Genomic DNA, 72089 nt, shown 5'->3' with positions numbered 1-72089 from the left:
TACTTAGATTTTTCACATTTTCTTCAAATGTGTTCTGGTGAAGAAAGAAAGTCATACACACCTGGGATATCATGAGGGTGAGTAAATAATGAGAGAATTTTCATTTTTGAGTGAACTATCCATTTAAAAGTACAAGGAATATTTTAAGGAATAGTTCACCCCAAAATTAACATTCTGTTATCATTTTCTCACCTTCATCTTGTTCTAGACCCGTATGACTTTCTATCTTCCATGAAACACAAAAGGAGATGTAAGGCAAAATGACAGCTTCGTTCACCATTCACTTTCATTGTATGGGAAAAAAAGCTGCAATGAAAGTGAATGGTAACTAAGACTTAAATACTGCCTAAAACCTCCTTTTGTGTTCCATGGAAGAAAAAAAGTCATTCGGGTCTAGAACAAGATGGGGGTGAGTAAATGACGACAGAATTGTCATTTTTGGTGAACTATTCATTTAATTTCTCTGTGCTGCTAAAATGCCACATGCTACTAATGGTGTAAATGTGGGAAAACAGAAAATAAAAAATCAAAGCTTATATATTTTGAGAAGAAAAGGACCAATGTCAGGCAGGAAGTCATCACCTTTGCAGAAAGCAGCAGTTCCTTGCTCTGAATCATGTGCCAGGGTGCAATCCCAATGGCCACCACACGCACTTTGGAGGAAGTACTAGCGAGCGAGTGGTCCCTTACGGCTTGACCCAGGTGCTTAGTGATGCCAAAGCGCAAACCACTGGTGAGGATCCACGCACCTATGTAGGTCAAATGTCAGAGGTCAGAGACAGCCAAAAAGCAGCTGTGGTTTTGTATTTTTGAATTAAGAAGAATTTATCCACCTGTGCTTTGGGCGGCCCTCACAAGGCCTTTCCTAACTGTGTCCCTCAGCCAGGGCTTCATCTGAGCCACCTCATCACCTCCCACTAGTGCCACCACCAGATGAGGAGGAGCAAGACCCCACTGCTTCGTCAAAATCTCATAGATCTCAGCTGGATCTGTGGAGCTGGTCACCCTGATAAACTAGACTTACAAATAAATAAATCAATAATGTGCATAGGCACTAACTCATCAAGAACAGCAACATAACACAAAAAAGATCTGTCTATCAAACATACGATAAATTGTTATGCAAACATATCTGTCTTAACGTACCTTGCCTCTTGTCCGACTGGTACCGGTAAAATCAATATCTCCCATACGTCCAGCCGTCCAGTGGGGTTTAGTAAATCTCTCATCTCCCTTCTCGCCCACATGAACAACAGACTCGGTAAGACGGTCGTAACACTGACATCTTCTCAGAGAACTGCACATTTACAGTGACACAAGTAATTATACTTCCAATCTACTACAGAGCAGACCACCACCCCACAGCAGAAACTTCCACGATTTTTTGTTTTTCAATAAGTGATGCCACCAGTTTCACCTGTGTTCTTGGGACTCATTCACCAGTTCCCCACATTGCACACATCTCCTGCCCTGCCGTAACACCCCCTATGGAAAGAATCGCAGTAAATTACATCTGCATCACTGTCCAATCAATTGTAGCAAACGCTGCTGTTCTATTCAGTGAGGTTAGGGCACTTTAAATTGTTGGATGTCTTTATGTAAAGCAGAGACTATTTTCGTTTTCATTCTTTACACACATGTAAAAACGCCCTCCCTCCTGATGAGGTTGAGGTACAGATGAACTGGGAAGCCTATATGCTTTTTACCCACTTGAGATAAATCGATGGAGAGTGGACAGACAGACACTGAAATGTACTGAATATGGAAAGATGAATAAACATAATAAAACAATTGTACAACTATGTATGTCTAACATGTAAACTAAGGGAGAATGCAAATAGCAGGCAAAGATGATTAATCGCAGAAAGTGTAATTGCCAGCTATTGATTATTTGCATCTTGGTCAACAGTGATTCTAGGTCAGTTTGCCTCGTGTGGTTGAAGAGGCACGGACAGAAAGAGTAATAGTAAAACAAGTCTAGAACAGAAGTGTAATGCAGACAAAAGCCTCTGAGGCAGTTAACAATATAATTGATGTCATCAAATCTGACTGGGCTGATAATCTTGTTTCAGTCATCGAGTTTTTAGTCAGAGGCTATCAGGTTCTTTCAAGCCTGGATGGTTTATAACAGATGTTTTTTCACCATGCTTAATGCCAGCTCTTTTTATTCAATTACCTCCTGTTTTCTAAAGGCTGCCATTAATTTCATTGTTATTTTATGTTTCCAAACAATAGACACCAAACTTCAAGAGACACAATCTAGTTTAGATCAGTAAGCAAGCAGATACTCCTAATCAGCAATAATTAATCATTTAATGTGATCAGTGGAAATTCCTTATAGGATATACAGTAGCAACTCATTTGTAGTAATATAATTATATCTATGTAATGTATCTTCTCTCTTCTACATCTCCTCATCATCCACCGCAGAGGTCTTTACCTTTGCCTGAAAATTTTACTGATGTTTTTACTCTCACCTAAAGCCTTTGAACCTCATCTATAATATTATTCTAATCTAATTCTGCAATGCAGTTCTTGTTACAGATGTAATTCTTTTTTCACTGTCGAGAGAGAGAGAGAGAGAGAGAGAGAGAGAGAGAGAGAGAGAGAGAGAGAGAGAGAGAGAGAGAGAGAGGGAGGGAGGGAGGGAGGGAGGGAGAGAGAGAGAGAGAGAGAGAGAGAGAGAGAGAGAGTGGGAGTGTGAGATAGAGTGAGTGTATGTGGGTGTGTGTGTGTGAAGAGAGGTGCAGGAGCTGGCCATGATTTGACTAGGGGGATGGGGAAAATTAGAGAGGGAAATGCCATAGAAAATGCAGCATGCAAACACAATCATTTGCATTAAAAGTCACACACACACACACACACACACACACACACACGTAGAAAATACATTAAATCTGTCAGGAAACAGACATGTCAACACAATAAAACATATGTAAATATGCAATTACTTGTTTCACTACATCACTGATTGATGATTGAACTAGTATAAAAATTAAATCTATCATTATTTAATGTTTTCTACTAAAACTTTTTTTTTTCTTGTTATGGATATTTTGTGAGAAGATATTCTGAAGTGTCTTCAGCAAATGTCAATTAACTGGACAGTAACAAAACAAAGCTAGAGGTCCTAAACATTGTCTTTACATTTTAGAAAACTCTAAGACTATTGAAGTATGTACTAATGATGAATAATTCAAAATTGTATGTTATGTCTACTAAATCTGTAAACAGCTGTTCCTTTTTTAACTAAATTAAAATGATTTATGTCATATGGGAATTATTTTTCTATATTCATGTGATTCCTTCTTTGAACCTTTCCTATAATTTTATAGCAATATATATATATATATATATATATATATATATATATATATATATATATATATATATATATATATATATATATATATGTAAAAGTCAGAATTTTCTAAACAACACTCCAGAAATAATCTTGAACCCGATGCCATGTTTTGTGCTGAAAAAGGTCACTTACCAGAGGAGTATCCTGAAGCCCTGGCATATCTGGTTGCTGGCTTTGCTCTTGGATCCTCTGAGTCTATTGTAGGCCGCCACAACATTTGGGCAGCTAGAGTGCCACCAGGAAGTGAATGAGGAGGTTTATTCTAACAAACCACTCCCTAACCAACTATGAGCACTGCTACATAAGCTCAACCATTCACCTGCTTCAATCTGACATCCCCATGATCACCATACCATTCCCTAAGCATGTAATGGAGAATAAAGGACACTCTAAAGTACTATGCCTACATAAAAAATGCCACCATGATACTTTAAGATAAAGACTGTGAGATCGTGCCAAACTTTACATCCAAAATCACATGTTCTTAGTATTTGCAGGGACCCCTTTTCATTAATTTTCACAGAAATGTGACTGACTTGCTCTCTGCACCTTTGCCCAGCCTCTCAAATTTTTGTATCCCCCCTTTTTTTATGGTTATTTTGAGTGCTTATAATTATTTTGTTCACTTTAGTAGTGAGCAAGTTCATGTTGCAAGGATTTACTTAATTACTTTAAGACTTTAAAAATCATGAAACATTAAAAATTTGATGTTTAAAAATGGTCAGTGATCAAGAGGTCTTGATCAATTCATATATGGGTGATTACACACACACACACACACACACACACACAAATGTTGGTGCAGCTGTCATTATGAGGACTCTCCTTAGACATAATGATTTTTATACTGTATGAACTATAGATTCTATCCCCTAACCCTACCCCTAAACCTAACCCTCACAAAAAACATTCTGCATTTTTACATTTTCAATAAAACATCGTTTAGTATGTTTTTTAAGCAATTTGAATTATGGGGACACTAGAACTGTCCTCATAAACCACATTTATAGCATAATACCCTTGTAATTACCAGTTTGTAACCTAAAAAAAAGTTATTGTAAACCACTTAAACCTGCACACACACACACACACACACACACACACACACACACACACACACACACACACAGTTCAAATATATTTTGTGAAGAATAAAAGCATTTTAACAGATTAAGAATTCTCAGATTTCGACAATCTACACTTAAGGAGACTTTTGTAGCTAGAACTGAGCAAAAATAAACTTTTCTCACCAACTGGAGGTGGTATTTTGAGACTCTATTTATGTAAGTAATTGGTTCCCAGTTTTATGGGACCGCTTGTAGTTACTTGTGTCAGCCACTGGATGTCAGCAACTCATAATAAAATATTAGATGAATGCGCAGCGTGTTATCTGGGTTGACCTTTAAATGACAAATATATGGCAGGCTGTGCCCAATGCCCGAAACCTAAAAAATGCGATTGCTACCAAGGATGCAGTATCCGGCGAGATATATGAGGTAGGAATGCATCTGAAATTCATGTAGGTACCTTCATACAACAACGCTGTAAGCCACTGATTGACTATGCAGCAAGGCCATCAATCGCTTTAAAATGAAATGTTCTAACATATTTTAAACTTTCAAGGTGATCTAATTATTTAAGGACATATAAATGTAAATAGAAATTAAGTTACATTGTATGAATAAATATTAAATATTATAAATACCTAAATATAAATACAGTATGTGTGTGTGTGTGTGTGTGTGTGTGGTGTGTGTGTGTGTGTGTGTGTGTGTGTATACAGTGTTGGGAGTAACAGAATACATGTAACAGGAATACGTATTTAAAATACAAAATATAAGTAACTGTATTCCACTACAGTTACAATTTAAATCATTGGTAAATTAAAATACAGTTACATTCAAAAAGTATTTTGATTACTGAAGAGATTACTTTGCATTTTATTGTCATTTGTTTCATTTAATATTTAGTCCTTTCAGATGGAAAACATTTATACATATAAATGATGCGATCAAAAGTGCATTTGAGCAGCAGTGAAACACTTTCTTATGATGTGTTACATTCACATGAGCAGACAGAGAAGTAAGTTTGAAGTAAGTTTGGAGCAAAAGAAATAGAAATAAACCTTGTGTAAATTGTCAGCTTTACACTAAGCTAAAATGCTATTTCTAGCAATTTTACATGCACGTTACCAGACACGATACTATTGTTTTATCAAGAAAATTCATGTTGGGTCATAATTTCTTTCTCTAGTAAGACTTTTGTATTGTATAATTGTTTTATAATTAGTATAAATAGTTGTATAATTTTTTTTTTTTATTGTTTTCCTGTAAAAATATCTAAAAATGCTTAAAACAAGATCAATTTGATGTATCTTGTTTTAGAAACAACACTGCATAAGATATTTAGGTTTTTCAGAGAATGTATTTTTAACGTGTATTTTGTCTTACTGTACTGGCAGAGTTTTTATAGTCAAAACAAGTGAAAAAATCTACCAGTGCTGAAGAAGTAATCCAAAGTATTTAGAATACGTTACTGACCTTGAGTAATCTAACGGAATACGTTACAAATTACATTTTACAGCATGTATTCTGTAATCTGTAGTGGAATACATTTCAAAAGTAACCCTCCCAACCCTGTATATATATATATGTATATGCACTACCGGTCAAAAGTTATATATATATACTGTATATATACTGTTTGCAAAACTGGAGGCTGCACTACAGATCGCTACTGATAAACGTCCACTCAGTTTGCACAGCCTGGTGTTAAGTGATATTATCATGAACTTTTCCGTTGCTATAATAATAAGCAGACACTATTATGGCAAATGTAACCTATTTGTGAATATTGTATAGTTTCAGTGAATTTTGGGGGGGGGGGTTAATACTCTTGGTTATGCCATGATGTCCAGCGTTTAATCAAGGTTAACTAAAGTCAAATGAGAGCCATATAACACACTCAATGGGCGTGAAATGCAGCACAAAATCGCTGGGTGATCATCGCGCCCGCTGCTGTAGCTAGCCTCAGGTGAGCCTGACGTCATCGCACACTTCATCTCTTTGGTTGAGTTTCCCGCGCGATTTGGTTGACTCCGCCCAGTACATGTGCAAATGTTTTGCTTTGCGTTTAGATTTACAGTATATTTGCAATTTAGATTTAGGTATTATATTTAAATTACAATATATAACCTAGTTCTATTTTTTTGTATTATTATTTCAATATTTGAGAACATATGGTTTTCAATATTTGTTCAAGCTAATAGTATTTTTCAGGCCCTTACAGCGTATGAAGTTCAGCGTTTTGGCGTGCAGCAGAATTTTTTACTATTGGAGCAAAATATAATGACTAATTTAGGGTGAAGTAAATGTAATATTTACACTGAACACACTCTATAAAGGGAGACCGGGGTTATGTCACAAAGTTGCTACAAGGGCTAAATATAAGTAACTGGCTATAAGGTTTTGATTTAAAAGTCCAAAAACACAAAAGTGTGTTTTCTCCAGTAGTGCTTTTTTCTATGTTGGTTTCAAGCACCTATTTCAAAATACACTATTGGTTTTTTTATTTTTATTTTTATTGTTTTTTTATTCTATATACAGAACTACAATTCCAATTTCATATATTTTTTGTGAACACAATAAAATCACAATTGTGCACATTTAGGCAAGGGTCAACTGTAATGAAGATAGATTTTAACCGAAAGATTAAGGTCAGGGCAAGCTGTCACGTGTTACAATATTGACAACAAATATAGTTACAATATTTGTTGGCAAAACAGTTTTATATTTTTGTTGGTTACATTTTGCATTGTTGTATCATGAATTGTTTTGCTGTTTAAATTTTGCTGAAAAGTTTGTAATAGGTTGTTCCATTGTGACAAAAAGGTCACAAACACGTTTTTATTTCCCCCCACTGGGCAGTAACGGTGGAAATGTTCAACAGTTCTTTTGTAGTCAAGACTTTTAAAGGCCTACACGCAAACTGACTTTCAAAAATGAACCAAACCCTCTATAGCCTATATTTTAAATGATTCGACTAAATAAGACAGCTTTGATAAATATCGTTTTGCTCTGTATGTTCTACACAAATTGCACATTACACATCTGTTATTACATTCCTGGTTTAAAACAATGTAACAATATATATATATATATATATATATATATATATATATATATATATATATATATATATATATATATATATATATATATATATATATATTAATTATTATTATTATTATTATTTTTTTTATTTTATTTTTTTGAAAGCTTTTCAAAACAACAGCTTATTTCTTGGTATTCATGCATGGTCCGTAAATTTCGCACTCCGGTTTTTAAAAATGCACTACTCGAAGGGGGGAGGTGACTGTGCTGATGCTGGTGGGGGGTTTATTACACAGGGCGTAGTGTCCGTTTAGCCAATCGGAGGCCTTTGCTCGTAACGCTGGGCTTTAACCACCGGCACAGATATAAACAGACTGCAAACAACAAGAACCAAACAAACGTCGGTCCACGTCTCGAAGCATCGAGATTTATAGGCACCATGGCAAACGTGGACATATCTAACAATCTGGAGCGTCACGTTGCACGTAGAACCTTCCCCCTTCTCGCCCGGACAAGGGTTTGTCGCAACCTATTCGGACCCGTAGATCACGAGGAACTGCACTGTGAAATGAAACACAAACTCCAGGAGATCTCCGAACGAGACCAGAGCCGGTGGAATTTTAACTTTGAGACCAACTCGCCATTGCCTGGAGATTACGAATGGGAAGCGATATCGCAGGACTGTTTGCCATTTTTATACAAGGATACTGTGCAAAATAAGAGAGCGCGCGCCGCGGTGTCTGTGAATGCAACAGAAGATGCATCCGCCGTTGACTGTGGATCTCAAGGGATTTCGATATCGGATAGCGGTCCAGTTCAAGAATCTGCGGACATCCCGGGTCAGTCCAACGAGCGTAACCAGGAGAATCACTCCAGTGCACTTAACTCAAGACCTGCTCGCTCTGCGGTCGTAAGAAATAGACGAAAGAGGACACTGATCCCAGAGTCCTCCAGAAACAGCACATCACTTATTACAGGTTAATACCTTAAAATTACATTCTAATATTTCAGCTTTTTCAGTGTTACGTGTTTTTATGTAAATTGCCATAAAAAATGACTAACAGCATATTATGATTTGCCACCAGACTTCTTCCCGAAGAGAAAAAGGACATTGGAGTCCAAGCAAGATGAACGCACATCAACCAGCATTGAAGTAACGCCAAGAAAAACAATAAGATGATGGTAGGTAGTCACAATTTGTATTTATGTATTTATTTATTTATTTATTTGCAGCGATTGATTTATCTGTATTTTTCCGAGTATGCGAAATGTGCCAATTTCTAAAGAGTTTAATTCCCATTTTAACGTTTGTCCTATGTGTCGCTAATGCTTGTTTCTTTGGGAAAAATCTAAAAAAACATTTATTTATTTTTTGTCATTTGCTTTACTGTACAGATGTTTGCACTCCACTGAAAATGCAGCAGTCCATCTGTGTTTATCTGCAGAGCGGATGAAAGGAAACAAGGGGACGAAACTTGAACTCTCTCTCTCTCTCTCTTGACTCAGATACATGTAGCAATAATGGCTCCTCCAACAGAGACTTTGTTGAAGTGTTACAATGTCTAAACGGTGCAATTTTATATTTCCTTTGTTGTAACTGTGTAGATGGCTAGGGCACACAGCTCTAAATAGACTAGAGCAATACGAGTGTTTTTTCTTTTGCAATGTGCTACTAACTTATTTTATTTATGTTTCATTATAGTTTTTACATTTTATTATTTACAGCTATTGTTATTATTTCTGCCATATTTAATTTTTTATTTAAGTTTTGTTTGCAACATCATGTAAAGAATGTTATTGAGCCGTGTTTTGAAAATATATTCTATAGCTCACTCTGTATCTTTGAATCAAAATGTAAATTAAATTATATTTTTGCTAACCTGGTTGTATTCACGTGTGTTTATGATACTGTTACAGTCCATTTTAACACATAATGGCATGGGATAATGAATGGGATGTGGGTAAACGGCGAAAAAAATGGTTTGACCTACACTTTTGAGGCGTCAGCATTTTGCCGGTGACAAAAAGAGTAAAGTTTGGCCTCTAAACAGGACGGACTCAGCTGTTCCGCCCTCGGTGTTTGTGGGGAGGGATCCGCGGGCAGCTGCGTGCTATAGGGAGGATTTAAATGCCATTTTCTTTCCATAATGAAGGAGGCAGGTGCCCTTGGAACCCCGCTTTGTCCACATAAGACCTTCATTTTCAGCACCCTCTCAGCTATCCCGCTAATGAAACACTTACCAAGACTTGAACAAAATGGGCTCCTATTTACACGCCAACCACCTGCCTCCCCTCCCCCTACCTACACACTATCTGTGAATAACATTTACTATAGATACCACCACACGCCAAATCTGAAATGTCATCGAGCTAGGGGAAAAGCTAATGTTAAAAAGGAGACAAGAACAAAAAGGTATATGGAAAAAATAGTGACCGAAACGAAATGTAGGCTATAATTGTGCACAAAATCTATATAGGCAACTTTGTATAGGCTATTTATCAATACAATATATATATATTAGTTAGGCCTACTTAGCCAAAAAACTTTTTCTATATTATTATGATTATCTTTTTGCAAGCGTTTTGACTTAATATTCAGTTGCTTTGTATATATTATTATTATATTACGTCAATTATTTCACCGTCTCCATTAACATAGCCTACATCAAATTTTACTCTCAAGTAATGAATAACAGCAATCACAACTAGCCTACATGTAAAGCTATAATGTTAGAAACAATCACACGTTTGTTGTTGAAGAAGGCTTACTCTGTGCTCCATATCGTATCATTTATGTCAGCTGGTTTTATTCAATCAAAAATATTATTTAATATGGCGGAAATTAGCCTGACCACATTATTACACCAACGAAAGAAATGTGTATAGGTGAAACCAAATATATTTCAGTGTTAAAACAGCAGATACATTTTTTTGGACAATGCAAAAATCTTTGAATCAAACTGAACTGGGAAGGAATTATTGGATAAAAGAAGATTAGCCTACATACACAATAGGAAAGTAAATAAGGTTTATTATTCGGATGTTACACGGAAAATGAAAGCATTTGTTCCTCTTCCAAAAAAAAAAAAAAAAAAAAAAAAAAAAACGAATTTTACATACTCCCAAATATTTCTTCTTATTTCTATCGTTCACGTTTAGTCTTGGTGAAGAGTGCCAGTGATTTGCCAGATATAGTCTTTCTTTAAAGAAGTTCCCATTTCCATGACCATCTGGCGAAATGGAACAAAGGAAGCTAAAGGCGTAAGGCGAAGCGAGTGCCATCGCATTCACCTGCAAATGAGGCTTTGTGCTCTTTATAGGAGCACTCGGTGCTCACAAATCCTGTTTGGTTTTGTTTCTAGTCCGTATCTAGTCGTGTGCAAGAAAACAGAGATACTCCAATCCGTCAGCCTCCCTTGTCATGCCAGCGACTGACCGCAATTCAGCGATTCAGACGATGAAACACATTTAACGTAGAAACGATTGTTGGGTAGCACTTAGATTAAACGGCGTCCATGCATGTTGCTTACATATCACTAACTACAATTGTAATAATACTAACAAAGAGTTTTTATTAGCAGGCATACCGTGCAAAAAAGTACTCTAGTAAGTATATAAGGAGTACTCTGTATTTTAAAAAAGTGAAACCATGTGTTGCAATAAAGTTTATTCGGCATCACAACAAACATGATCAAGCAGTTTAAAAAGCTTCAGTGCATCTGTAAGTTTTTTGTTGTTGTTGTTGTTGTTGTTGTTTGTTTTTCTTTCCCTTGTTAAATAGTTTCATGTCAAACGTGGTATTGCGTTTGCGAGAGCTGCTTGCATTTTCCAAGTAAGCGTCTATTATAGGCTATACATAAAATTGTCTCAGTATTATTAGAAATCACGTGCTTCCCCCCTCATAATTATTCATGAAAAAAAAAAAAAAAAAGATTTTAATAAAAGTAATTGTCTGATTTGTAATGTGAGGACATTGAATCCCCCAGGGTTTAAATTGGACCTCATTATTTGAGCTTTTACACTAAAATCATTATGTCCAGATTGTCAGGGTTTCCAATATGTTTAGTAAAGCTGGGTTTTTGACCAGATGGGTTACATCCTCAGGCTCAAGGGACCTCCACTTTTATCAGCAAATCCCAGTGAGACACATTCATTCAGCCCATACAATCTGTACATCATTAAATGAAGTTAAGAGTCCAATTTGAATCCTTTTTGACTAAAGAATTATTTAAAATCTCTCAGTTATCGTAGGTCTGACTGAAAAAAAAAAAAAAATCTATGTGAAATACTGTGCAATAATGTAAATGTAAACTTCTCAATACAAAGTACTGCATTAGAGCACACTAAAAGCAGATGATAAAAAACATTGATAAATATTATGACTGGTATTCTTGACTAGTTGATGTACCAGAACCATTCCTAAAAGGAGTATTTATTTAGTCCAATTTTTTTTTGTCTAATTCTAACTATTTTTATCCAAAAACAGTCAAAATAGAACTTATAATTTATTCACTTCCAAAACACCCAAAGAACACAAACTGTCAGTTTTAAAGTATATATATATATATATATATATATATATATATATATATATATAAAAATACAAATGAAATACAGACAAGAAGCTCCAAACTTGGCCTTTCCTCTCCATTGCTATTTATTTGTTTTTCTTTCTAGCACAAGAAAATCTCTTTCCCGACATTGCTATTCCCTCTTTGACGAAAATATCTGCAATTTACAGTAAAACTATCAAACCACTTTTCTCTATTTTGTATCCCTTTCCATTTCTGAGCTGTTTCTCTTTCACTCAAAAATCCCATAAAACTAGTGGAGGCACTGGCAAGCTGTGTCTTCAAGGGTGGATACACCTCTATGGGTTCACTAGCTTGGATTAATGGCATTTGGTCCCAAAGTTTGCTCAGCAGTCTAAGAGACAGTGACAGCAGTACGTCCTTTTAAACGAATAACAAAGGCTTATCATTTATCTGGCGGCATATGGGCCAGACCCCCTCTGTAGCAGGCCTGCTCTCTGTGGTGCCTGCCAATACTGTTGTCCTATTGATTCCATTGTTGACATAGCTGTCCTGCCATGAGGAGGTATACTCTAAAGAGTAGCAAGCACTCTTCTTATTCCTCTTCCCTCTTGGGACTTTAGTCTACTTTCTTGTTGACAAAGAAGTGATATGAAACCGAAGTATGTCTGGTCAAATTAAGATTTAGTCAGCATGAACATGTAGAGTGAATGGTTATACTAGTTAGCTACTTTGCCTTTCCTAGTGCATAATCCTAAGAACTCAATTATGATAGTAAGTTAATAAAGACAAAATTGTCATGCTTTTCAGGAGTGTATATGTGATGGAATGTCTGATTTGTTGCACATATTGCAGGTGACAATGGCCCATACAAGATGCTGTGGAGGAACAAAGGCAGAGTGGACAGCCGTGTTCATGCCCAAGATAAGGTCAGAGGGTGTACATGTTGTCATCCCCATAGCAACAAAACCCCTCACCCCGGAGAGCAAATGCATTGTCATAAGATCAGAGGTCACGGTGCTCCCCATATGGTCGTGTGCAGCATAAGTCATTGATCTGTTGGGATGCTCTAAAGGAATTCTGAAAGCGTCACTGAAAGACTTTTAGAAAAAGCGCAACAACTGCTCCTGAATGCCATAAATGCCTCCACAAAAGCATAAATAGCACCATTCTGGCCTGATGGTGCAGGAAAAGAGCGGGAACCTGGGTTGCCCACATACTTGTGAATAGTGAAGATGTTTGACCCCTTGGAAACATGGGGGAAATTAAAGCACTGCAAATAGGACAAGAAGGGACCAACAAGTTATTTATTTAGGGTAAAACCAGAAAACGGTTAGCCAATATTGCATTTTTGCCACAGTACTTCATAAAAATCACAATTTGGATGAAACTGTTTACTGGAGAATTGAATCAGTAGTGTTGCTTGAAAGATATGAAACTTTTAAAAAAATCAGCACATTCACATTTGTACTTAAATTTACATAAATATAAACTTAATTTGGAGGACAGAGATAAGTGAAAAGTCTCTACAGCTGAATTCACAGATCAATGTTCCTCTAAACTGTTTATTACCATTTCATAAACGGGAGCAACGAGCATTTTGTTCCTCTCAATTTTCAATAGTAATCATTTACCGGAAAAAAGGTCAATTCATAACACTCCAAAATAATGTCTTCATTGTAACATTCATATATGGAGGGTAGAGGGCAAACTGTTTACAACATTATGTTTTCCAGGGCTCAACAGTTAGGATTTTATTTCTTGCTAGTTCAGATTTGTATCATTTTCACTTGCTGTATATGTGCCTGGAATAATATTTTTCATTAAATGTTAAGTTTTCTTTACATAAAACTAGCTGTGTTGGAAAACAATATGTATAGCAAAATATTACTGATTGGTTTATAATTTCATTATCGTTATCATTTCATAACGCTTCTAAAACTATTACAAGTCATTCTCACAATTACAACAAAATGGTGGTGACAAGATTAAATTGGAAGAATTGGCAAGAACAATACTCAGTACATCACAGAAATCTATATTTTTAAGTTTGCAGTGCAATGCAATGCAATGAAAAAACAAACAAAAAAAACAAGACCAATGAATGTAACATTTAGCGAAAATGCAGCACTGGCCCAGCAGGGCAAATGGAGGTTTTATCAAATGGCCCGAAACTCTATCATACTGGCCCTAGTCCAGCAGGCCATTCTTATTGTTGAGCACTGCTTTCTATCTGTTTAAAAAAGGAAAGCATCTATTGGATAATACCAAAAAGCCAAAGTCATACACAATTGTATGCTAAAATATGTATACATGTCTTGTTGCTTTAGAAGAAATCCAACTGTCCAACAAAATTACAGAAAAATATTCAAATGAATATAGGATAATTCAGTACATATCTTAAAATCAGCCAACTCTGAACTCTGAGATGAGCTTTAATCTGATGTTCATATACCCCAAATATAATCTTCTTTATTAATTTAAGCCAAAACACAGTTTCAGGCACTTTGTGATTTAGTGGACTCAGCTGTCCTCTTGGGAGAGGATAAAGGTTTCTGTGCAGAGTTGCTGGTAGCTGGGTAGGCTGTCCTGCCTGTCCGGCACTGTCAGGCCGTGGCTAGCTGATTGTCTGTGGATGCTGACACCTCTTTTGTGCCGTCTGGCCAAATCCCCCTGACTCTCTCTACCCAACAGGAGGTTCAGAGACTCTGCAATGCGGTTGAGTGTCTTGTCCATGTGTGTGATCTGTGGGGAAACGAGTGTGTGGCCTCAGCACATCTTTCACAACATTGTCTAAAATAACGTTGTTACAGTGCCTGTGTAAATAAACATCATAAACTTGAGACAATCTGCCAATACGAAACATAAAACAATGGCTGATAAAATGGCCCATCTGTAAATTGACTTGCAAAGGCAATACATCAGTTCTTTTATATATTGTGAATAGGATTAGGAAACATGAAACATTGGCTTGATCAAAAAGGTGATGATGAATAGCCTAAGAAGATTTAAAACAATCAGGCCACACTTATTTGTTGAAACTGAAGGGTGATATCATGTTGTTGAGTGCAAAACCATCTTCTCGGGACTCCACTAACTGTTCATTAAATAGTTTTAAGTATTTAGTCCATATATTAACTATTTTAAGTCAAGGCAGAGCAATTGTCTATGTGCCTGAAGACTGTATGCATGGATTGTTGTTTTTGAATATTTCAAAGGATTCATGTTTGAGGGTAAGAAAACTATCAGACACATTCTTGCAATTCTTCATTATACAGTTGGGGAGGCAAATGTCATTTAAGCTAAGTGATGTGTGGAGCCAGGGCTGTCTACACCCCATTAGAAATAACCAGACGAGTGTCTCCATGTTGGACCACAGTTTACACAATGATAGTGCTGCCACAGTCACATACAAACACATGTACACATGCACAAACACACAGATTTGATCATGTAAACATATAGTCACTCCCAACGGCGTAGATTTGTCTTGAAAATTGGGGGGTTGCAGCGTGAAGCATTTACATGTTTACATTTATCATGATATACATGTTGGGGGGTTGTACTTGCTTGTTTTGATTATTGGAGGGGTTACCTTCCCCCCATCCCCCCTGAAATCTACCCCTGGTTACTCATCATGTAGACATGCATGCAAATATGAACAAATATGTGGGGGGGGGGGGGGCTTGTGTGAAAACTTAAAGCAGTTTGATGTGACAAAGAACAGAGGGTTATTAACTAGCATGTTACATCCATACTACAAAATCATGTAAAAGACAAATTTACAGTTTTTTCCTTACAACCCATAAAATGATTATCTATCAAAACTAAAACTATAAAGAGCTATAAATAATGTTCATGTTTGTCTGAGTAAACGTGTTGTATAAATGTATATTATTTTTATTTTTTTGAATCAATCAAAATTCTTAATCAGAAAACAAAAAGCACAGTTAAAGTTTAAGTGGAAGTGCTAACAGTACACTGGTGAGTTGCTTAGGCGGGTGTTTGTATAAGAGCTATTTGTTCCTGTTTATGCCAGACACTGCCTGCTTCCTGTTTACCACAAAATTATGGGAAGAAGAATGACACTGTAAGGGGCAGGGCATCCTGTCATCACTGAATGCTGTCCACACAGGATCTACAACAAATGGCACATTTTCAAACAGTTCTATACAGACAAAGTCAAACACTGTGCTTCCTACAGGTTTTGCACTTCTCAGTACATCAAGTACTATTGCCACAGAAAAATGCACGGTACAAAAAAATGAGATCAATGACATCAAATACGGTTCTAGCCTACAGTCTTCTACTTTTTTACATTCTACTTATTTTAATAAAATAATTTCAAACTAAGGCATCACAATTCATAGAAAAAATAACTGTGATTACAATTACGGCTTCCGCAAATAAATAACTGTATAAAGTCAATGGCATAGATTTGGTTTGAACATTGAGGGGGACCAAATGTGGGCCCGGCGGACAAGATAAATAAGATAAATAAATAAAGTATATTCAGTGTAGGGATGCCGTGGTGTGAGTTTTTGACGGTTAGATTACCGTCTGAGAAAAAAATAGCGGTTAAATGGTTTTACAATTATTTGCGCATTTGCTTATTATACAAGAGCATTGATGCAAAAAATGCATATCACATAACAATTGTCTATTGATGTGTGCCCCCGTCTCCCCCAATTCTACGCCAGTGTGCAAAATGTCAATTACAGCATTCCACTTAGATCTAGTTCTGCTGCATCAAAGCTGCAAGTTTTTTGCAGCACTTGAAAATTGTAACTAGTGCTGTCACTCCATTAAAATTTTAATCAAATTAATTACATGATGTCAGTTAATTAATACAATTAATCACAATTAAATCACAATATTAAATAATAAATATAATAATACAGATAATTCAAATGCATATTGTGGCAGGTGAGTAAATCATTGAATAGACAATATAAAACGTGGCAATACATTGTTTATTTCCACATTATTGAACATAAGACTATCATTGGCCTACAGTCCACAGCAATCCATTTTTGCAATTGAATTCGTCAATCCATCTGAGATAGATTTATTATAGGGGCTTTTCTAAGGATGCAACAATGTACACCTGCTTCAGATGGACATTTTTGGAGCATCTCTAGTTTTAAAACTTAAAAGTAAAAAGTTTAAAACTTAGAATAATAAATCTCGAGATCCCTGCATTCGGAATTGCGCTCCAGCTGTGATGGAATGCAAGAACACGTTCTCATCTTGTGCTGTTGCTGGTGTCAAGCAAGTCTGAGTGTGGTATGGTCTCAGTCCAGCTGCCTGTTGCCTGTACACTTCACCTTGAGTTTCCCTTACTGCCCATTGCTGAAAATTGGTGGAACTTCAAGCGTGAATTGCTCCAATGTTAGAAATATTGTACGGTCTGGGGACATGATTAGTTGCATTAATTATAATATAACACGTTATTTTTGTATGATTAATTGCACTGAATGAACGCATCAAATTGACAGCCCTAATTGTAACCAGTCACAGACATGTTTGTTGTGCACACGAATGTAATGGCAAATCAGATGTGTTGAAATGATATACAGGTGCATCTCAATAAATTAGAATGTTGAGGAAAAGTTCATTTATTTCAGTAATTCAACTCAAATTGTGAAACTCGTGTATAAAATAAATTCAATGCACACAGACTGAAGTAGTTTAAGTCTTTGGTTCTTTTAATTGTGATGATTTTGGCTCACATTTAACAAAAACCCACCAATTCACTATCTCAAAAAATTAGAATATGGTGACATGCCAATCAGCTAATCAACTCAAAACACCTGCAAAGGTTTCCTGAGCCTTCAAAATGGTCTCTCAGTTTGGTTCACTAGGCTACACAATCATGGGGAAGACTGCTGATCTGACAGTTGTCCAGAAGACAATCATTGACACCCTTCACAAGAAGGGTAAGCCACAAACATTCATTGCCAAAGAAGCTGGCTGTTCACAGAGTGCTGTATCCAAGCATGTTAACAGAAAGTTGAGTGGAAGGAAAAAGTGTGGAAGAAAAAGATGCACAACCAACCGAGAGAACCGCAGCCTTATGAGGATTGTCAAGCAAAATCGATTCAAGAATTTGGGTGAACTTCACAAGGAATGGACTGAGGCTGGGGACAAGGCATCAAGAGCCACCACACACAGACATGTCAAGGAATTTGGCTACAGTTGTCGTATTCCTCTTGTTAAGCCACTCCTGAACCACAGACAACGTCAGAGGTGTCTTACCTGGGCTAAGGAGAAGAAGAACTGGACTGTTGCCCAGTGGTCCAAAGTCCTCTTTTCAGATGAGAGCAAGTTTTGTATTTCATTTGGAAACCAAGGTCCTAGAGTCTGGAGGAAGGGTGGAGAAGCTCATAGCCCAAGTTGCTTGAAGTCCAGTGTTAAGTTTCCACAGTCTGTGATGATTTGGGGTGCAATGTCATCTGCTGGTGTTGGTCCATTGTGTTTTTTGAAAACCAAAGTCACTGCACCCGTTTACCAAGAAACTTTGGAGCACTTCATGCTTCCTTCTGCTGACCAGCTTTTTAAAGATGCTGATTTCATTTTCCAGCAGGATTTGGCACCTGCCCACACTGCCAAAAGCACCAAAAGTTGGTTAAATGACCATGGTGTTGGTGTGCTTGAATGGCCAGCAAATTCACCAGACCTGAACCCCATAGAGAATCTATGGGGTATTGTCAAGAGGAAAATGAGAAACAAGAGACCAAAAAATGCAGATGAGCTGAAGGCCACTGTCAAAGAAACCTGGGCTTCCATACCACCTCAGCAGTGCCACAAACTGATCACCTCCATGCCACGCCGAATTGAGGCAGTAATTAAAGCAAAAGGAGCCCCTACCAAGTATTGAGTACATATACAGTAAATGAACATACTTTCCAGAAGGCCAACAATTCACTAAAAATGTTTTTTTTATTGGTCTTATGATGTATTCTAATTTTTTGAGATAGTGAATTGGTGGGTTTTTGTTAAATGTGAGCCAAAATCATCACAATTAAAAGAACCAAAGACTTAAACTACTTCAGTCTGTGTGCATTGAATTTATTTAATACACGAGTTTCACAATTTGAGTTGAATTACTGAAATAAATGAACTTTTCCACGACATTCTAATTTATTGAGATGCACCTGTATGTAGGCTATGTGTCAATTAGTAATGACAACCGGTCCTAATGATCAAATGTTGTTGGTTTTTTTGTTTTTTTGCTTTACTGCTGTTTGTAGCAGCACATGGAAATGACTGCTAAAGAAACATCACCTGACACTCAGAAAGAAGCTTTTTAGAAAGCAAAAAGCATGTTAGTATTTTGGAATTGTTTTGGATTCACTAGATGTCATGCACTATATATATATATATATATATATATATATATATATATATATATATATATATATATAATGGTCATTAATTGCAACTGCAATATCAAGGGAAATAATCCACTATAATTTTCGTCATATTCGTGCAGCCCTAATATCAGACAGTATTACAGATAAAAGTATGTCAGCTATGAAAACAGCAAAAAAAGTATATATATATATATATAAAATTCCTCTTAAAATGCTCTTTTCAAAACAACCAAAATAATTTTTTACCATTTTTAAACAGACTGTTTCTCGCATTCCATTAAAAGAGTTAATCTGCTACTTACACAAATATCTACGAGAGACAGAGAGGCAGAGGGTGAGAGAGAAAGAGACAGAGAGAGAGAAAGAAAGAGAGCAAGAGAGCTAGAGAGAGAGAAAGAGAGTGTGTGTGAGCGGGCATATGAAAGAGAGATGTGAACAAATGTGTGCTGTTGCGAGTTTATGTCTGGGATGAGAGCTGTTTGTAAAAGGATTTATGGCTGGAGTGGCAAATGAACAGGAGCAGAGTGAATGTTTGTAGAGCTCCTGAATCCATGTCTTTCTTGGAGGCCAAAAGACCTCTCACTGTAACGCACACGCACAAGCCTGAATGTTGTTCTTTTTAGAGTTTTAACACTATTATCAGCACATATCACTCACAGACAATGTTTAAAAAGTCATCAAAATGTGATGTATGAGTGGAGGCAGAGATAGAGAGGTTCACTCTGCCTCCAGGTTAAGGATTGATGAATGAAGCTTAGAGATCTTTATCTGTGGAGTCTTTGCAGTAAATCCAATTGTGCTACATGCATTTGATGGTATATTGAAGAGCTGGAGCTTGAACTTTTTATACTAGTGTTTAAGTTGTTGGAAGAGTTTGTTTTTGACCAATCTTGACCAAATTGCTCCCTGAGTATATGATATTGTGTGAATCCTTGAACATTTCAAAAGAGAAGGCTTTTTTTTCTGTATTCTTTTTCCCCAGCACAAAAATTTCACTCGAAGTTTAGCCAAACCCTAATCTGGCTGTAGCACAAATATTCAAGAGCTTACCTTCTCCTCCATCCTGTTGAGTCTGGAGCCAATAGTGTTAGTGCCTTTGTCTTTCAGGCGCTCTACAGAAGACAAGAATGGCGCCAAGATAAAAACATAATAAAACACTCCACAAACATGAATGTGTACTAAGACTAAAAGACAACCCTAAACAGCAACATTAAAAGCAAAGAAAGTGTCACATTTGATTTGCTGCACTGTAGCAACAAAACATTGTGGGGGTGGAGGGATAAGAGAGCAGAGAGTGTAATAAATGACCCAGCTTTACCTGAACTTGTCTGGAATAGAGACAGCTTCCCTAAGGACTGATCCAGTCTGTCAGAGCCAAGGGCAGCACATGAAATGTTCATGGACAGAAATGGCAAATGGAATGTGAGAGGAATTGTTAAAGATGTCGACGTACTGAGAATTCCAAAGGTCATAACACAGTCATCTATACAGCTATTATACCTATGAAATTTCATACAGGTACAGCCATGCTAAAGTAAACAATTCACTCTTCACATAAATTGTGTTTTCATCTCACCTTCTCTGCAGCTCCTTGATGCGCACCATGAGGTTGAGGTTACCCTGAGAATACTGCTCAATTACGTCTCTCACATCGTACGGCTTACGTGCTTGCTGCAGGCATACATACACAAACCAGCTACTGTAATGTGCATTCATCACTTATCACAGTTTAATTAAAGACCTCTGGATAACCGAAATGTACATGTACTGTATGTGGTTTGAATTCCTGGCATTTGACTTGGTTGCAGTCTCTGAATTGGTGATAGTTCTCCTAAATATGAAAATTCTGTCATCATTTACTCACCCTGATGTTGTTCCAAACCTGTACGACTTTCTTTCTTCCGTCGAACACAAAAGCAGACAATAAGCCCCGTTTACACCTGGTATGGTATTTTATTTATTTTTTTATCCCCTTTTCTCCCAATTTGGAATGCCCAATTCCCACTACTTAGTAGGTCCTCGTGGTGACGCGGTTACTCACCTAAATCTGGGTGGCGGAGGACAAGTCCCAGTTGCCTCCGCTTCTGAGACCGTCAATCCATGCATCTTATCACGTGGCTCGTTGTGCATGACACCGCGGAGACTCTGCATGTGGAGGCTCATACTACTCTCCGCGATCCACACACAACTTATCACGCGCCCCATTGAGAGCGAGAACCACTAATCGTGACCATGAGGAGGTTACCCCATGTGACTCTACCCTCCCTAGCAACCGGGCCAATTTGGTTGCTTCAGAGACCTTGCTGGAGTCACTCAGCACACCCTGGATTCGAACTCGTGACTCCAGGGGTGGTAGTCAGCATCAAAACTCGCTGAGCTACCCAGGCCCCCTTTACACCTGGTATTAAGATGTGTTTTGGTAATCTGTCTAAAACAGGACAGCGCAAAGAACAGGTATAAACAGGTTGTAAAGCGTTTTGAGATTTGTCCACTTCAACCACATTCGGAGGTGGTCGAAGTGCTTGAAAATGCATGTACTGTAAACACATTGGACTCGTAGTGTAAATGCTCATCCATTTGAATGCAGCAGTGGAGCCTGCCTACTCACCTGTCAATTAACTGATGAGCTAAAACAAGAGTTTAAACTTTGCTGGTTTTGTGCAGCTTTAAAGGAAATTACCATTTTATCCGAAAAAAAAAAAAAAAAAGAGAATACATACATGCACATGAACTTAACGGAACTTCTTCAGTATGCTTGTTATCAACATGCAGGGACACAGACTAAAAGCACACACATCTGAAGCTTAGTTAATACAGGTAATCCACTAAAATATTTGACAATTACTCTAAACATGTTTGCGCTTAGATTAAATAAAAAAGTATAATTAATAGATATGAGCAGCATGTTTAGTGCATTACTTTTCTTCTTTTACTTTTTTTGCGCTTTATTGTCATGCAGTAATGCATTGTTGAATGATTGATGTTTCTTGTCATGAAATCAGAGACTCTCCTCTCGAGATCCAAACACAAGTGGTCAAAAGAATTGCATGTTACGACAAGGTGTAAACTGTTATATATCTTGCTTGTCCACTTGTGATCAGATCAGCCAAAATGCAATTTAATACCTGATGTTAACAGGGCTTTAGGCAGAATGCTAGCCTCAGTCGCCGTTTACTTTATTTTATGAAATAAAGGTGCAATTAGTGAATGGTGACTGAGGCTAACATTCTGCCTAACATCTCTTTTTGTGTTCCACAGAAGAGGGTGAATAAATGATGTCAGAATTTTTATTTTTGGGTGAGTAAACCCTTTAAAACTTGAATCAAATGGAGCATGTGAGTGAACCTCTTGATCACTGAAGTCCGAAAGAATCAGATCATCACACAGGTGAACTTTCTTTTCTTGTGATATAACCAGACCCACATCAAACAAGTCACAAGAGCTAAGGTTTTCTCTTGATTGTCACCTTTAAGGAAAATGGCTCACATCTGCTGGCACCAACCGTACACCCAGATCAAATGCTCATTCTTTGCACACAGGGCAGATCGAGCACAGGTGATGATGCTCTTGGCTGTTTGAGTCTTTTTGAGGTTACTGACTAACATGTGGAAGCTCCACGTTTGCTACAGAACTTGAGCTCAGTTTGATCAGTGTCGGTGAAACATACAAACATTCACACATCTCTGGCACAAATAACCAATTCAGGACAAACTTGAGCCATTGAAAGGAAAGTAAACATTGCCATGACATCAGACACAGCAAATCTAGCCAGCAGCATCTGACAAACACTCCAAAGTGTCACAAGTGTGTGTGAGAGGAGGAGTGAAGAACAAGGAGAAAATAAGGGGATTGAAAGAGGACTGAGGCAAGCAAGTAAAATAAAATATGCAGAGCAGGATGGGATGGTAAAGGGAGAAAACAAACAAAGTGCAGTAACGAGTATTAAGTGTCGCATAATCGTACGAAAGCAGGAGAAATTGAGTAGGACAGCTATTTAGGCAATCCTTTGAAATTAGCCTGTATTTTGAATGCTCCAGAAAAGGCATCTGCTGTGACTGAGTCAGAACCAACTCTCAACTCCTTCAACATCTCCCTCTCAAAATGTGACAAAAGACATGTTAAACCTTAATTAGACTCAAATTCTTTAATAGTAATTACAACATTAATCTGAAGTCACTATTTTTGCAATAACACATAAAACAGTAAACAGTAAAACAGCTATTTTTCCTGTTCTTAGTTGCACCATAATGTCATACTAACTTACAGAGAATTGTTAGTGGTGCAAAAAAAAAAAAAAAAAATAAAAAAAACCTTACCAGGAACTTTTTTTTTGCCACGAAGTAGTGCATTCTCTGGATCACACGAATGGCTGCTCTGTGGGAATCCCGCAACCTGTGTTTATGTGTGTTTTGGGATTATTATCAAGATGAGAGAGAAACAGAGAAAGAAACTTTAAGCCACTACTGATTATATTAAGTGCTGGATAGGTTACTCAAAAAATTAATCCAATACAAATTACTTCTGTAAAAATTGTAATCAGATTACTTAATTTATGGTTTACTTCATCGAAAAAGTAATCACATTACTAATTATTTACTAAATTTCTTTCTAAAAAACACTTTTTTGAAAGAACAAAATGTTTTTTCACTCGAATTCGTTAGGGGGCACACGCCCTTTGGCGGGCACAGAAACACACTCAAACGTGTTTTACATGTATTCTACAAATTTTTTTTTTTGAAATATGTGTAACCCAAGTATTGTTCTTAAAAGTAATTAACTTAATTCAAAGTCAGTAATTGTGATCTGATTACAAGAATTTAAAATGTACTTTTTGTACAAAAAGTAATAAGATTACTGTAATTAATTAAAATCACATTTTAAAATTGTACAATATTACTGTACATGTGCATACTGAGGAAATGATAACTTAAAATATAACTTATTTGTTTTTATATGGTCACAGAGGTGGTATCTAACATTAGACTTTAATACGTCAACCCTTACTAATTTACTACGATCAGTACCATGCCCTTTCACATTTTCAATATCAATTGCAAAACAATCCAATCAGTCTCTAGCAGGCCCTCAGGTGAAGCCCAAATACACTCCAGAGGCTAGTCATGTGGACAGGACTTCTTCAAGTGGCCATTTAGCACAAGGGTCATGACCAAGACACAGTGTCTGAGAGAAAATACTACTCAGGATATCAACCAGCATCCCTCTGGGTAATTTGCTAGTGGTTAAATTGCAGACCTTCTTAGCTTTGTGCATTATCATACTCTCTGCAATGCAGATGTCTATTAATTTGCACAGAAAGATTAGGAAAGGAGGAAATGGAAAAATTCCAGATAACAAAAACTAATGAAGCTTTTCTTGCACCATTAATTTAAGACACTCCTACTCATTCTTTATCACCACTACTTTAGGATATCAAAACTATAAAAAAAAATCTAATGGAAGAATGGGAATTATGCAGTGACTAAAATCTTATACAGCATTTTATATATTCAAAATATAATAACAGCTTTGCACACTCTTCTCCCAACCAACTTCATCAGCTGCCACCTGGGATACTTTTTAAACTGTATTGTCATTAAGGGATATTGAGTGTAGATGAAGGTCAAAAATCAATCTTAACGATTTTAGCGTAAGGCTGCAACATAATAAAATGTGAAAAAAGTGAAGGGGTCTGAATACCTTCTGAAAGCATGTGTTTCTCATGATATTCAAAATATTGTGGAACATCAAATTATATCCCTGACAATCACCATTTTATGAAACAATGTATTAGATTTATGTTTAACTATCTATAGGTCATGGTTTATTTTTTAATTATAGTTATAATATTATATATTTATTTAATCATATTAATAATATAATATTTAATATATTTAATTATATATTAACAATTGTATTCATGATCTAATTTGTATTTGTGCTTTTCCACCTGTCTTAAAGAGTGATTTTTAATTCACTGCACACAGGGGCGTCATGCACCTATTCTTTTTGAGGGCGCACCAAGGTCACCTCATGAAAAAATTTATTAGACTTCTGAATTATATTTTTGCATCCTTTTGAAGCTTGAAGAGGTAGTCACCATAAACTGTCATTGTATGACATCACTGAGCACAATTTTGTTCCCCCACAATTTCTCCCTTTGTGTTAAGAAAAAGAAAGAAAGTCATATGGGGTTATAACAACACAGGGGTGAGTAACAATGACTGAATTTACTTTTTTGGGTGAACTAACCATTTAAGGGAACTGAATAAATAAAAGCTAAATGTCATGTCTAAGTGCTCATTGACATGCAACAGCCGCGAATAGATAAAATATTTTTATCTTGCACAGTGTGTGCCATAAGCAGTCATGAGACAAAGTGGCTGATGTATCGTGAACACAAATGCTGCATTTCTGATCCGTTTAGCTTCCCGCCACCTTTTTCCCATTGCAAATATGGAACCCGTGACTGGTAAGGGTCAGCTATGTTATGAAGGCAGATTTATAAAAAAAATGTATGTGTCTCCCCCAATGTTCACACGAAACATATGATGCTCTTTTCATGGCAGCTAGTTTCATGACAACTTACACCATATATTTGTGACAAAATGCATGCTATTTGGCAAATTGGTAAAAAAAAAAAGGCCAACGTGTGTCCAGTGAATTACACTGATCAGCCACAACGTTAAAACCACCTGCCTAATATCATGTAGGTCCCCCTCGTGCCACCAAAACAGCTCTGACCCATCGAGATATGGACACCACAAGACCTCTGAAGGTGTCCTGTGATATCTGGCACCAAGACGTTAGCAGCAGATCCTTTAAGTCCTGTAAGTTGCGAGGTGGGGCCTCCATGGATCAGACTTGTTGGTCCAACACATCCCATAGATGCTCAATTGGATTGAAATCTGGGGAATTTGGAGGCCAAGTCAACACCTTGAACTCTTTGTCATGTTCCTCAAACCATTCCTGAACAATTTTTGCAGTGTGGCAAGTTGCATTATCCTGCTTAAAGAGACCACAGCCATCAGGGAATACCATTGCCATGAAGGGGTGTACATGGTCGGCATAAATCTTTAGGTAGGTGGTATGTGTCAAAGTAACATCCACATGAATGCCAGGACCCAAGATTTCCCAGCAGAACATTGCCCAGAGCATCACACTGCCTCCACCGGCCTGCCTTCTTCCCATGGTGCATCCTGCTGCCATCTCTTCCCCAGGTAAATGATGCACCCGGCCGTCCACATTGATCTAAAAGAAAACGTAATTCATCAGATCAGGCCACCTTCTTTCATTGCTCCATGGTCCAGTTCTGATGCTCACGTGCCCATTGTAGGTGCTTTCGGCGGTGGACAGTGGTCAGCATAGGCACTCTGACCAGTCTGCAACTACACAGCCCCATATGCAGCAAGTTGCAATGCACTGTGTGTTCTGACACCTTTCTATCATGGCCAGCATTACGTTTTTCAGCAATTTGTGCTACAGTAGCTCTTCTGTGGGATTGGATCAGACGGGCTAGCCTTCACTCCCCACGCACATCAATGAGCCTTGGGCACCCATGACCCTGTTGCCAGTTCACCGGTTGTCCTTCCTTGGACCACTTTTGGTAGGTACTAACCACTGATGAGATGCTCTGACCCAGTTGTCTAGCAATCACAATTTGGCCCTTGGCAAAGTCGCTCAGATCCTTATGCTTGCCCATTTTATCTGGTTCCAACACATGAAATTCAAGAGCTCACTGTTCAATTGCTGCCTAATAAATCCCACCCCTTGACAGGTGCCATTTTACCGATATAATCAATGTTATTCACTTCACCTATCAGTGGTTTTAATGTTATGGCTGATACGGTGTGTCTTTTTTCCTGGAAAATATTGGTGAAAATGCTTCGTAGTTTTTTTGTAGCCAAGACTTTAAGGTACTGTATGTAGCTGTGCAGAGATTGCGTTTCAAAAATAAACATACACTGAGAAATATTCACATGATTAAGAAGTGTGACAACTCACATACACATATAACAGGCGATAACTTTTTCTTTAAACTTATTTCACTTCAAGTGCTGAATGACTTTTCTTTTCTTTTGAAATTTTTTATATCATGATCAGTGTGATGTCTGACAACAGTATGATAGGGGTCTCTTTACTCATCAAGAATGTCTTCAGTTGAAAGCAACATAATCCAAACTGATAACTTCAAGCTGGAATCTGCCAGCAGTCTGCACAGAGTTCAGGAATCATACCTCCTTGGCTGTTTGTCATTCCAATGGAGCATGAAAAAGAGAGAGACAGAGTGAGAGAGAGGGGACATAAGAGATATAACATGGGAACCACCCCATCTGTCCCTGAGGCAGTGCCACTTCCTCTCTCCACTCATGGTTACCAGCATAGCAATGCTGGTCTCATGACCTCAGCGGGGTCACCATCTGTCTCTAGTGCTGGCACAAAGCCTGGCTAATGGTGAACAGTGGTGGAGACTTGTGCAGAAAGGAGAAAGGCTCCCACTAGGACAGAGAGAGAGAGAGAAGAGAGAGAGAGAGAGAGAGAGAGAGAGAGAGAGAGAGACAGAGAGAGAAAGAGAAAAGGAGAAGATCATATGAGGCCTTCTTTCTGCCAAAAGCAGACTCCAACACTCTCTTTCATTCCCAGTCTTATTTTTTATGTTGTCTGTCTGCTAAACAATAGCAGCCAGATGTGAAAGCAATTGCATATCCACTGATGGCCACCAATGACACAAACAGGCAGATAAGCTTGTCTACACAGACACACACTGCATCGTGTATCTTAATGTTCTATCATTGTTATCTTAAAAATGTGTCAAAATAATCCCAAAAGGAGAATGCAAGAATTAATGCTTCCTCTGAGAAAATGATTAAAGCTGACAGTGTTGCCTTTCGTTAGGGTGTTTGTTCTACATGCTGATCTAAAGACCACAAATAAAAATCAAAATTAAGCAACTTGTGCATGTTTTAATGGCAAGAGATGATCCAATCAAAAGCTGTAATTTAATGTTTTATAGATTACATAAATTGTCTGAAGATCTGAGTTTGCGTGCTTGTTCATGTAAATAGCGATTGATGTTGTTCTTGTGACAATGACTGCCATAACTACACTAAATAATGATCAAAGAAGTGCATTGTGGGACAGGAAATAACTGTGTCATTTGTACCATCAACAAGTCAGGCCAAAGCGTCTACTCCCCTCCTCTAATTAACTCTAAGCCTAACTAACAGGGTGTGTTCAACAACACTTGGTTATAGGAGGTGATCTCAGTTTGGCCTCTACGTGCAATGCAGAACAATGACATCCACCATTTTACACATCTCTCATATACCAATACTCATGATGAATGATTGATGAGCGATCACCTGATCTTAGCTCAGCACCCATGGGGCTGGATACAGAAGCAACATATGCAGCATCTATTGTATTGATTAGAGTTAAACTGATGAGATGCTAGGGGAAGGATGACAGAAATCAATAGGGGAAAGAGAAGCTTAAAAGAGATAAGGAGGTACAGATACATTTTCCTGACTGAACTAGGTCTTGTGTACGTATGGAGTTTCATAACAAAGTTCAGGAGGAGCATGTCCATTTAATCCGACCAATATAATAGCCAGAGTAAGCATATATAAACAGCTGCTTCTTTTGGCATTTGGCCCTTCCCTAACTTGAAGATGTCCCTCAAACTCTTCACCTCTGATGAGGAATTCTCAACTGTCCCTGACTCTCCACAACAGCTTGATGAGTCTGGGATCATCTCTCCTTTTCCCAATGCGGTGTCTCAACCTTGGGGTTGCCAAGCTATGCGCTTGGAAACATTCACTCCCTGGCACTGCCTCAGGAACACACCTTCTCCTCCTCCTTCGAGAACTTCTCAAGCATCCATGACTGCTGCCTCCAACGTGTCCGATTACCCAGCTATTCCCAACATTTCCAAGTGGACCATCAATGGCCTACAACATGCTTTAGCAGCCGCAGACATCCCATTCTCTTGCCATTCAAACAAAACACAGCTCTATGATCTGTACGTTTCAGCAAAACGCGGTGATTCACTCACCCCATCAACACCTACTCCATCCGCTAACCCCCCTAAATGCTCCAAGCACTCCAAATCGGCTGCTCCTAGCCAAAAAAACATCCAAAACCCACACAATCCTTCCATCTCAACCAACCAGCGCCAGTGAAAATAATATTTTTCCCAATGTAAACACGGAAGTGCAGCACCTGCAAAGACTCTCCAGTGGTGGAGCACGCTTCACTGTCCCCGCCCCTGCTGAGCTCCCTCCTCTCTCCCTCTCCAACTTCCAAGCACAAATCCTCGCTCAACAGCAGAGCTTTCAGCAAACATACCTCTCAATATGCAATCAGATCATCCTCCGTTTTCAGTATTTTCCACTGCACCTACCAGCCATCCTCCCCTCTCTGCTATGACAGCTCTTCTAAATATCTCTGCTTATTCCGTGCAACCTGCTCTTTCTACCAATGTTCCTTCTTCTATCCTTCCCTATCCATGAGCTTATGGAGCGGAATCCCGCGTGAGGCTGCCTCCGCAGGAGACTACCGCTCCCAACCCATTCCCCTCTACGCTTTACCCCACTTCTAACTACCAAGCCAACTTTTCTCTCTTCAGAACCGATCCCAGCGTGAGGCTGCCTCCGCAAACGACCGTGTTTCCGAATTATTTCCCCCCTAACACTCTTCCAGCCCATCCTCCCACATTTATACTTCAGATAGCCACACCGCTCACCATTCCCTCAAATGCTTCCACTACAGAGTCAGTCTCCAATCACCTTCACACTCAAATCCTAGCAGGTGCAGACATAGATCTCTCTTCTCTCCTTTCAGCAGTCCCTCACAGTAATGCAGTCCGATCCATAGACTGCGGCGAGTTTTCTGTTACACTCAAAAACCCCTCGCCCAGCTCTTCTCGCACGCTCACTCTCACTGAATTCTACATCGCATTCGGACGTTACACCAACGTCAAATTAATTCTCAATGTTTCACACAGATGCCACGAGCTGAATGACTACCTGTCAATAATCGCGAACTCTCACTCTCTTTTGGTGGTAGTTGTATAAAAGGCTCCCTATATGAGACTTTTTACTGTAGGACATTTATTTTGATAAGATTTAGTGGAAGTTGCAATTCCTTATACTTCCTGTAGAAGGCTCGCTGCCTGCTGAGTCATTGTGTAATAGGAGAGAACTTAAGTGGTGTGGATGAAAAGTTTTTCCTGCCTATTATTCGAATGTTTGTTGGTGATTTGGTGTTCAAAGTGTTAGTACATGACCATAAAGTAAGTGTTATTGGTTTTCTTTATGTTTTAACCATATTTGGAGTGTATTATTTAACTTTATGCACTTGCCCGAGCATGTACGGACATGCCGCAATTCACATGTGATCGCGTGATAGATAACTACTCTTCTGGTAATTAGTTATGTTGCATAAATTGGTCTGTGATAAATACTGAGCTAAATATTACAGTTTACTTTGTAATCTGCCTGTAACCTGTAAATTATTGATACCGCAGAAGGGTTAATCTGTATTATTTTCATTTGATGATGTTCATTTGGATTAACAGAATGTTTCTACATTGATTTGGATTTATTGATAATAACCTATCAATATTGAAGTCATTTCTTGGGAGAACCAATAATTCTGTCGAACTTAATTGCACATTCTGTGTGTATATGGAGCTTTTGACTGTTATGTAAATGTGAAGAGAATATGTTTGTATTCTGGATTGAGCAGTGACAGTTAATGGAAAATGTGTACACATTCATATTTTATTTGATTGTAATGTGTCTGAATGTTGTTTTTCTGACCGTGAATCAACTGTGATTCAATACACTTTAGAAAAGAAGCTCCAGTTTCCACATCATTCATGTCTTGACAGACACACAGGATTGTTTACTGCTTATATGAATAGAGTCAGAACCTAACAGTCCATTAGCCTCTCCAACAGTAGTCATTTTTACACTTACCATAGGCTCTTCTCGGCAAAATGCTCTGCGAAAGTAGTGCAGTGGAATCAGTGTCAGTACTGGGGAGCACTAGATCTAGATTTACACAACAGTGTATTCCTGGTCTGCAGGTCTGTCGAACACCAAACCGAGTCCTGCCCCACGATTACGGTCCCTCGCTCCAAAATCCCAGTTATGAGCAAACCAACAAATTATGTACCTCAACACAGCAGCGGCTGTTTCAAGCTTCCAATCCAAAAGAAAAGATTGATAGAATCATTTCAATAATCTCCAACTTCCTATTTAATCCAAGTCGTACCAAGCGCGATCTCCTCTCCCTCCTCGGTCATCTAAATTTTACGATGCGCAAAATACCACAAGGCCTCCCTTTCATTTCTCATCTCCTCTCATTAGCCTCATCCGTCAGTTCACTAAATGACCCCCTAACCCTAGACAAATTATGCTGTGCAGACTTGCAACTATGGCTACATTTTCTCAACCACTGGAACGGTCTCACCTTCTTTTATGATGATTTAATTTCCTCCCCTGACGACATCCATTTCTACACAAACGCAGCCCTGTCCATCGGATTCGGAGGATTCTACAAGGGCCGCTGCTTCGCGTCCACCTGGCCCCCCAATCTAATTAACTTATCTCCTCACTCTGCTTTCTCCACCCTGTTCGAACTTAACCCAATCTTGGTAGCAGCCTCTCTATGGGGGCCAGAATGGACCACTAAAAGGATTTTAGTCCATTGCAACAACCTAACCACCGTTAACAAAGGCAGATCCCGATCTCCAGAACTGGCACCTTTTCTTAGATGCCTAATATGGATCTACATCCGCAACCAATTCATAATTAAGACCGAGCATGTTCCAGGCTCAAAAAATCTGACCGCTGACTCTCTCTCTCGCTTTCTCTTCCAGAGATTCAGAACCTTGTCTCCAGAGGTGAACCTGACTCCAACCCCAGTTCCTCCCTGTTCAGAGCTGAAATTCCACTAAACCACCCACTCAAACTCCTCCATCAAGCATCTCTGGACTCCATGTTCCAAGTCATCCCACCGCGAACCCTCCAAACATACTGGACAGTCTGGAAATGTTTCAAAAATGTTCTTGAAACCTACAAACTGCCCTTCCCAAATTTCCCTCTACTTTATGTCTCATCCTTCATCTCACATCTCAACCAATCCAAAAGTCTTTATGCTGGGACTATCAAAGGGTACCTGAGCAGCATCCATTCTTCTGGCATCCCTCCATCCACCCCATCAACTCCATCCTCTCATCATTAACTCTGCAAGTCCTGGGGGGTATTCGAGCTCAGGTCAAGTCTCGAGCCTTCCTCCAGGGACAGCGAGCCAAACTCGTTTACACTATCCTCACTACAGGATTACATTAACTTGCGAACTACTGAAGTGGTACAATCAGAAATAGCTGCATCATTAAAGGGATAGCTCACCCAAAACTGAAAATGCTGTCACCATTTACTCACCTTCATGTCACTCCGAACACATTATGATTTACTTTCTTCTGTGAAACAAGAGAGGAGAAACTTTAAAGAATGTCAATGCTGCTCTTTCATGCAATGAAAGTGAACGGGGACTGAGGCTGTCATTCCCAAACATTTTATTCCTAACATCTCCCTTTGTGTTCCACAGAATAAAGAAAGTCATACGAGTATGGAAAGACAAGTAAATAATGATGGTATTTTCATTTTCATTTGCTGGGGGCAGTGGTGGCTCAGCGGTTAAGGCTCTGGGTTACTGATCAGAAGGTTGGGGGTTCAAGCCCCAGCACCGCCAAGATGCCACTGTTGGGCCCTTGAGCAAGGCCCTTGACCCTATCTGCTCCAGAGGCACCGTATCATGGCTGACCCTGCACTCTGACCCCAGCCTAGCTGGGATATGTGAAAAAGAAGAATTTCACTGTATATGTGCAAATGTGTGATAAATAAAGAAAATTATAATTATTAAATTATAAAATTATTCAGGTACATTTTGCCTTTAAAATACCTGAATCTGCCAGTCTGATCTAAATTATAGTGATATTTTATTTTATTTTTAGGTGGAAAGTGGTCTGTCATTTGACCTCTCCCCAAAAGCCCCTTGCTATTCTAAGTTTAATCACAAGTAGCTAAACAGGAAACGCAACAATCATGGGCTTCACTCTAATCTTATCGCTAAACAGTATCCATGCGCGCACGCATGCACGCACACACGCACACACACACACACACACACACACACACACACACTCTTTTACACCAGCATTGCTTCGGTCAGTATATTTAAATGCACAATAAAATACAATTTTAGTTGGCATAAACAATAATTTTTAACAAAGTCAGACAAATAGACCTAGATAATGTAACTTAAACCCTGCATCCTCCAGAATCTATACACGTTAATCAGACAGCAGCTGGCCTCATTGTTGTGCTCATGCTCTGAAAGACAGAAATGATGTGCAACATGTATTACTGGCACTTCTTCAGCTGACATCCTTCCTTCAAATATATTCAACTGCGCATTGTGTCATGTGTGATTGGACAGACTGATGATGGAAGCTCGAAAAAGCAAAAACACGCTGTAGCTTGATTATAACTGCATGTTAACATACTGAGCGGTACTGCACATAAACTAAACTCAAACAGACAGATGTGTAACTATAAAATGAGAGTTTGGGGTGTACAAAATGACAGTTCACTGGTATATATATTCCTGGAGTACATTAAGGTAAACGGATTTGGTGTGCTTTACCTGTGCTGGACTCCACCCATGTCTATCTGACTTAAGCAATAAATAGAAAGACAGTTTTGAATAATAATTGGCATAGGTGTTCTAAAATATAAAGGTGGAGATGGGGAGGTGGAGGGAGCCTGGAAGAATTGTCACCAGTGTGAGGGAAGCAGTTGCTTACTGTATTTCTTTAAGACATGACTGGCTGGCCTAGATGAACAAGCTCCTACTGAACTTACATTTGGAACTTCATATAAATGACAACAAATGTAAGTTTGACAAATAAATTATACACAGGGAACATATTCACTCAAAAAAAAAAAAAAAAAAAAAAGAAATTGTGTGATATGTTAGCTAGTGACAGGAGATGTTAGCATGCTAAATTCATACTGGTGGGAAGCACTACTGAGGCCAACTTGGTTGCAATGGCATGGATAGCAGAGCAATTACTCAATGGATAAAGCAATGCATAAAATTCTGAAAATGTATTGGTCCTCAACCTAGGCTCAATATCCACTCTTCACCATGATGGTAACCCCCAAAATTACAACATGACAGAAATGCTTCTAAATCTAAACAAAACCAAACATTAAACACTGACAATTCTCACCCATTATATTAATCACAATCAAAGACACATAAAATAATACTTAATTGTTACATTTACTCTCCCTGTCGAGTCCCATGTAAAGCAAGTTGGGAACTAGAAATTTTCTGCCCAGTTTCAGTTTACCAAACAAAAAAATATGTTGTCCCAATGCACACTGATTAAGTAAAGCTGAGAAGACAATTAGAAGTAGAATCAACTCATTATATTTTATTTCTCTTGGTTACATTATTTTTGTGTAATATGAACATGGGAGGATTAAGCAAAAATGAAAGTAGTGAAAGTTTTTTTTTTTTTTAGTGTATACTCTAGAACAGGGGTTTTCAAACTTTTTAATCCCAAGGACCCCCAAATATGATGATTCATAAAATATAAAGGCAACTATCTATTTTTATGTGTAAATAATTTTATATAAAGACATTTTGCAATTCATATTACAATAAACGTACATCTGAAATGCTGTTTCAATAACAATTTTCTTTTATTATTTGACAAATCACTATAGACAAAAATAATTCTCACAATTAACAATTTTCTGTAGCTACTGTAGTTTTTAAATTTTTTTTTAAATATTTACATTAACTGAACAGGGTACCTTTTTTTTCACAGTATTAAGGCACTGTTAGATGAAAAGTTAAACCTGAAGGGCAGCATTTGCATTACAAACACATGAATCAAACCAAACAACACCACATTCACTGATTCAAGAAGTCCTAATGGGATGGATGAGCCTGATGGCTTCTACACAATTTGTCAATGTGTGGTTTCATTTTAGTAAGAGCCAGGCGCATGTCCCTTTCAAACTCCAGATGGGCCCGGTGCTCTACTGAAGTACTTTCAGCGCTGAAACTCCAGCTTCACACAAGTAGATTGTGGCAAAATGTAAAAGACACTTTATTGCCTTCTCAGACATAACAGGGTAGTCCTTTCTCTCAGACATCGAAAACTCAGAAAGAGGAAGGAAGGGGAACTTTGTTTTCATCTCTCCCTCATTTGTCAAATCAATCAGTTGCTCTTGGGCTGCTAGATTCAGATGAGTGCCAACCCCTGGTGCAGATGGGTTTCTAACAAAGTCCAGGTGGGTGTTGTTCAAATCAGGGAAATATTGTTTAAAATAGCCCTGAAGATGTGACAGTTGAGACTGGATTATGGGCCTGATGTTGTCAGCAGTGGAGGAGATGCACTCCTGGTTATAGAGAGGAAACATTTCTGTAACTCCCTCTTTCAGTTTGCTTTCCCACAGAGATAATTTTTGCATGAATGCGCACACCTTATCTTGTGCATTCAGTATGTGAACATTGTGCCCTTGCATGCTCTGATTGAGGACACTGAGATGCTGGAAAAAATCTGCCATGTATGACAACTTCAGTATCCATGAGTCATCTTCAAAACAGTTGGCAAGCTCTAACTTTTCACCAGAGAGAAACTCTCTCAGCTCTATGCGCATCGCATACACGCGATTTAACACAGCCCTGTGGGAAAGCCAGTGTACCTCTGAGTGGAGCAGCAAGCTCTCGTAATTAGCACCCATTTCTTTGCAGAGTAAACCGAATACTCTGTGTTTCAAGGGGTGTGATTTTATATAGTTCACAGTTTTAACTACATCCCTCAGCACGTGATGCAAATCATTATCAATGCGTTTGGCCACAAGAGCCTCACAGTGAAGCATACAGTGTGTGGCAACAGCGTTGGGGAGTCACAACACCGCTACGCTTACCGGTCATAGCGGCAGCACCATCAGTACACACTCCAACACACCGAGACCAGTCTATTGAATTGACCATCATGAACTGATCCATCATTTTAAATATGTCATGCCCTGAGGTTCTGCCTTCAAGGGGTCTACAAAAAAGAAGTTCCTCGATAAATTTGTTCTGACCGAGGAAACGAATGGAGACCATAAACTGCGCTTGATTTGCAACATCAGTACTTTCATCCAACTGCAGCGCAAAATATCCACTGGCTTGCACTTGTTCTAAAAGCTGCGAAGCAATATCATTGGACATATCACCTATGCGTCTGCTCACTGTATTGTCTGACAAAGTCACACAATCTACTTTCCGCGCCGCTTCCTATCCGAATAACTCCCTGACAGTGTCTTTTGTAGCTGGTAAAAATATTGCTTCGCCAATCGTGTGTGGCTTCTTAGCATGCGTGATGTGATGTAATGCCAAATATGAGGCCTTTAAACTCCTCTCAGGGACCAATGCTTGCTGCCGAAAAGTACTAGTCTGCCGGGCCAAACACAACTCCTGATGTTTGAAATAGTCAGTGGACTTTCCTGCCTCATTGGGATGTTTCTGCTGTTGATGGTGTTTGAGCTTGGATGGTTTCATGCACTCATTGTAGAGAATCTCTTGACAGAGAACACACTGGGGTCTCGACTCCCTGCTTTAACATACAGTTAAAACCAAACGTAATGTAAGATTTATCATATTTTCTAGTTTTTTGTTTAGCGTTCGCCAAGTCAGATTGACAAGAACTGCTTGTAGGAGTGAGATTCTTCAAAAATCTTTCCATCATTTGTAGAGCATGTACTTAGCCGCTAATTGCTCCATTCACATTATGTAAAGAGCGCAAAGTATTTTGGGATAAATACATTACAAGGTACCACTCTTATTAAACAGAAATTAAACAAAATTACCCAGTTTGAAAACCCCTGCTCTAGAAGACAAGTGGTCCCACTTATTTTAATAACTAACACTACACGCTACCCGCAATCTAAAGCAGAGCCATAACCACCATGTAGATATGAGAGAGGGACATGTGTTTTTCCCAATTCTGAATATGTGGTTACATTCTTGATTTGAAGTTTGGAGACTTGAAAAGGCATTATAGAACTTACAACTGAGTCATCCAGAAAGAACGGCCCACATACTAAAACCCTCTCTAATGTTTTGTTACGTCATATGATGAATCGCAAACACATGTCAATTACCACAGTGTCCCCCACAGAGGCCATGTGCACTCTTGTGACTCATCTCAGTGAGTCAAAAGATGAAGACCTTTGTGTGGTGGTGGTGTTGCACCACAGGCTGCAGGATTGTGGCACTATGGCACTAAAAGGCTCATGGGGGCCCTGTGTGTCTAAGAATAGCTCTCTGCAAGAGGAGGGGAAAAGCACAGTGATTAGCCGCGGTCTGAGAATCACAAGGTTTAGGGGGTTCAGTGCAGTAAAAGACGTTATCCCAAATATCAACTCCATATTCCGCCTTGAGCTCAAATGCCTCAATGACATTTTAATAAATGGTCAGCTGAGATAAGGGCCGCTGAGGCTGTAATGACTGATAATCACTCAGTCACTCAGACCAGAGGCCGAACATTGTACAACGGCAAGAGCCCGAGGCAGGGTCTGGGCTGCTGGCCAGAAGCCATCACACACACATATGTGGACACAAAGTGTGTGAGCATAAGACACACATGCACACACACACAGCAGGGGTCCCTGTGGCTTCGGCCAAGCAAAGATCTCTTTCATCCTGATCATCAAAGAGCCAGGCTAGTACGGAGAGTATTAAATGTCCTTACGAGGAGTGAAACAGAAGGATGCAGCATTCACGCTTGACGTTGAGTCTTCTGCTGCTTTACACCATGACTAAATGGCTTATGTCCCAAACTTGCGGCCTCATATGATCCTAAACATTACAGCAGCAAAGAAAGTGACAGCGTTCATTTCAGCACAGCTCTTCAGACATCACTAGTGGCCTCCCAGCCTATTGTCATGTCATGTTGCCAACTAACAAAGTCACTAACTTCACCGGGTCCATTGAAAGAAACTTGATATGGCACATTGATCTTAATTTCACTAGGTAAAGCTGAAATACTGACGTTCATAGATGACAAGCACTTTTTGTATTGTAGAGGCAACAAAATATTATTTGTGTAAATTATGTTGACAAAACTGCAGTATTGATCTTAGATCAACTTTGATTTATATCACGGTGCATTTAAAAGTTTGCTGCCAACTGCTCTTCGCAGGAATTTGTCAGATTGCTTGTCAAGTACACCGTGTGCGGTGTTCTGTTACAAAGTTCAACAGAGAGTCTTGCTGCGCTCTTGGTCTGACAGCAAATGAGAGAATCATCTGGGATGTGTTCGTTCTTGCTGAGAATCTCACTATCTCTCTCTCTCTCTCTCTGCTCTCTCTCTCTCTCTGTCTGTCTCTCTGTCTTTCACTGCTTGGCTGACTCTCACTCCATGTCCCTCGTTAGCTCTAACACACTGTAACGAAACACAATTACTGTTAAGGGGGGAAGAGAAGGGGCCATGACGGGTAAGATAAAGAAACTTGTGCTGGCAAGCCGCGCTGAAGAGGCATTAGTGAGCCAATGTTTCTGTCCTTTTCAGCATGCCGCACACTCACACACACACACCAAAATCACACACACACACTTCTACTACACACATTATCCTCAGTTCTAACAGGAAAAGTGAAAGGCATATATCTTGTTTGAAGCCAAGAGATATTTTATTTACATTACATTAAATTGTTTAGTCAAAAATACCCCCCCCCCCCCCAAAAAAAAGGGAAATGATATGCACTGAAAGAAAGAAATAAGTTTAAAATTCAGTGCAGTATATATAAATTGTGTGGTGTGGTAGAAAAGCTGCTACAACTAAAGGACAGTCTTTATTTATTTAAAAAAAAAAAAATCATTTCATATTCAAAATTCTAATTTATTCAAATAATTTTCCCATAAATACTGAAATGGTTAATGGTTAACATTTTGCAGTAAGGTTCCATTCATTAACATTAGTAAATGCATAAGGTATCATGAACAAACAATGAACAATATATATTTTTTACAGCATTTATTAATCTTTGTTAATGTTATTTAATAAAAACACAATTGCTCGTTGTTAGCTCAAGTCAGTTAATAGTGCATTAACTAATGTTAACAAATACAACTTTTAATTTTAAAACGGTATTAGTAAATGTAGAAATTAACATTAACTAAGATTAATAAATGCTGTAAAAGTATTGTTTGTTGTTAGTTCATGTTAACTAATGTTGATGTTGTTAACTAATGTTGACAAAGGGAATTTTACTGTAAAATGTTACCGGTTTATGTTTATTTCACTCTTTGTTTAGATTATCATAGTTTTAAACATGTAGTCATTTGTATTTTTATAACAGATTTTCAAAGTTTAATATTAAAAGTCTGGGACAAGGCTAAAGCAATACAATCTATCCATAAAAAACCCATTTGAGTCAGTTTTAATGTGATCTCTTTATAACAAAAAGAAAAACTGTTCTGTTAAAAATAAAAATCCATATAAATATAATGCATTCATATATAACATTTCTGTGAAATTGCCAGCATGAAGATTATTGCTCTGTAAAACAAGTGTATTCCTTACAAAAGTCACTGTTGCAGACTTTTAGCCCAGAAGCCCATTACGACTAGGGCTGCTTGTCAATCAGGCTATTGTTGGCATGTGTAGAGCTGCAGACAATGGCTCTTTGTCTCTGGACCAGTGTAGATGGCCTGGCTTTGCCTCTACCATTAGAAGTCCTTCTCTGTTTACTGAGAATAAATCAATCTTTTCAGCCAGGTCTCCTTTGGTATACCTCACACCACAACAAGACTGCTACAGCAGATATGTGCAAGTACAAATGGCCACTTTTAGATGCACCTGCGTTTGCTTTGATTTCAGCTTTATATCTGTGTCACCCTGGACAAGAGTTTAATTTCTTTGATCCAGAAAGCCACATAAGGTGACTTTGTGTTTGATGTAGCATGATTACTTTCTTCTAAATGGCCCAAAAATTTGAGACACATCAATTGGTTTCTAACGACAAAAAAAAAATAAATAAAATAAAATAATAAAAAAATATGATCAAATCTAAATATTCTAACAAAGCTTACACCACTGGTCTTTTTAAGAGAGTGTTTAGGTGTAGAGTTAGTGTTTCCTTCCGATGTGTGTGTGTGTGTGTTAGGAATACACAGACAGAGAGATGTTTCTGTGGCATTGTTCTTTCCCCACCCCCAATGCAGCCGAACTGTTTCAGCTGCAGGCACGAGGAGGGCTTTGTGCCTCTCCCAACTCTTGAGTTAACAGCCTGGGTCAGAGGTCAGAGCAGGACAAATGTCCTGAGGGAGAGGAGAGGAGGAGAGGAGAGGAGAGGGGACACTGTGGATCTGGTCTTTTCTGAGTCCCCACCCTGCTCTGTTGGACATAAACAAATAAACATGCACTCACCCACAGTGAGCAAGAGAAGAAAGAGAGAGAGGAAGAAAGAGAGAGAGAGAGAGAGAGAGAGAGAGAGAGAGAGAGAGAGAGAGAGCAGAAGAGAAAAGAGAGGGAGAGACAAGACAGCTGTTACCAATGCATCTCAGTGTGAGGCGAATGAAAGCTCATTAAACTTCAAAGATCAAATGAAAGCTTGTAGTGACAAGGCTCCTTTGTAGAAGAGACCCAATATGTCTCCTAAGAATGAGGATTTAGAAAGGAATCATACCTCAGTCTCTGAAAAAAAGTTTATACCTATCATCTAATTAAAATGTCTAATCTTGCTTCAGTGGAAAACAGCAAAAAATTTCAGCAATCATATGATTACATAAATTTCAGTGTACAAGCAACATTGTAATCACTTTCACAATATTTTTTATATTTTAAGATTAATAGTATCACTACGTTAGCTTGATCAAGGTCGTTTTAAACGTACAAGCACAGTACAAATTTGAGATTTTAGACTAGTTCTAGACAAACTACAGCCAGACTAAAATGTATTGTGTTTCTAAAAACACATTTGTGTTCATTTGTCAAACAAATCATGAGCTGTTTTTTCCTTCTGCATTTTGAGTTACATCCTCCTACATCACCTATATGCACATATATTATTTACATACTGTATAATATAGCAGTGTTATGATTCTCCCTATAATCCACAAGAGAATCTCAACAGAGTGAGGAGTATAGCAAGGATTTGGTTAAATTAAAACACCTTCACTGCCCTCTTGTGGTTTTCAAAATAAAAAAATGTTTGCACGGGGAAAACCCCCAAGTACCTCTTTGCAAAGAAAAGTTTGCATTTTCACATTATTTAAAGTATAATAGAACAAAGGCTGGATATTGGAGAGTGCCACAGGCATAAAAAATGGAATGAGCCACACTCTGGGTAATCTAATGGACTGTATACTCCAACAGAGACATGGTTCATTACATTATTCAGAGAGTGGATCGGTCCATTGCTTGTGTATGTAGATGGTTTGCAGTGTACAAGCTCTGCGCTGTTCCACATGCTGAACAGCTAATGGGGCACAGAGATTCTGATAATGACGCCCTCTCAGGCAAACCACTGCCTGACACATAACCACTCTTCATGGGAATGCTTTGGGCACCAGAAACATGCACATTTTCTAGCCATGTTTTAAAAACTAAAAAACTGCGCTTGAGGTGGGTGGGCTTGGAAAGCTGAGATCTGTTCTAACAGAGATGGCGCATATGTGTTAAACTGTTTGAAAGATTTAAGATGAGAATCCAATGATTAAAGAGATTAGCAGGCTGATTAGGACCTGTTTGCATTCAAAGAGACAATACTGTGAGTGTGAATTGCAGGGTAAAGGGGTGTGCTAACCCTAATACCATCAATATAACACTGTTACATGAAAATGAAATGTCATCTAAAACTGTTCTGAAAGATTGTGGGTAGGATGAGCACAGCTGAACTTTCTGACTACCTTAATAATTGCTGCATAAGGTAGTGAATCGCTGTTTAAATGATACTAAAAATTCGTACTCACTGAGACACATGAGTGACTGGAACGAGTGAACTATCTCTCTCTGCCTCAGTCTCTACATCATCTGCAAAACTGCTGCTCCTCTGGAGTGTTGGCCGAGACTGCACCTCCAAAAACCCAGGGTACTTTTTTCCTGAAGACACAAATACACACATTATTTCAGACTAAAAGAGCCATATCTTTACTTTGGTTTAAAGAAATATTCCTGTGGAATGTTTGTAACATCATCGTAGCATTCTTCCAATTTAAACAAGCCCATGAAGTTCTGTTGCGCACCTGGAAGTGGAGAGAACTGGAAGGAGGATAGAGAATTCCATGATTGTTCCTGCTCTGTGAGGAAAGAGATTGAGCTTAGTGCTTTCTGACTTAACAATGCAAATAGACTGATGCGACCATGTATTTGTTATTTCATGTAAAGTAATTATGCTGTGATGGACATACAGTACACAGATCAGCCACAACATTAAAACCACCTGCCTAATATTGTGTAGGTCCCCCTCGTGCCGCCAAAACAGCGCCAACCTGCATCTCAGAATAGAATTCTGAGATGCTGTTCTTCTCACCACAATTGTACAGAGTGGTTATATGAGTTACTGTAGACTTTGTCAGTCTGAACCTATCTGGCCATTCTCTGTTGACCTCTCTCATCAACAAGGTGTTTCAATCCGCAGAACTGCCCCTCACTGGATGTTTTTTGTTTTTGGCACCATTCGGAGTAAATTCTAGAGACTGTTGTGCGTGAAAATCCCAGGAGATCAGCAGTTACAGAAATACTCAAACCAGCCCGTCTGGCACCAACAATCATGCCACAGTCTAAATCACTGAAATCAAATTTTTTTTCCCCATTCTGATGGTTGATGTGAGCATTAACTGAAGCTCCTGATCCGTATCTGCATGATTTCATGCACTGCACTGCTGCCATATGATTGGCTTATTAGATAATCGCATGAATGATTGTTGGTGCCAGACGGGCTGGTTTGATTATTTCTAGAAATGTCCTCATAAACCACATTTATAGTATAATACCCTTGTAATTACCGGTTTGTAACCTAAAAAAAGTCCTCGTAAACCACTTAAACCTGCCCACACACACACACACACACACACACACACACACAGGAATATAAAAATGGCACAGCTTAGTATCAAGTGAGTACAGACACGACACATGTAGCAATAGACACTAACAGAAGCTCACCACTTCTTCTAAGTGCGTTTTCCCCTGTTGTGCAAAGACCAGAGAGAGAAATTTAAAAGGAGGGTATAGAGAATTGACAGAGTGTCAGAGTAGAAATGTCAGTGTATAGATGCTATATAATGTACTTTGAGGAACTTCAACAGCATGAAAGATAAAATCTCAACTTAAACACACTACACACTAAGAGAAAAGGCCAACATGTGAAAAAAGAAAAATCAGATCCCAGTTTATTGTTGGTATTACCTGACTGTTGAATGCTGCTCACTGTATCTTGACTGGCATCCTTTGCATCATCAAAAGAATCATAGGTTATGGTAGGTATGGTAGGTGGACTGGGACCATTATCCCTCTCATTACTCTTCATCTTCTTCCTCATCTTTACCTGCCCAAAATAAATAGAACAGAATGGAGGAAGAACTTATCTAAGCCCTTGATAGACTTTAATTGAACTTTTTATTACTATTATTACTACCACATATTAAATATTGGTATTTCAATGATATGATTGAGGTTTTGACCTTTTTAAAAACTCGATTATTTTGCATAAGTGACACACTTTGTGCTTTTGTTCCTTAACTGAGTCAGGCCTATCTGTGAAAGCATCTTTAAGTAGGTAGCCTACCTTTAATTTAGGGCTGGGCACTGTGGTGCTGGATGCCACATATTTCCTCTTCACAAATAACTTGTATGTGGCAGAATCATCATTCTCTAGGGCAAAGCACCTCCAGGAGGCCTTAAGCATAAGAGCACAAAAAACAACAGCAGGTTGACTCTGGAAGGTCTGTTCAGGGAATATAACTACTGACAAAAAATAAGCTATGTGAAGTCTATAAGCTACTGTAAGGCATACCTGTATCAGACATGCGGCTGCAGGGATTTGCCTGTTGAAGTGTTTTTGTCTCTGTTTCTGCTGTACCTTCAGAGCAAAACCAGAGCCGAGTATTCCCTGTGAGGAAATACTGTGAGTATTCTCATACACTGGCCTGCGGTGTTTAGAACAATTGTTCTGGCTATTAAACTGCGTCTTTGAAACTTACAGCAGGGAGGGCAAAAAACGAGATGGCAAATATAGAGAAACATGAAGCGATAGTCTTCCCAATCCAGGTCTGAGGGACCTTGTCTCCATAGCCAATAGTCGTTACTGTCACCTGAGCATTTGTACAAAAAAAAGACATTTGACATTCAACACCCATTACTCAACATGATCCAATTCATGGCTATGTACCTTCAATTATCCATGCAATAGCCATTGTGTCTGTGAAAGGCATGGGTGGGGATCTACCTACCACACCCCACCACAGAGCATCAGCATAGCTGCCGAACTCCGTGATACCATGATCATCTACCGCATCCTTCTCTGCCAAATACACAAAGTAGGATGAGAAGATGAGCCCCAGGAATCCGATATAAAGAGTTGTGATCAGTTCCTTGAAAGAGGAAACGGACTTTTTAAAGCACTCTTAAAATTAAAAGTTCTTCTATGGCTTTTAGCATCACCTTCAGAGGTAAAGAACCCTCATCTTATGAAGACCAATTTTTGCAATATGCGGTTATTGAGTTGGCTATATGGTTCTTTGGCGATTATAAAGTTCTTAAAAGTATAGTTCAAAAATGAAAATTATGTCATAATTTATTCACTCTCTTGTTGTTGCAAACTCATTTGACTTTATTCCATTGAACACAAAAGGAGATACACAAATACATTTTTGTTGGAAAACGCATTGATTTCACTACGTTACACCTCTCATCCACATTGGATCATAAACCGAAAAAATTAAACATTTCAAAAATGCTCTCCATTACCACTTAATTTGGAAAATGATGACATAAGGAAACTTAAACAGAGTTTTCAAATGAAAACGGATTAGTGTGAATGTGGTCTTAGGCATAAAATTAGGGACTGACAGCCTCAGTTCTCATGTAATAAAGAGCAGCGTCAACATTCTTCAAACATTTTGTTCCATGGAAGAAAAAAGTAAAACAGGTTTGGAAAGACATGAGGTAAAGTAAATGACAACAGAATTTTTAATGTTTGGATGATTGGGTGATTTTAGTTTAATGTTACATTATTGATTCTTCAGATCAGCATATTTGTATCAAAGAGCCAATACAAAGATGGTTTTCAAAAGAACTAGAGTTTAAAATATTCTTTTTAGAACATAAAAGGTTCAAATACATCGTCCACTAAAAACCTTGTAGGTTCTAACTGGAACCTTTTAAAGAGTTTGAAGTTTCACTGATCATTAAAACACTGCAGTGTGTCTTTGTTAATGTGCTGTTTAGGATCCCCCACCTGCCGATGTATGAAGACAACTGATCCAAGCAGCCGCCAGGTTCCTCCCTGTCGATCCACATGCAGCATCCGTAGGATCTGAAGGAAGCGGACTCCTCTGTAACAAACACGATTGCATCAAAGTCTGATTAATGATGTGCTTCCAGGGCCAAAGAGATTTTAATGACTTGAATAACATTACCTGACAGCAGAGGTGGCAAAAACCTGACCTTTAGAGCCAAATGCCAATACAATAATGGAGGCCACTACCACAATCAGGTCTAGCAAAAAGAAGGATATATAAAAATACAACAGTAAAATGTAGTTTAAAACAACACTGCTCATTGAATGCACCAGAATTTTTAACAGAAATTCATCCATTCACCAATAACAGAGATGGGTTTTCGGGCAAAGCGAAGCCTTCCCAGAATTCCTACATATTTACTTCTGCATCCTGCTGACCACAGGCGCACCACATACTCCACACCAAAGAACACTACCAGCACTAATTCCTGCAAAACGAAAGAGAGAGAGAGAGTCAGAGAAAGACAGACATTCTGTGCTTACACAAAAGTGAATTAAATGCATAAATCAGTGACAAGCTGCACTCCCAACAATGAGAAACTACAGTGAACACTGTGTGAACTGATTCCTGAAAATGAGAAATAGTTGTGACTGAGACATAATGTAAACACAACACTAAGTATAGGGAGGTTTATTTGAGCAATGAGTTGTCTGCTTTGAGAGTGGGTTTAACAACACAGCTTTATTATGCGGAAAATGTGAACAGTTGTCATTGTAGAGTTCTTCAGCTATCTAGAAATACCTCATGAGAATAGAATAGCCTTTTTTTTTTTTTCAAATATTTATGAGGTATGTTGAGAACAAAATCCTCCTCTGTGCCGTTCACCTATTGCAGCACAGTGCTGCAATCCCATGACTGAGATGCATAATGGCAGCTTTTTGGATAAATAATCTATTGAATTAGAGTGATTTGTCTTTTGTGTTGGATGGAAGCTTAAAGTTGAATTAATAATTTGGTCATGCATCATTTAGAATGTGACATGCTTGTAGAATGAATCTCACACCTCATTTACAAGACAACCTGAGTAATACATGGTATCCATTTAATAAATGCATTTTAAGGCCTGACACCGGGTTGTGTGAAAACACAGGACGGCTGGTTCATGGTCATGGCAATCAACAGCAGTTGCCCCTGTCTCCTTCTTATAGAAGTGAAAACAAAAGAGGGCTAAGAGTCTGCTGAGCGCAGGCCCTTTGAGAGCTGTGAGGAACCAGACATGTATGAGTTATGAGGCTGGCCGTGAAGCCCTCTGTCACAGTCACAGTCTGGAGAGCTGGATCCAGGCTATAGGTCTCGGTTTGAGAAGGGACTAAGGAGGAGCTTGGTCAGCTGCCTAGGTTGGGACAGCTCCTGGCATGTAGCCGATAGCTTAGCTTGTCTAGCTTGTCTAAATCATCCTAAATAACTAAATGTTACAGGCACAGCCCTGGTCTGTGGGAACAGACAGAGCATGAGAGGTGAAACGGGAATAACAAAGGTGAGGCAGGTCAACACACAGTGACCGAAAAGTCACTGAAACCCGCAGAGGTCACAGCGGATGAGAGAGACAGAGAGACCTCTGAGCCCAAAGGAGAACAGGCCACAAGCAACTCTAACTAGACTGAAAGTGGGCCAGCTCCCTGTTTAAAATCCAACATGATATTTCAGGCAAAAGACCTTATTCAGAGTGGCGCTGCATTTCATTTTTGACAGGAATGAAAACAAGACTGTGAGGTATACTTACTGTCTCTTCAATGCCATGCACTGTATAAAGGTTTTAGGTCACATCTAATTTTTACAATGTGTGTTTTCTGGAGTTTTTAGTGTATGTAATTTTTTTCTGGAAAGATTCAATGTTTCGTAAGCTGAACGATCAACACATATTTAAACAACAGCACAACCCACTGAACAGTCTGTAAGTCTATCCCTCACATCTATCCCTTTCTCACATTTTCATTCCTGGAAAAAAAATTAAATAAGGTGATACTCTGAATAAGAGCAAGTCCATTGGATTTGCCAGTAACAATGATCTACTACAATTCATGGCATTCTTATAAATGGGTGAGACAACATAATTTTTTCCTAACATTTAATGTAGGAAATATCTATGTAGAAAATATTCATTTCTTTCATTTTGTTTTGTTTACTGTGTAATGTGTAATTTCTGGCTGACAATAGACCTTATTCACAGAGGTGACATCTTGGATTCTTGATGGGTATGACAACAAGGCTGTGTGGTTTAGATTTACAGTCTCTTCAATGAGTTGTACTGTGATTTTGGATTGTTTTACTGATGAAACATTGACTAAATATCTTTCCAAGGAATTCCAGTATACAAAAAAAAAAAAAAACAAACAAAAAAAAAACTCCAGACAGCATGAATGTGAAAAATTAGATATGATCTAGAAGCTTTTTGATAGTTTTATACAGTGCATGTCATTGAAGAGACTGTAAACTGTCCCTCAAAGCCCCATTTTCATTCCCGTCAAAAATCAAAGATGGTGCTACTGTGAATAAGGACTATCCCAGTCATCTAGTAATATTGCATAAACACATTATCTCTCTGCTATGTTACCTTGTCCTACATAATGTAATTTGTTTGTTTAAGTATTTACACTGATATTTAGATATTACTAGCGGTGCTGTATTACTTGAGATCGGTCTTGGTCTCGAGACCATTTTTTGAAGGTCTCGTCATCAACCACATTTGTACATATTTTTTTGGTCTCAGACAAAGAGCACTCAGGATTTTATTTCAACACCGGTCAAGACCACAACTGCGGGGTTATCACTAAATTGCCTGTGCATTGTCTGATTTATTTGTTAACATCATTACTGTGATTGGATGTAAAACTTCCTGCTTCAAATGCAAGCAATAACTTGACTCATTTCTAATTGAAATTTATGTTACTGTTACCGGCTGTCACCCCTCCCTGTCCCCCTTCACACGCACTCCAAGAAAGTGAATGCAGGAGACAGGAAAAGAAACTGTGTCTGTCTGAGAGCACAGCATAGAGTTACAGATGTTATGAACAGATGTGGCTTACTTGTCGCGTTTCTCTCATGAAAAATAAAAAGAATATGAGAAACTGTTACATACAGTTACTAAAAGCAATCTTTTTTAAACAAGTCTAAAAACACCATGATACGATGTGTAGATTCTGAGGTATACCTATATTCTTCACATAGCGCATTTTACATCTGAACCAGTGAATGGAGGCCTGGCTGCTGTTCTCGGGCCCTAGTGCCTGTCGGATCAAACCTCTGTCAATGCGACTTATATGTTTTTTTTCTCTCTATCAAAAACATGATTTTGACCCATTGCGACTTATAGACAGATGCGACTTTATTTCCGGAAAATACAGTAAATAAATAATTAAATAAATACAAAATAAAAATTCAAAAATGTATTTGCTGTGCCGTTGTAAGAATGAATTTGCAAGAACAAATATACAAATTGGAAAAGACACAAATTTGATGTTTTTTCATTATCCAGTTAGTGCTCTTGGCATCTGTGACCTAGTTATACAGCATACCTGTTTTGTGTTTTTTGCATTGCCGAATTTCAAACATTATGAGTTCATGCTACTAAGACAAAAAACATGGACACATTCTTGAAAAGGAAAACTAACATAAATGGTTATGTGCAAGGGCGTAGATTCCAGGGGGGATGAACAAAGCATCCAAAAGAAAACACACAGCAGTATGTAAATTCTGCAATGCAATGCTTACCGAGACGGCTGGGACCACGTCAAAGTTTTATTGGCACTTAGAGAGGAAGTATAAAGAAAGATAAGACAAGTGTAAGTCATGCTAGCAAAGCTAGCTAGCTAACGTTAGCAATCTGTCTCTTACTGTATTCCATTCAACTCGGGAAGTCGGATTTTCGAACTTCCTACTGGGAAAAGTGCAATGGAACACCACTTGAAGTCGTATTTACAACTTGGAAAGTCGTGCGGAAATTTTAAACGATTTCGTTGAGATGCAGGTGCATGGCATCACACAATCTTCTCGGCACCCAGGAAGATGTACAAAATAAGTGATAAACATTCACTTTTATTAAATAATATCGATAAATTAGTCAAAGTTCCTACATTACATGATATTAAAGCTTGTTTAACAAATGTTAGCAGAGTAGCAGGTGTTCAAAACATGGTAAATTATATTCTCTTTTGATAATCGTACACCTATAGCACAAATGCTAGTGTTGCAGATTGTTTATGAATTGGGTTGTTAAGAGACATCTCTGGTGACAGTCAAACACCTTTGCTTCCTTTAATGTCATCTTCTGAGCATCTGGCATTGGAATGCCTTTAGTCAGAGATTGGAGATATCAAGTGGAATATCCCACATCCGAATCGAATAGAACACAGCATCAGTACCTAGACTGATCTTCACTCCTCACCCAAAGAGATTTAGCGAGTATTAGCTATACATATTAGCTACCTATATATTTACTGTAGTTCAGGACGCTAGTTTCAGCTGCTTGCCAGCTATTTTCCACCTAGCCAGGTGCACAAGCTACCTAATTTAGTAAACATATATTGAGGGATGTAGTAAAAGCAGTGTCCATTTTGTGAGAGATTGAGAGGACAGGGCATGTAGTGACAAATTGTTGTTCCCAAATTATGTTTTTGCTTGTGATAAACAATGATGAGACAGGCCACATAAAGCTATGTAGCTACTGTATATAAAGTTACGTTACATCAACATTAGCTAATGTCAGCTCTGACTTAAACGCTACACGCTGCGGTAATGCTCCCTCACTTGGGTGAGAGAGCTAGAGATGTGACAGCAGAGAGTGGAGACCGAGTAATGCGCCTCCACTATATTAAAAATTTACATTTTAAATAGGCTGCTTTGCTTATGTTTGGCATTCTTTGTTCTATTTTCTAGATTTAGCTATGTGGTTAGCAAATTGCACACATTTATACAAGGCTTGTTGCTGGTTCAAAAACAACAAAAATCTTACTATATTGTTTAAAAAAAAGACAGAGAAAAGTGAAGACTTATGTATTGAATTATTGTTTGATATATTCTGTACTTAATGATGGTTTCTAGGGGAAGAGTCATCCAGAAAACCTGATGCGATGCTTGCACAAAAATTTTATTGTTTTAGGTGGATGGTGTTGAATAAAGATGGTTAAGTTGATTTCAGCTCCTTAGTGTTTGTATTTGTTTGCTCATAGAAAACAAAGGAAATTTCACACACATAAAATTCACCTCTGCAATGCCTTTTGATTATTTTATCAAGACATTTCTCATGGTACACTGATACACACACACACATACACACACACACACACACACACACACACACACACACACACACACACACACACACACACACACCTACACACACACACACACACACACACACACATATATATATATATTAATTACATTAAAGACTTGATTTAATAACATGCACGACAGTAATAAAACTAGTTTTTTTTAGATGTTACCAAATAAAGAACATTTTTAGGTTACCATACACTGTCTTTTATTGTTTGCAATTAATTAAAAACAAAAGAAAAAATATACATCCAGATAAACACTGCCACTAACTAAAATGATCTAAGGTTGTGTCAATGTTTTAATCATGTTTTCTAACCCTCGAATTATATACAGTATCTAATCAGGGGCACCCATTTTATTCACTCCGTGCTCCTGGTTCCTTCACTTGGTATCTAATTAAATCTAGGCTTGTGATCACACTGACCAGCTGTCATATGAAAGGTCTGGGTGGATGGCCAGTGTTCGTCAGAGGCCATGGGATCAGCATTTGGGGAGGGGGACCCCAGATGCAAGGACCTCGCTCAGTTACCATGGCAATGGGATATTCCAACCAAAACACAGGGGGAATGTGGCCTCCAGGGAGCGCAGCAGAAGGGTTGACTGTAGTAACAGCAAGGGCCAGCTGACCCCAAGTCATTAATCTCATAAGATTCCATTAAATATTAAAAATGGACATGAACCGCATGATTAAGGCTCACTGAATGACTAGCCTCCTTATGCTCTAGCCTCTACGAAGTCCATTAACAAATAATACCTGGTAACATTAACTAACTCCTCATGCTGCAGAAGAGAAAGACACAAAGCAAATACATGATTACCAGTGTTGCACTGTAAAAGATTAATATGGAATTTGTGTCAGGTTGTTTGTGTTGTGTTCCATGACATGTTTGTTCCTGTCATGTGATCTTGTCATGTGATCCCCTGGTCATGTGATTTCATGTTTCCCTCCATGTTCATGTGTCTTGTTTTCATTGGTTCATTGTCTTATTATTAGTTCAGTCTTGTGATTGGTTGTCTTGTTTACTTGTTACCCATGTCTGTGTATTTAAGCCCTCATGTTTGCCATTGTCTCTTGTCAGGTATTATTAATATAACATTATCAAGTCAAGTCAAGTCGTTTATGTTTGTTATGTTTTGGATTCACGTTTTTGGTTATCACTTATGTAAATAAACTGTACTTGGGTTCTTCGCATCATCATCATCTTCGTCTGCCTGTCATTGCTAAGCATATATGTTACAACTTGTGAGAATTTGGTTTTGAAAGCGACACCGTAAAACATTGTTTGAGAAGATACACAGTCTTATCTATTTCTCTACAGGCTCCAACATCTTATTACACACACACAAAAAAGGCATTAGCTACTAGGGGAGGGGTGGGGTGACTGACTGCAGTGTTTTGAGCTCCTATCAGTGAAAACAGGATTAAGGTGATTTGTCCAAACACCCTGAGCAACCCCTGCATTAGAAATGAATATTTACAGTTTTTCTCAATCGCTTTTCTCATTTTTTGAAACAGTCTTAATATTCTCTAAACTGTAAGTGCAACTGTCACAACAGTTTTATGGGACATGACAACTCAATTGCATGTCTGCAAAATGTAGTAACTCACCCAAAACATTTAATTCATGCTTTAAAACCTAGTTATTGTGTCAGTAAATTGGCCAATTCCAACAAAATGAAAAGTTTTTTTGTCATCGTGTGAGTTGTACTGGTCAAAATGTTTAGATGTTTCTTTACCATGGTAGTCAACCCTGGAAATGTTTGTTATATACAAATTTCATTTTTGTTCTACTTTTTCTCTCTACTGTACTTTGTATAGTCTACTGTACTATACAAGAATGTCAGTTTTGTCTAGCTGAATACTATTGTGTATTGTGAGTTTTTTAGATACCAATTTCAACAGTAGGTAAAAGTGTACTGGGAAAAGTCAATACTGTACAATACTGTAGTACACAGAAAAAGGATATGCACATTTGTATGTATATAGTACATTTATTTTTGTAGCAATGTGTTACATGTTAACAGAAAATTCACACTTTTACACATTTATTACATGTAAAGTCATATATAGTGAACAGAAAATTGCCACAAAATGACATCCATGCAAAAAAAAAAAAAAAAAAAAAAAAAAAATGAAACAATGAAAAAACCTGCAATAGTTTTGTAAAAAATAATAAATTGCACCTCCTCACAGTACATAACATTACAAGTTTCCATCTTCTTGGTGGACATCCTGTCACTCTTGTTGGTCTGGCCAGAGATTTAGCAGACATCACAAACATTCCATGTCATAGATATTTATGGAATATATATATGTATGTCTGACAGATTTTGATAATTGAATGGATCCTTTTGCATGTGATGGCTCATATAATGAAAGAATGTTTAGAAGTTGTGAAGAGTATGACAATTTCACTGAGAGTCAGCTCATCAGTTTTGATCAGCAAGCCATGTGCATTTAGTTATTGTGCAAATTGTAGACAATTGTACTTACTCTTTTGCACACATGTGCCAAAACACGTGCAATTTGCTTAAATTAAAAAAAAAAAAATACTCATTCGAGAATTGAGCCAAATCGATTGAGAAAAACTGTAAAAAACTTCAGGGGGTAGGAAGTCCTTTAACCTTACTATTGTTAGTATCCCTACATACAAATAACCACACCTCATTCCAGATTGCTGCTTTGTCGAGAGACAAGCACCTTTTGTTAAAGTGAAAGTTTGCTGAATAATGTTTAGTTTCTATTAGCCTCCCCAATCACAAAAAGTCTAAAAAGTCTATTTGACCCAGGGTTAAAACATAACCGTGAATAGCTAAAATAAAGCAATAAATACTCATTGCACATTTGTGGTGGTTTCAACTAGGAAACATTTCATCACTGTAGAGGCTTTTGTCTATTTACAGTTTTATTAGCCATTCCTGGTGGGCCTTGGTTAACACTAGGCTCTGACAAAGAGAGAGACATCTGTGTTCTGTCCAATTAGGGGAGGGTTCTATTTGTAGCTGATGATTGTTTGGAGTAGGAGTTAGCACCTTGTGGCAGGCTACTGTCCTTCCAACACCTAGAGACAGAGACTGATGATGTATTATCACACTTAGCATATAGAAGACGTTTATTGGCATATGCTTCTTCGTGGGGAAAGGTGAAGCATGTGAGATCACACATATTTAGTGTGGAATTTCTCAAGGCTTGTAGAGTGTCATGTGTGACTTCCAGCACCTATGTACAGTGTAACGTCCTGTGTGACTTCCACCGCCTACCGCTCTGGCACAGGTAATGATCAATCTCTGAGGCTTTACCCCAGAAGTGTGACATACACAATAGACTTTTTCCCCCATAGAATAGTGTCAGTTAATAAGTGGCAAAGGCACGTGTGTGGCTGAATGTAGTGCTAATGTCCAGTAGAAAAATGTCATGTTGATATTGATTAACAGGACCTATCAAGACTGTTACTGGCTGACACTGGAAAAGGAGTTAAAACATTGATCCAAGTTAATGATTAATCTGCATTTTACAAGATTTGCCTGATAAGCTTTAGCTTAATTTACATAATCACTTACTTAATGTAAAGCTCAAAATGGGACTTGGGGTGAATTACATACACTTTCTTTGCTAAAACTAAGTCACATAGAAATCTGGGTTGTATAACATTTTTGATCAGCAGTTTGACCATCAACAACAGATGTAGAAAGTGGCATGTCTGCTTTTGTTTGCCTCAACAGCTGTGAGACACAATGTAGAGCGCCATGTCTCATTAAAATAGGGGTGTGAATAGGGTAGGGAGTGACATGGTGGTTGGGTCTAAAGGAGGGTTTCAGCCCTTTAATCAGGGATTCTACTTCCTGTGAGAACATCCTTCTCCCTCATGTGACTGTATCCATCAGGGTCAGAAATAAACTAGGGCTTGGGGTAAAAATGCAAATAAAAGTGACAAGAATACAAGGGTGTAAACTTGAGTTATTGTGCTCAGTTGCTACACTACAAATATTTTAGACATTTATGCATTTTAATTTCATAATAAAATTCCATTAAATTGAATTGGGTAATTTTTTTAAACAACATTAAATTAATAATAATAATACAAAAATATTTTTATTTTTATTTAGTTACAGTTTACTCAGTTCAATTTTATGGAATTTTGTTATGAAATTGAAATGCGTAAATCTTACTTTCTTTGAGTTCATATTTTTGCACTTATTACCTATAATAGGTTTCATTTGGAAAAATGTTTACTTTACTCAAGTACTTAAACAATTTAGAGACTTGCACTCAAATTTCCAAGACAAAAATGATACTTTTTACTCCCTACAATTATATTTAGACATTAAAAGTACAATGTACAAACTTAACTCTAAAGGTCAGGGCCTGTTTTCACAAAGATTTTTATCTTAACACAAGGAGTTCTCCAAAGAGTTCCTAGCTATTCACAAAACTGCTAAGAGCATTTTTAAGAGCACTAAGGAAATCTTAATGTAAGTGTAAGGCGGAGTTGACCTCGTTGCAATGGATGATGTCACATTTTACGAGTGCACTCTTTTAAATCGCCCACATTTTTCAGCAAATATCTCATAGACAGATAGCAGGATATATATAACAAATATAAGAAAGAAAGAAAGAAAAAAGACAGACAGACAGACAGAAAGATAGATCTCCACATCTCTGGTGTAATTGGGTTGCTTTGGTTCATTGCAGAGTTAACTGTATCTCTAACTAACTTTGCAATAATGAAAACAACAGTCTTTTAAAAACTTGCGTACAATTAAATGTGGATACTTTAACTAAAAATCACTTTAACAAATTCTCAGTACTTTCTTTACCCCTGCAAAATGCCTCAGATATTTGAAATATAGAGGCAAAAATGCCCCTGTGATGACAGTTTTTTCCCCCCCTTTCATATCAGCTTTAGGTATATTTCATTATATTGTACTCTAGGCCTATCTAGTGGGTTTAGTGGCTCTACAGACACTGTAGTGACCTGTAGTTGTCAGTGAGGCTTTGTGAATGCTTTGCTAATATGATGTGATTTATTTCAATTTATTTATTTAATTGAAGTATCTGACATAAATAGGTGACATGTTTATCAATAGTGAAGGGAAAATGTGCCCTTATAAAAGGTAAAAAAATAAAATAAAAAAAAAGGAAAATCTTACACCTTAATAAAAAAACAACATTTTTGACACTGGTACATCCACTCATGCTAAAAGTATGGTATTTGATTTTTGATGGCAGATTTACCCTTCACAAACAACAGACAACACCTGTTGTAAGCTTGGTTAAGTCCAGGGCTGCTTTAGCTGGCCCAGAGAGCTACTCTGAATGGGTCTGTTCTGCATCAAGCCCTAGACTCTGTGGAATTAACTTGTGATGCGAGGCATTGCCTAATGAACACTGCGCATAGATTTAATCCCATTAGTTGGTGGCCGGATTGACCTTTGACATGCAATCACCACATTATAATCTCTATCCCTCCCTTACCCCTTTTTCTGCTGGTCTCAGACAATTGATTCTCTTTTTCCTTCTTTTGTCTCTGTTCTACGGTCTATAAACAGGCAGCGTGAGCTTGCAAACAGACGTAATATTGCATAGGGGACTTTGACTAATGTGGACATATGGCATTGAGGCTCTGGACCATTGACATACAAGCAACCTATTGTCTTGAAAATGGTATTGATTACGTTCATATTTAACATGGCCTCTGACGAGAGAAAATGCTTCAGCAAGCACACTAATTATTTGACAGATTGTGATCTGAGTATTGATCAAAACAAAGCCTCAAGTGCACTAACAAGGTAGCCAGAAAAGCTGCAATGGATTATTGAACAAAGTTAACAGAATGACTCAATAATTATATGCTGCCAGTATAAACAATAAAGCACCATCCTGAGTAACTCTGGCTTTGTAACTGCTTGTGTAGTACAGACTTTGTGGTAACTATCCTATGGGGTTATTTTAGTAAAAGTATCATTGTTCCTGTGTTTTTCAGGCATCAAACCCATCAAGGAAACATGAAAAATTATGCATTAATGCCCTCTGCTGGAGAGTGCCATCAGATTAACCTAAATCTACATCAGGGCACAAGCTGAACAATTATTTTACAATTTTATTTATTTCATTCAATAAATTGAAAGTCTAAAGCAGTGTGACTCACCACCCAGAATAGTGTTTTATTAGCCAGTGTTTGATACTCATCAATGGTAGACAGCACACTGAGGATCAGGCAAGAAAGCACCATGAGGAATCTGCAAGAGGGAAAGGAAGATATGACATTTTAAAATGTATTTAAAGCATATACTGTAAATGAGGAATTTTTTAAATACACTACCAATAAAGAGTTTGAACACACTTGACTGATTTTTACTTGCAAAAATCCCCTCCAAAGACCACATCGTAGTACAGACCTTGAATCTAGGCCTGGGGATTTTCAACCATTTAGGACATGTGCCACCATCGGTTTGTCTAATATGAACTCTTATATGAGTGTCTTATTAGTTTCACAGGTTTTAAACTGTAATTTGCAAGCACCGCTGAACATACAACACACAGTGGATGTACTTTAGCATGATGAATCCTTAATTACACTAGAAGTGTTTTAAGTGTAAAAAAAAGTCATTTTACGTGAACAAACTGTCATTCACTTCTATTTTTGTAGTTGTGAACAACCCTTTGTTTATGCTATTACGAATCAGTTCAATCAATGATTAAACGACTCACTGCTCATAACTCATAACACATAAAAGACACTCATTTGTGCAACACGATCACACAGGAAGTCGGCTTATTTTTTTCCAAGTTCCGGTACCCCAGGATTAGCCACATTATGCCTGATTTGAAGGTTGCCTTTTTCACTCAAACATTACATTTTTAACTCCATTGATGGTTATGTTTAGGTGGGGTGAGGAGTACAGTTAAAAAAAAAAAAATAATAATAATAATATATATATATATATATATATATATATATATATATATATATATATATATATATATTAATCTTCGCTGTACAGCCTGAACAGCTGAAAACACCTCGCTTCACAACTAGCTTTTGGCACCCCTCCATTGACATTCCACCCGGAAAATGGAGCACAAACGTTCCCATACACTCAACAACACTTACCACTTTGGCCACTGGGGGCAGTGTTTCAAATTTCGGTAAGCACAGACCGATATTAGCTAAAGAAAAGTCAACCTACTGTTGACAAATTCACTGTGAGACATATGCCTCTGGTTGAGTACCTCGAGTCTAGGCAAAGGGTGGCTACTTTAAAGAAGCTTAAAATAAAAAATTATTTGATTTGCTTAACAATTTTCGGTCTTAACTGCCATACTTCCATATGTGTTTTTTTCATTGTTTTTATGATTTTACTACTATTCTACAATGTGGAAAATTGTAATAATAAAGGATATGTGCATCCAAGCAATTGACTGGTATTGCAGATACAGTACCAACTTTCCTTGTCCCACCTTAAAATATGATCATATATATTAGGCCCGGAGCTAGGTCAGATTTAGCCTGTATAGTGCATTAAGAATAGCACAAGCGGGTTGGCTACCATGTTACCAACTCCGCTTAACTTAAAAAGCACAACTTCATCTACAGGCTGTAATGAACACAGGGAGTGTAAACAAACTCATCTTAAGCAATGTCTTTCTAGCAAGCCAGTCAACTGTCAGCCATCTTCAAAAATGGTTGGTCAAGATTACGATCAAAGAACATACAGTATTTAAAATCAGCAATAAAACTGTGTACAAAAAAAAAAGGCACCCATCGAGGCTACAGTTGTTCATTCCATTTTAGAATTTTGTTTTTGGTTCCAAAATTCACAGATATTAAGTGCAATGATTGTTCTACGAAATCAGATATTTGAGCCAAACGTTTTTTTTTTTTTTTTTTTTTTTTTTTTGGAAAAAAACAAACAAACAAACAAACAAAAAAAAAAAAAAAATAAATATTGCCTCAGGTCTGTAAAGGTACGTGTTGGTGTCTAAGCCCCAGTAACAGCATCCACAGCCAGTCAAAAAAGCTTCAGGAACAGTAGAGTTAAAAGGAATATTCCAGGTTCAAAACAAGTTAAGCTCAATTGACAGCTTTTGTGGCATAATGTTGATTACCGCAAAAAATAACTTTGACTCGTCCCTCTTTTTCTTAAAAAAAAAAAAACAAAAACAAAAAAGCAAAAATTGAGGTTACATGGCAACAAATTGTAAAACTGACTATAGCTTTACACAGAAAAATTTAGCAAGTGATTTTATCACATAAAAATCATGATTACATGCATATTGTTTACGTCTTGTGGCTATATATTTGAAAAAGTGAGTATTTTAATTCAAAAATTGGCCGCCATTCACTTCCACTGTAAGTGCCTCACTAGAACCAAGATTTTTGCTTTGTTTTAAAGAAAAGGAGGGGCAAGTCAAAGTTCATTTTTGTGGTAATCAGTTATGCCACAAATGCTGTCGATTGAGTTTAACTTGTATTGAACCCAGAATTCCTTTAAGGTTAAGCACAAGCAAGGTCATCATGTGTATGTTGAGTCTGGAGAGGCAAAGGCTTTGTTGTAACTCCTTCGTCAAAAGATAAATGTGTTCTTTGGGAGAGATAGGAGTGCTTGTTCACAGACAACTATGCTATTAATCTGACCGGGACAAACTACAAATTGCAAGATTGCTTCTGCGCTCAACACTTCCATAATGGCTTTCCGTTCCTTTTTTATTTTTTTTTTATTTTTTTTACCAAAATGATCATAATGTCCAGCTGCATTTAAAGGAAAGAAGGGTGCATTTATAATTAAAGACAGAAAATAAATGCATCTATCGGTCTACAAGCATTAATGAAAAAATTAACCTTAAAATGTAAATATTATCTACACATCAATATAACCAGCTGCATAACATCAAGTACAAATCTATTATTTTATTTATTTATTTTTTTTTGCAAATGCTATTGCTAGTCAGTGTTTGTTTTTGGTACTGATGCTTAGCTTGTACAACTGTTGTATCATCTCAATAATTCATGAGACTGACTGTATTAGCAATAGAAATGAAGCACCAAGAGGTATGAAACCCAGCTGCCACAAGCAAACAAAGCCCAGCTGTTGTCTGTCATCACAAATTCAAAGGGAGGGGCCGGAGATGTAAACAAACATATCCTTGGGGTAAGATGGCTGGTTGACAAATATCTAACTTATTATGTAATCATTACTGTTGAATGGCCTTGAACCTGCTGCAAGCAATCTATGACCTAAGTAGCATCAATAAACACGCCATAGGCTAGGATACGACGCATCTAGACTCATCAGCTCAGCGATGCTTGAGTTTAGTGGCTAGAATAATTGATCTGCCAATCCATGGCAGTTAGTCAGGGATAATAAATGTTGCAAATGTCTGTGTTGCTCACAGCAATTAGAGGTGAAATATCCACAGCAATGGGAGCAATGAGAAATATTGTTTTGATGAGAGGCGTTAAAAAAAAAATCAGATATTCATTAGACCATTTAAACATTCATACAGTACCTGGAGAAACCACTGAAAGTTGGACTTGACCAGTGGGACCAAAAAATCTTGGGCGGCATTTCTTAATATATTCACCTCTCTCTTGTCACTGACAAGAGACACTGTGTATCGTAGGTATGATAGACAAATTAATCCATAAATAATTAGGGATTCATTCAACTCTGTATTTATTTTTGATTTGGGTTTACACTGTTTTGTAGCTGAATTCTAATTTTGTTTTACTAAATTGGTTATTCTCTTACTGTATTGTTTATTATCTTTGTTCTGCAAGTCTGTGCTGTCTTTAGACACCCTTTTGTGCTTAGTAAAGACCTTGAATGACATCCAAAAATATTTCATTTGCTCATACTGGTTACACACTGGTACACAGTTAACAATGAAAATGTATTGAACACAATTACTAGTTTTACCAACAGCATATGCACACATACACAAACAGGAGTCACAGTTTGACAGTAAGTGCCTTTCGTTCCCCCATGGTTTTGCAGCCTTTGAATCAGTGATAAGCATGTGCACATTCTTGGCTAACCTACAGTACCCTGCCTCCTACACTATCACTGAAGAGAAGAAACACACTTCTATATTCAGTAGAGACCCCTCAATTTTCTGCTGAAGCTAACAGTGTGGCCGAGTGGGACACTCGTGGTTAAGGCCCTGGGTTAGTGAGGCAACATGTGGGGATGAATTATCCACCAAGGAGTCCAGTTATGCCCTTAAGCGAGGCAATTAACCCCAAATGGCTCCATAGGGACTGTCCCCAATAATAGTGCACTGTAAATCACTTCAAATAACATATTATGACAAGCAACCAGTTAATTACAGCGTAAATCCCAACTCTCTGTCTAATGTTCAGGTAGTTAATTATTCTTACAATATATTGCAGCATACTGTATGTGTACATATATATGCATATATATATATATATGCATACTGTACAAATATATAGACTGATCAGCCACAACATTAAAACCACCTGCCTAATATTGTGTAGGTCCCCCTCGTGCCGCCAAAACTGCGCCAACCCACATCTCAGAATAGCATTCTGAGATTATATCCTTCTCACCACAATTGAACAGAGCGGTTATCTGAGTTACCGTAGACTTTGTCATTCTGACCATTCTCTGTTGACCTCTCTCATCAACAATGCATTTCCATCCACAGAACTGCCCTTCACTGGATGTTTTTTGTTTTTGGCACCATTCTGAGTAAACTCTAGAGACTGTTGTGCGTGAAAATCCCAGGAGATCAGCAGTTACAGAAATACTCAAACCAGCCCATCTGGCACGAACAATCACGCCACGGTCCAAATCACTGAGATCAAATTTTTTGCTCATTCTGATGGTTGATGTGAATATTAACTGAAGCTCCTGAACCGTATCTGCATGATTTTATGCACTGCACTGCTGCCACACGATTGGCTGATTAGATAATCGCATGGATAATTGTTGTTGCCAGACGGGCTGCTTTGAGTATTTCTGTAACTGCTGATCTCCTGGGATTTTCACACACAACAGTCTCTAGAATTTACTCCGAATGGTGCCAGAAACATCCAGTGAGCGGCAGTTCTGCTGATGGAATGCCTTGTTGATGAGAGAGGTCAACAGAGAATGGCCAGACTGGTTCGAACTGACAAAGTCTATGGTAACTCAGATAACCGCTCTGTACAATTGTGGTGAGAAGAATATAATCTCAGATCTCAGCTATTCTGAGATGTGGGTTGGCGCTGTTTTGGCGGCACGAGGGGGACCTACACAATATTAAGCAGGTGGTTTTAATGTTGTGGCTGATTGTGTGTGTGTGTGTGTGTATATATATATATATATATATATATATATATATATATATATATATATATATATAAATAATAAGCTTCAGTCATATATTCTACTACTTGAGAAGTCCTTGTTGTAGATTCTGCACAGCATTTGACACTCTCACTCTCAGATTCTTATGCTCTCCTGGCATCTCTATCCAACACCAATGAGTCACAGGTTTACTGAACCCACAGAGCCCCTGCTGAAGAGAGCCCCCTCTGCAGCCAAGTTTAGCTGCCCGCTATCACCTCCACTCCTGTTAGAGATACTGTATAGACCATGAAAGGGAGTGTGTCCTGTCATTTTGAGAATTACAAAACAGCATCCAGTTGCAAAGCTTCCCATAGGTGCTTCAATGATTGAGGTTACACTTCTCAGTGATGTTTCATTGAAGTATCAACTTTGTCAAATAGACACTAACGAGTCAATTTTTTAGCATACAATAAAAATATTGAGCTATAAAATGTTGTGGATCACATAGCTCAAATAATTTGCTCTTAGAAGAATTTGATGAGGAATCTTTGAGTTCATACTGAAATCGATTTATATTATTTTATTTTCATTGCAGACTTTTGGTGCCTTGGCAAATCTGAGCACTGTTTGAGACAATGTTGATATCTCTTCTGAAGAACTCTCGAGAAGACTTAGACAGTGAAATTTCTGTTTTTTTCCTCTGTAAAAACACCTGAGAATTAGAACTTCTAGGCAAAAGTCTCCATTTGCTCTCCATTGTATCTCATGAGTGTCTAAGAGAAACATATGAGATAAAGGAATATTCTGGGTTCAATAAATTAAGCTCAGCAGACGGCATTTGCGGCATAATATTGATTTCCACAAAAAAGTAATTCTGACTCTTCCCTCCTTTATTAAAATTTAAAAAAAATAATAATAATTTGGTTACTACAATGGAAGTAAATGGGGTCAGTCCATAAATGCTAAAACACACATCGTTTCAAAAGTATAGCCACAAGACATAAAAATTAAACATGTTAACACGATTTTACTGTGTTAAAATCGCTTACTAACCACATCTGTGTAAATGTATTTCCAATATTACAACTGCATTGCCATGACAATAAAACCATGTGGGTTGTAACACATGTGGTTTACAAGTCTCCACACACACTGGTAAGACGAAACTTAATTTGTTTACTTGTAGCCATATCAACACTGTGTAGAGCAAAAATTGCGGCAAAATAATACAAAAAAAAAAACTTTGGAAGATATTGTCAAAAGATCATTTTACAGTGGCAAAAGTAACATTTCACGTGAAAGTTAATTTTCCTCTTTGTTTTTAGTGTTTATTTTAAATGAGGAAAACTTGGAATCATTTTAATCTCCAATCTGTTAGATAGCATCTTGCATAGTCTTTTAAATCTTGTCTAGCAAAAGTGACTAGCCATGTTTAAATCCCAGTTGTGCTGATGGGGCACATTGTAACACTGCATTACAGTGTGTCCAGATTAGAACAAACTATATGCAATTCCATTCAGTCAGATACAGTATGTAATTTACTAGGCATGTAATGATACACAAATTTTACGAAACCGTAAGATACGAGCACCCACAAATATTTTGCTCAAACTTATTCATATATATATATATATATATATATATATATATATATATATATATATAGATATATATATAGATATAGATATATAGATATATATTAATAAACCCTACCAAATATATATATATATATATATATATATATATATATATATATATATATATATATATATATATATATATTGTAAATGTAAATATGATATTATTACATTTTTCCAATCTGAAGCATTCACAGTAAATATACTCACACAGTGAAATGATACACAAAGCATTTCCAACCCGATGGTCTCTCCAAAAAATTATATATACGTCCCTGAAAGAAGGATCTAGTGAGTATGGGACGGGTGGTGCTGTACACGGACATGCGGTGATGTAAGTGAGATGCCCGGTTCTGAGTGATTACTGTCTGGATTGTCGGGTACTCATTGCGACTATTACCGTCCGCAGTCGCGCTACGGGACCTGCCGAACCGCACACTGTTCCTTTGCATATGTAGAGTTTCGCTCATCTCCAGTTTCGGTTGCGGAGAAGGTCCAATAGTCCACGAAGGGTCTGTGGTTGTATTATGAGGTTCAGAGGTCATGCTGCTGCCGAGAATACACTTTGACGTGTAAGTTCTCACGCGACTCCGAAACAAACTTGTCAGTTTCAATGAGACAGAAAAATTTACAGATGATAATTTTTCTTTAGGATTGCTTTTACCTTTTGTTTCTCTTGCGCTCAAAAAAAATGATAAAAACACTTTTTGCATTGCTTCCTTTGAGTTTTCAAGATGAATAGCAGCATCTTATACTGTACTCTAACAGTAAAGTGCAGCTGGCATGTCAGTAGGCATCATAACGGGTGAAGCAAACCATCAGCAGTGGCACTTGACTGTGACTAAATTATACTGCATGCATCAATATTCCTAACCCATTCGTGACGTACTAGGAAGCGGAGTGAACCACTGTTACATGCCAGTGCCAACTATAGAGGCCAAATCAGTCATTTCTTTAATATTGCTTCAAAGTTAGTATGTTACAGTGCATTATTGTAGATTAAATGCAATGCAAATAAAAACTAAAATATTTTAATCTAATAGTATTCAATAAGCTAGTAATGTTTTAGAATACCTTCCATTTATTTAAATAATTGTATCAGAGAACATTTGTCTTTGCTAAACATGAAGGTTCAGTTTCATTTAGTATGACCTTGAATTGCTGCCTCACCCTTGAGTATTCAGGAGTATCGATTTGCTGAGATGCAGGTTTCAATTGCTGTCATGTGGCAGTGAAGTGGTGACAGATACTACTGTCAAGTAAATATTAAGATAGGAAGACAGAGAGAGATATAGGCAGAGATCATCTGAGCAGAGCATATAGACGACTCTCAAATACTTCAGATATTCACTGAAGCCAATGACAATAATTTTTATAAACTCAGATAATATGATTTAGTTAATGCAGTTGCACGAGCCAATCTGTGGTACAACTGAGTCAGTAGAAGTAAATCATCCTCCACTGTCAATAAACATGAGTGGCTGCCAATTTGTTTTTTGTTTTTTGTTTTTTTATGTATTCCTTTACCGTAACGGGGCTTTGCACCGTGGTTTGGCTGGTCATTGTTGTTTTGTCCATTTTTTCTGCTTCACTTGAGTGTATGGCTAAAACACTAGTAGAGATTAGTTTGTGAATGAATCAGTGTTTTTGAGCGCATATTTTAAGTCAATTAATCATTCTTGTTCACTTCCATTGTTTCGGTTGTGATTGACTCAGTATTTTTGATCAATGATTCAATTAGCGCTTTTCCACAATCAGGCCGAACAGGTCTAGCACGGTGAATAACAGTTCAAGTAACATTTCCATTTGAGCATGGCTCGTTACAATACAGTTACAACCCATTCACCGCCAGGAATTTTCAGCATGGTTAGCTAATCGTACTCAGGATAGGGAACCATGCTGTTGGAACATATTTAGTGATGTGGCGGCTCATGATTGGTCACTTGTCCGGTCAGTCCATTCTAATCCTGATTTTGTAGCACCACAGTGGAAAAATAAACCATAACTATGCCATCGGGCCCGTATTTGTATGGAACAGCGCGGTTCTGCAACGAGAACCATTTGCCCTGATAAAGGAGATAAGCGCCTAATGACTTACTAATTACAATAAGATTGAGTGAATTACCTCAGGAAATTTTAAATAACTTCTAGTTTAACCGTGCATTTATTACTAAGTGATATTATAATGTGAAAGTCGCCAAAACAATTTCCAATATGTCATGGAATAGTTCACCCAAAAATGAAAATTCTCTTATCATTTACTCACTCTCATGCCATCCCAGATGTGTATGACTTTCTTTCATCTGCTGAACACAAATGAAGATTTTTAGTAGAATATCTCAGCTCTGTAGGTCCTCACAATTGAATGGGTGCCAAAATTTTGAAGCTTCAAAATCCAAATAAGGGCAACATAAAAGTAATCCATACGACTCCAGTGGTTAAATCAATGTCTTCAGAAGAATTATGATAGGTGTGAGAAACAGATAAGTATTTTAGCCTTTTTTTTTTTTTTTTTACTATAAATTCTCCTCCCGGCTCAGTCAATCTCCACTTCAGTTTCTCATTCTTCTTCTTCTTCTGTTTTTGGTGATTCACAGTCTTAATACATATCGCCACCTACTAGGCAGAGAGAAGAGTTTATGATATAAAATGACTTAAATCTCTCCCACACCTACCATATCATGTCTGAACACATGGATTTAACCACTGGAGTCGTATGGATTACTTTTATGTTCCCTTTATGTGGATTTTGGAGCTTCAAAATTTTGGCATACATTCACTCCATTGTGAGGACCTTCAGAGCTGAAATATTTTTTTTTAAATCTTAATTTGTGTTCTGCAGAAGAAAGAAAATCAAACATATCTGGGTTGCCTGGAGGATAAGTAAATCATGACAGAATTTTCATTTTTGGGTGAACTATCACTTTAAATCCATAATGTGAAATTGGACCAAGAGATATGGGATGGAGGGGTTCCCTTCAGAATTGAGAATGCTTATAAAAAAAATATTAAACATTACAAACATTCGTCGCCACCAGCTGGCGTATAGAATTAGTTTTTAACAAATTAGTAAACAAATCTGAATGAATCTCTCTGGTGAATGGATTCAAAAGACTTGAGTCAGTGGAATGAATCAAAATTTCCGTAATCTCGAGCCACCCTTGATAGGTTCTCACACCCCACAGGTGAAAACACCTGATCTAAGTGATTGCAAGTGCAAAACTTTTATTTAGGAGATAACTGAGTCCAGTTTTAGAATTCATATGATGGATTTCATATAAAAAACAAAGCTTGCAAGACCATATAAAAGAGTGTACCTTAACATTATAACTCTTCCTTTTTTGCCGTTATGTTGTGGTGCTAATGAATCGTGGGATGCTCTAAAGCAGAGTCAGACAGGCTCTGGTCTTGGCAAAGGCCATGTCTTTTTTGGGTATCTTAAGATCCATTGGTTTTTAAAGGTTTACCTGGATGCATTAAAAGCAACACATTATTTTTTATTTTATTCTATTTTTTTTTAAATAAATTCAGGTTCACAGAATTCAACATTCAGCTGCAGTGTCTTACAATGTACAGCAGAGTGCAGCATTTCAGAAGTGAGCCTTGACCTGTCCTCCCTCCTTTTGAAAACAGAAAAACATAGACAGATCGTTCAATTCATCTGATCTCCCACTGGTTTGATGAAGCTCTGTTTGAGTTGACACCTAGATGCTTAAACTGAATTAATGACTCAATTCAGTGTTGCTGAGAGCAGTGTATACCTGTATATTAACCCACTGGTGAATATAGCACCAGCTTTCACACATCAGTCAAAGTAGAGTCTAAACACTGAATCTTTCATGAAACAATGCAGCCAATTTTCAGAGCCTAGAGGGATAAGGCCATTCAGAACATATCTCTTGTGGAACAGTAAGAAATGAAGATTCATAAATGGGTCAGTCACACATGTTCTTTCTACCTACAGGCTAAACACAACCTTTCTGTAGAAAAAAAAAGAAAAGAAATTCACAGCACCTCTCATGCCATAATGTATTAGATAGGAATAATAGGACAGCTATAGTAATCTTCTATTGTTCATTTTTAGATGTGCTTATAATTGACAGCAATAGTAAAAGTCATTTGCTATAACCTACATATTAAACAGTTTTGTGAAAACTAAAATTGCACATACCACACTATGATGAAACTGCTAATATCTGACTTCACCACCTTCTTCCAGCACTTTTTAGAAAGGACCATGAATGTGAAACAGATTGTCTTAAAGGAATAGTTTGCCCAAAAATTTAAAATTCTCTTATCATTTACTCCCCCTCATGCCATCCAGGATCTGTATGACTTTCTTTCTTCCTCTGAACACAAATAAATATTTCTGGAAGAATGTTTCAGCCCTAACGGTCATCACAATGCAAGTGAATGGGTACCAATATTTTGAAGATTCAAAAGCACACTGAGGCAGCATAAAAGTAATCCATACAACTCCAGTGGTCAATTCTATATCTTCAGAGGAGATATTTGATAAGTGTGGGTGATAAATAGTTCAGTATTTAAGTCCTTTTACTATCAATCCACTTTCACTCTCACAGTCTTCTTTTTTTGTTGTTGACAATTTGCTTTCTTTGAGTATATCGCCACCTACTGGGCAGGGAGGAGAATCGCACCATTCATATCGCTTCTGAAAATGTAGATTTAACAACTTGAGTCTTATGGATCACTTTTATTCTGCCTTTATGTGCTTTTTAGAGCTTTCAAACCCATTCACTTGCATTGAGAGGAACTACAGTGCTGAAGTATTCTTCTAAAAATCTTTGTTTGTGTTCAGCAGAAGACAGAATGTCATACACATCTGGGATGGCATGAGGGTGAGTAAATGATGAGAGAATTTTATTTTTGGGTAAACTATGCCTTTAAGATCCTCAACATCAGTAACAGGAGATTATTTTACTAGAAAGTAATTTTCCCAATTTGTTCAATTCTTGACTATTTATAGGTTCTATATCTGACCTACTTTTTGACCCCAAAGACTAAACAGCAGTAATCTTAGCTGTAGAATGGCAATGTAATTCCCTTAGCAAGCAAACATGATTCAACACAGGCTGCAAGCTGTAATTTGGCCCATCTGCCACTGGGCTCCTCCATAGAGCCCTCTAATGGAGGTAAACTGAGGTATTGTATCTAAATGGGAGAATATGGATCTGTAATGATCCATTTTGGTTGAGAGACAGAGAAGAATGAGTATTTTTTCTTTTATGTTGTTTGTTTTGATGTCAGGGAGCAGATGCTAGTGCTAGTGCTTTTCTGATGAAAAGAGCTGGCTGTTGAAATGTCAAGAACACCTTTTTATATGGTGGATTTAATGCTATGCCTTTGAGCACTAACCATACAATGAACTGTATCATGAAGCACCGATTGGGGTGCCTATATTGATTGAGCCCTGCAGCGCTAAAGTTCATTACAATTGAAGTGGCTTTTGATAGCATGATTTTATGTATTACCTAGAAAAGTGTCTCTTTCTAACTGAGCAAACTCAGACATTGTTGATTTCATATTTTTGAGTCACATAAAATTAACTATTGCCTGCCCTTAAGCACAGTTACATCTCTTTAATCCCTCACACCTAAGGGATAAAACCCCTTGGTGTATACAACTTTGTAAGTGTGGGTGTGTGTGTCTGTGTTTGTGAGTGCATTTCTTGGATTTTCTAAATGGGCTGTGTTGTGTCACTGCTCAGGGAAGTGAGAAAAAAAAAATCATTGGATATTTTTATCCACAGAGCTAGACTGAAACAAAGTGGACTGGGATTGGATAATTAAAAATTCCTCAAAAGATAAAGAGGTTTTGTTTTAACTGATGAATGTCCAAAAGCATCTTTGATTGAGTTGGTGGGTTATGAACAGATCTCCTTTCCTGAGTGGAACAAATATATTTGCAAGGGAATCAATGGTGTCTGCCTTTTATGCCAGAAATCATTGATCTTCAATTCATTTCATGTCATGTATGTCAACGATTGGCTGGGAGAAAGTCCCCAAGGCAGATGGTGAAGCTGTACAAAACCTTGAACAGCTACTGATTGAAAAGAGAGAATTCACTGCTGACATCAGGAATACTAATGTGGTTCAAGGTGTTTTACACCTGCAATGAACTGGAACGGAATAGTTCTTCGCTGAAGAATCTTTGGTGTGCACTTGCTCATCTATCTCCTCATGGAGTGTAAGTGGTTTCACCTCTCTTCAACCTTTCAGTGTTGTCGAGGCAATATACATCCAGACTAATGGCTTTTAAATGGTCTTTTAGCTGCAAGTCACAGTGTAAAGTGCGCACAGGAAAAAAGCACAAAAGATGATGTCAAGCGTGTGTCTGGAAAAAAGCTGGTGTCTCAGACCGTTGTTTATCAAAAACAATTCTCACACTGAAATACAAAGTAGTTTTTCCTTCAATCCATAAGATACAGCAGTTTAGTACCTTTAGTAGTAGGAGTGAACCTACTACTATTTATCAATATTTTTAGATCACATGGTGGGAATATAAATGTAAAAAAAAAAAATTCTTTTTTTGTTTTTACTTAAATGTTTAAATGAATCAAAAAATATCTAATGATGTTTGTTTGTTTATTTTAATCTTAACCAGGTGCAATTCTTCTGTGAGACTGGTCAATGATGTGACAGATCTATTACTTTATTCAAAAATTACATTTACATACACAAAGATTAAATTTCTATGAACACGTGTGTTAAATTGTTATTATTATTTTAATATTTCTCATTTTTATCATCACAGATAAATTTATTTGCCATTGAACCAGATATCACAGTATACATATCATTTGTGTTGTTAGCAATGCCTATGTCCATTTTTAGGCTTCATCTAAGCTTTAAATGATTTCCAGTATTTGGTTTTATTGATTTTTGTATACTATCTTTAGATTCACTGTCAAAGCATCTTCGGTTACACACACATCCAGACACATCCACACACATCCACATACCGACAAGAACACACTCATGTTGACATGTATGTGGAGACTCTTTACCTCCCATGAGGTGAAAAATGGAAGAGTTTACCATTTTGTGACATCACACAGTAATTGCTGAAGAGAGCAAGAGGGATAGATTGGTGAGTCACTCTCTCCCTTCAAGACACTTTTTATTCCATGCTGTTAAACTAATGGGATCAGCGCATGAACTACAATGACTGAATATGTCAGTCCCAGACAGATCAGGGGTATGGCTTTCAGCTCAAGCTACTGTCACAGAAACCATCAGGCAATGGCACGAGGTGACATATGGGTTTCAAAGGAGGGGGCGGCAAATGAAACATCATGTCTGATTTGGCCGGGGACGGAATTCTTGCAGTGTTGCGATCAATCACCGGATCCATGCAAATGTAGCCTTTGTTTTGTTTATGCCTCAGGAAATTAGAAATAACGTGATGCATAACAATTAAGATGTACTTTGGATCCTGTCTGTCCTGACAACATGTAAACTAATCTGCAAAGGAAGAAACATGGATTTGCTCTTAGTTTCCCTCAAAACAAACTGTTTTTGGCTTGAATTTGTGAGAAAGGCCAGATGTATTACCAGATTCAAACCTTGTACTCACATCAAGTAATGGTAGAAAAGAGGAAAATTGTGTTCATAATGGACAATTCTTCACAGCCTCTCCATCGTGCACTATCTTTAAGCACCTTTAGCCACTGGCTTGTTCCTCCCCTCTGCTCTTAGAAGCACTACGGGGAATATTTCCTGCCTGCTGCCATTAGCCTGTACAACACTCACGTGTGTCCACATATTACTCCAGCGGATTCCCAGCCAGGAGTAATGACTTTGAACAAGGTCACTCTTGCCCATGCAAGGACTTATTATCATTAATGGATAACACATTGATATTTCTCGCTG

The 72089-nt window shown here is 37.8% G+C and overlaps 3 protein-coding genes across 6 annotated transcripts in view; 1 reads left to right on the top strand and 2 right to left on the bottom strand.

Annotated features, from left to right (window-relative positions):
• LOC127443299 (transient receptor potential cation channel subfamily M member 5-like) overlaps positions 1-3585 on the bottom strand; it is a 21816-nt gene extending 18231 nt beyond the window's left edge. Inside the window, exons 1-5 of the mRNA XM_051701821.1 lie at positions 3497-3585; positions 1418-1485; positions 1147-1297; positions 834-1014; positions 583-749 (exon numbers count right to left, since the gene is read on the bottom strand). Of these exons, the coding sequence (XP_051557781.1) occupies positions 583-749; positions 834-1014; positions 1147-1297; positions 1418-1485; positions 3497-3523 (594 nt within the window). The 5' untranslated portion in view covers positions 3524-3585. The remainder of the gene's footprint in view (positions 1-582; positions 750-833; positions 1015-1146; positions 1298-1417; positions 1486-3496) is intronic.
• Positions 3586-7825: 4240 nt separating this feature from the next.
• Positions 7826-9327, top strand: cdkn1ca (cyclin-dependent kinase inhibitor 1Ca). The gene is made up of 3 exons (XM_051702238.1): positions 7826-8453; positions 8562-8658; positions 8872-9327. Exons 1-2 carry the CDS (start codon positions 7916-7918, stop codon positions 8654-8656), a joined length of 633 nt encoding a protein of 210 aa, XP_051558198.1. The 5' UTR covers positions 7826-7915; the 3' UTR covers positions 8657-8658; positions 8872-9327.
• A 3973-nt stretch (positions 9328-13300) lies between these two features.
• LOC127443435 (potassium voltage-gated channel subfamily KQT member 1-like) lies at positions 13301-65021 on the bottom strand. Of its 4 annotated transcripts, none has more exons than XM_051702045.1 (18): positions 64408-65021; positions 57412-57502; positions 46286-46412; positions 46103-46181; positions 45922-46018; positions 44915-45055; positions 44666-44776; positions 44479-44574; positions 44251-44361; positions 43872-44010; positions 43629-43652; positions 42707-42760; positions 42434-42563; positions 23701-23776; positions 20961-21055; positions 20703-20749; positions 20435-20496; positions 13301-14753 (listed from the first exon to the last, which is right to left on the bottom strand). In XM_051702045.1, exons 1-18 carry the CDS (start codon positions 64908-64910, stop codon positions 14532-14534), a joined length of 2205 nt encoding a protein of 734 aa, XP_051558005.1. In that variant the 5' UTR covers positions 64911-65021; the 3' UTR covers positions 13301-14531. The 4 variants fall into 4 exon arrangements, with proteins under 4 accessions (XP_051558005.1, XP_051558024.1, XP_051558015.1 ...); XM_051702064.1 differs by having other exon boundaries at positions 46346-46412; XM_051702074.1 differs by lacking the exon at positions 13301-14753 and adding an exon at positions 14764-17418.
• Positions 65022-72089: the final 7068 nt, after the last annotated feature.

The sequence above is a fragment of the Myxocyprinus asiaticus genome, chromosome 1 (genome assembly GCF_019703515.2).
Source record: "Myxocyprinus asiaticus isolate MX2 ecotype Aquarium Trade chromosome 1, UBuf_Myxa_2, whole genome shotgun sequence".
Lineage (NCBI taxonomy): Eukaryota > Metazoa > Chordata > Actinopteri > Cypriniformes > Catostomidae > Myxocyprinus > Myxocyprinus asiaticus.
The sequence above is the reverse complement of the archived record's forward strand: the minus strand, read 5'-3'. Positions and strand labels throughout refer to the sequence as shown.

Coding starts and splice junctions, on each gene's coding strand:
- cdkn1ca (XM_051702238.1), top strand. CDS start 7,916: ATGGCAAACGTGGACATATCTAACAATCTGGAGCGTCACGTTGCACGT. Junction 8,454..8,561: donor CAGCACATCACTTATTACAG/GTTAATACCTTA, acceptor ATTTGCCACCAG/ACTTCTTCCCGAAGAGAAAA.
- LOC127443435 (XM_051702045.1), bottom strand. CDS start 64,910: ATGCAAAAAGTGTTTTTATCATTTTTTTTGAGCGCAAGAGAAACAAAA. Junction 46,413..57,411: donor ATAAAACACTATTCTGGGTG/GTGAGTCACACT, acceptor TTCGTTTTGCAG/GAATTAGTGCTGGTAGTGTT. Junction 23,777..42,433: donor CCAGTCACTCATGTGTCTCA/GTGAGTACGAAT, acceptor ACATAAACACAG/GTTGCGGGATTCCCACAGAG.